Source organism: Leiobunum rupestre, chromosome 1, assembly GCF_980474605.1.
Source record: "Leiobunum rupestre chromosome 1, qqLeiRupe1.1.hap1, whole genome shotgun sequence".
In the NCBI taxonomy this organism is placed as follows: Eukaryota; Metazoa; Arthropoda; class Arachnida; order Opiliones; family Sclerosomatidae; genus Leiobunum; species Leiobunum rupestre.
This window is the reverse complement of record NC_143384.1, coordinates 47,924,467-47,996,555: the sequence shown is the minus strand read 5'-3', so window position 1 is coordinate 47,996,555 and position 72,089 is coordinate 47,924,467. Positions and strand designations below refer to the sequence as shown.

Below are 72,089 nucleotides of genomic sequence, written 5' to 3'. Positions count from 1 at the left end.
ATTTGTCAATATCACTTGGTTTTCAACTTCTTTAATCTCATAAAGATATTCCCGGAAGCTAGTTTCCAGCCAAAGTAGCCTTTCATAATCCAAAGAGAAAAAATGACCTTTATTTGGATTTCCAGATTCAGCAGCGTAATGCATATTGCAGGAATTATGAAGATCAAACCACTTTCGCATGGTCTCCATATAGTTTAATATAGGTAACGCAGTGCTAAATGAGGTAGCCTTGGCTTGGCTGAAGATGTGGTTCTTCAATTATCGTAGAGCAGCAATAACAGGTGGTGACAAAATGGTGATTTCCTTATTTACTTTCATCTTTTCCAAGTTGGTAGGATAAACGCATGCCGTTGTTAGATTTCTCATGGCTTTAACAGGCTCATCTTTTTGTAATTCGTACGGTTCCATCACATATTTTCCAGTATATCTAGGGACCCTTCGTCCCTTTTAACGTCCAGCAGTCTGTTTCTCAAAACTGAGGAAAAGACATCTTTGTTCATTCACAGGATGTGGTATTTTTGGTTTTAACTCGCCGCTTCCAAGTTTTCTCATCATTGCCACGTTGATCTTGTGATTGTCTGTGACAATTCTTATTATCAGGAAACCACAATCTTCAATTTGGTGAATTACGGTGATTGTTAACAAATACAAATCAATTCCTTTCAGTTGGTTTTGAGAAAAAAAAAATACTGTTGGTATTGTGAAAGATGTCGCAAGCCCATGAATCAAAAACAAAATAGTTGGATAGCAACAACTGCTTGTTTTGGAGGCTCAGGGTCATCAACGGAGGGATCAATGTTAAGTTTGTCATTTATGTGTTTTGTCGTATTCTATCTAGTTTACCAATATATCTTTTCAATGTAGATTTTGTAGGAAGCTTAATTGAGGAAACCATTTTTCCTGAGGAATTGGTATCTTTTGGGTGAAGAAAATTTCCAGATGGCACAGAGGCGAACAACGTCTGTTGACGATGAGGAACGTTAAGATTTATAATTATAGGGACAAGGCAGTTGGGGGAGGTAGAACGTCACTACGCTCTATCTCACACTCCTGAAAATCCACCCACTGGGGGAAAAGCGCGCGAAATTAGCTATAACGGTACGATGTCGTGACGTTTCCCTCCCTCAAAATGGCGTCAAGTGCCTTGTCCCTATTAACTAAATCTAATAAACATAAAGATTTATGGTCATACGACTCAGGGGAATCTTTAAATATTTGACCTAATTTTAGATAAGGTTTTTGTTTAAAATACAATAATGACTCTCTTAATGAGCTTACAAGTTCTTGTTTTTTTGTAATTTTTGGTATTGACGTCAAATTGTTGATTGCAGATTGTGGATAGTTGAGTTGACTCTTTTAAGTTTTTTGAATTTCTTGGGGAATTTAATTTCTATGTACTTGAGGCACGGACATTTGTTCTGGGATCTCATCCGCAGTTTCCTGACAAAACATTATCTGAACAAGTAAATAGTAAGACATATACTATAGAGACAGATACTTCATGGTTTAAAATAAACTTTTATTAAAAAGAATATTGCGTCTTTATAGTATATTTCTTACTATTTACTAGTTTAAATTAACCATGGTTAAATTTTGCGTTTATGATTATCTGAACAACTTGCAGTTGTGCTTGCTATTTTCACGAACTAAAATTATCCTTTTCTTTGGAGGCTTAGGTTGCATTTAGCTAGGATACTCTATGAAAATGGTAGGTGCAGTCCCTTTTTTAAGTTTTCGCCTTTTTAAACCCAATGAAAAATTATGTTTCGTTTAATAATATTTTATTCACGAAAGGCACCAGTGGCGTAGTGACGACGCCGCTATAGCGGGGGGGGGGAATCTACGTTGGTCTTTTTCGTTTGGAAGTTTTACCTTCAATTTTTAATTTCCGTTAAATTACTAAAGAGTAATTCGTGAAATAATTGGAAAATTTTCAAGGGCCCATGGTTTGTCACTATGTCACTGAAAGGTACAAAGCTGGCAAATAATCATCGTCTTTGAAATGCAGGCTACATACAACATCAGAGCGGCTTGCATCATTCACTTGAAAGTCTTTTCAGCTAATGGTTTTTAACCACAATCTGCAAAGACGTTCATCACTTGGAAATTCGTGGAAACATAAATCTTTCCTGTTGCTAGTGTTTGACTTGCAATACGGTATACACCAAGAAGGGATTGCCACAATATTATATAACCTTTACCGAAATAGTGAGACATTAATAAATTATCTCACATTATGTTAAATTCATTATTAAAAACGCATTTTAATATAAACTAAAAACTGCTAGTTTATCGACATTTTAGTAAAAACACTTAAAGAAAACCTAACTGAATGACTTAAAAATACAACTTCAAACACGTATCTAATATACGCTTCTGGGTAAATAGATTTAATTAGAGCCTACCACTATGTTTATTACCTTGATATTTTCCTTTCTGGTACACCATTAACGTGAAAACAATCCAAAATCGTATGTTGTAACCATCTCAAATAACGCGCACCGAAAATGGCGCCGACTCACTGATAACGCATCTCTTCATAACGTACACCACCTAGTCGCACTCCAAAACTCAATTTGCTAAACTATTTCCTATATCTATTAAATTTAACTTGAATTTAATTATTAAAAATTATATTTCAACTTATGTTTAGTAAGAAAAGATTCAGTAGAAACAAGATAAATATATTTTTCACTGCGCGTTAGTTCGATTTCCCCGCCTGTGGGCTAATTTAGATTGTTGATATTTTTCGAATCTACGTGGCGCATCTAGCAGGATAATTTGTAACTATTTTACTCACGCTAATTTATATAGGTTTTGAAACGATTGGGCGGGCCGCTATAGCGCCGCAGCGCGTGATCGAAGTTGGCGTGGTCTGATTAGCGGCAGTGCAGCGTCCGGCTACTTTATTATTCCGTTTTATTGGATAAAATGTTAAGTAGGAAACATGACTAAGAAGTGTGTTGTTGGCTAAACTAAAGTTAAATATAATGCAAAATCTTCAGACATTGGGGTAAATTAAGTTTTAGAAATAAAATTTTAAAAAGTTGCTGCTCTTAAAATGTTTTAGCCGTTTGTAGAATTTTCGCTCCTTTTTGGGGCCCCTGAAAGTTTCAAGGTAGGCGGTTGCCTACCCTCTGGGGCCGCAACTGAGTTCCTATTTTAGTGGCAAGAGATTTATCGCAATTTCGTCTATTGTATCGACCTCGATGTTGGCATGATTCGACGTATTAGAATAGACGTCATTAAAAATTGTTTCGTTTTCTTCAATTATATCACTCATTCGGCTAATAACAGGATACAAATCTCAAATCTGTCTTTGAGATGGATGTTTGAGCTTCCTTTGGTTACGCTCTAGCCTAGAATAGTTATATTTTCCAGTATTCAATGAAGAAGTTGAATTAAACTGGTCCTCTTCAAAAGTAGATTTGATTTACCCGAGGATTTACCTCTCTTCTCAAGGTCTTTCTCGGAAGAGAGGTTTTCTAAAAATCCGATTGACTTAAATCTTTTCCCGTTAACGTAGTTTGCCCATCTAGTGGCAAGGAACTGACTTGATCAACAGCGACGTCATCCAAGCTGACTATATCGATAACAGAATTAATTAGGACATCCATTTGCGTCTCTGAATTCAAAAGTTTCGCTTTTTTGCTTTCTGTCTCAAGAGAAACTTGCTTTGGTAAGAGTAATTTGGGTTTACGTCCGTAAGTTCTACAACAATGGTTTAAATGTTTGTAAACATTTGAGCAAGTAAATCCAATCCCGACTGGTGATTTGTTTAAAATTATTTTCGAATTAAATTCTAAACAGGTTGTTGCGGATTAAAAGGCGCGAACTAGCTTTTGGGAGAGCTTGAAAGTTTTGAGTTAGAACAGCGGATTGAAACACCGCCCTAACTAGCACTGGGTAAACCGGGACCTAGCACGTTAGACCTCGCGGGTAAATAATAAAAATTGGACGAACTTTTCTTATAACAAAAACCACATTTTATTAATATTAGACTGCACGTTAGTCTTAAAGTTACAAATGACCAAATCTGAGAAATTACTTTTATTTTGCTGGCCGGCGCACATTGCCTAGACCGAACAATATTAATCTGTAAGAACTTCTGCCCTTCTATATTTTTCGGGCTTACACGAAAGCTCGGATTGGGACCCGTTAGGAGTTCACCCCCCGCACATACAATTGTGGACACTCGGAAAATTACCCGAAAACAGCCTAAGCCCCTTCCTTTCCAACTATACAATACAAGGTGGCGCCGTAAGTCTACGGGCTAACAACTCGGCGTTAAAATAGCTCGGGGTTTCTTTTTCTACCTCGCTTTACGAAAATTGACAATGGAAAAACTCTTTAGTGGCGATTGCCACATACAAAAAATACAGTAAAATATTCCCGAACACTTTTTGAAATATATACAACAAAAAATACATACAATATACAAGATTAATTATATACAAAATTCACAACATTCTATTCTAATTGAAAACAAATATATTTACAATATACAAATCAATTTGATTTTTAACACGGGTCATTTTAAATGTGTCAACCGAGGTGTCGCGTGATTTAGCACGCGTAAATTCTATTTTGTAGATATCGGATATTTTCAGATATTTGGACCCATTTTTATAACGACTTATTTGACTACGAATACCTTCCAAATTGTTCTTCGTTTGTTTTAGGTTTATCTATAAAATTTTTGCTATTTTCCTCGATGATTTCATCACAATAATGAGCTATTTCAACTACTTCGGAATTATCCGAGGAATTATCACTCGCGGTTTTTGAAATTTTTCGTCAAGCTGAATTTTTCATCGGTCTTCTTGATGCTGCACTTGGAAATAGTTTAATAGAAGGTTTATTTAATTGTTCAGCGTAAGCCAAAAGCTTTTCACAGTGTCCAGGAAGAAAATCCCTAACATCTTTTCTTGTCCTCGGCCTCGAAATATTTAAAATGCTTACGAATAAATAGTTGATTTTATTAAATGTCTTTACGCTTGCCCAACTTGTTAAAATGTTGCCCTAGAATAGTTCACCCAATGCCTTAGAATGAGTTCATAAGCTCTTTAGTGGGAGAGAAAACGGATCCACAGCTGAAGCGGTGAGGCAACATTTCAATAAGATGGCCAAGGATATTTTATAAAAAGAACTATTCTTAAAATCTCTTGATTTTATCCGTTATAACGGGCTTTTACTAAACACGTATATTACTGTTCAGGTAGTTATCTTTTCATTTCCTCTAAAAATCGTTCTGGTTTGCTTTTATTCACTTGATCCCCCATTGTCTTCGGTTGAATTGAATATGACTATTAAAATATTTTAACCTTCCAAAAAACCTTCGATGGATTATTATGAGCTAAAATTATTGACGTTCAGCCCTTAAAATCCTAGTTAATAAGCACATAATACTACGATCACTACTTATTTAATAAAATCGCGACTAAGATAATACCAAATTGGGCGCTAAGTACTGAAACCTCGACTGAAAACCGACTCTTAAATCTTCCTTTTTGAAGGTCGCAAGGAAATTAGGTAAAATAGAACTGATTAAAATGCTATACCTTTACATGTAGTTTCTTACTATTGGACAATACTAAACAAAGTTAATACCATACTATATTGGTAAACAAAACGAGTACTCACAGGCTGGTAGCGTTAACTTGTAGTTTTTTTTCATCCTACAACTGATCAGTTAAGGTATTAATTATGGTGTTGTTATTATCAGGTAGGTTTCTAGGCATTATTTAAGGCTTTATTTTGGTCGTCACGTACCCATTTTGCCGAGTGGTCGGACATTTTACCCCAAAATTTAAAGTTATCTCAATTTTTTTGGGAATACGTTCCATGGTTGGTCCGGGTAGAATTGGCTCCGCCAAAAGACAGCAGTAAATCACGCCCGGTAACGTTAACTCAACTTGTTTAGTTTAATACGGTGGCGAATCTATCATACTTAAAGTAAGTAACACTGGGCTACCTATCCCCAATATTTTGGGAGGCCTTGTAATATTGGTTAAGATGAGAACGTGACGAACTAAAGAACGGCTATAAAATAAACTAATACTGTGGATTTCCCCCATGCATTTGTGGAATTTGTGGATTATTTTCGTGAATTTTGTAGATTTTTCTCCTAGATTTGTGGATTTTTCGAGGATTTGTACATCTTTCAAGGAATTGTGGATTTTGTTAAAAATCCTGAAACTGTCTTTGGATTTTTAGAGAAGATTTTGGATTGGTATTGTATTTTGAATGAAGTGTACGGGATTTTTCCGAAAGTCCGACCCCTCGGATTTACGTCATGCAACAAACTGAAAGCATGCGTGGAAATCGCTACCCTACGCGAGGCAACGACAGAGTTTTTGTAAAGGCGAGGAGAAGGAAGTTCTACACCGCGAAGTTATAGACTTAAATGGTGTGGGAACAGTGGGATGCCATTTAGTGACTAAACTAGATAAAGACGCTCCCATGTTTTCGTGCGATATCCACCATAAAACGAACTATTTTACTTTAAAAACAATTTAAATGATAAATTTTGTAAATGCATGGTTGCTAGAATACTCTGTAAAGCTAAGCAACTGGTGTGAATAAAAACTAGTTGATTTGGGAAAAATGTGTTATTCTTTCAAATGGATTTCAGATTGCAAGTTGCAACATCCTTTTAACGGTCCTCCTTTTTCATGGCTAGTCTTATCAAACATAAAGATACGTGTATTTCACCCCCACCAAGGATAATTATATGATGTTATACGGAATGTCAAACCAAAACGTTTAATTCGGTATTAGACGATACACTCACAGTTGAATTTCACGAAGGATTATTAGACGTGAAAAGTTTGGACCCAAATGTCAAGAATTTTGTTATTCTTGATGATTTACTTTGTGAAATATCCAATAACAAGGACGTCACGAATTTGTTTATAAGAGTTTCCGTCGTAAAAACACGTTGGTTTTTGTACTTTTGCAAAATTTTAATTATCCTGGGACAATTGACATTGAGCAGATTTCATAATTGGTATTTTAGGCATCTCAGTCTGACATTCAGTTGACTTAAGGGTGGTTATGTAATTATCGTTGTCAAGTCCTTCTATTTGACACTCAACAGATGGATTATCTTGGCTAGTATTACTAGATGAACCTCGGAGAGCTAGATAAATATCCGTTTCTAGTTTACTGCTGGTACGTTCATCATTGATTACGTTATCCAAATTGTTAATATCGAGGTTTTCAATATTGTTTTCATTCAAAGAATTATCTAAAAGGTTTACGCAATAGTCTACATTTGTTGACTGGTTGTTATGGTCAGGGCCGTGCTTAGAGGTCTCGCGGCCCCGCGCGAAATGCATGGGCGAAACTGATTGTAGCGGCCCTCCGGTATATAAATCCCTATGGTAAAATTTTAGAGGCCCTGGGCGACCACCCGGCGCGCCACCCCCTAAGCACGGCCCTGGTTATGGTCATTGACTGATGCCTCTAGATCTGAAGAAAGAAATTTGCGACGAGGTGTGCTGAATTTGAACGATCGAAATTTGCATGGGGGACTATTTTGGTCAATCGTGTTATCCCAACTATCTAAACTACCCTCATCTTCAGATACTTTTCCCGAGTCTATCATTACAGGGTGTTTGTTTGGAGTTCTGGTCTAAGTAGAATTGGTTCTATCCGTTAACAGTAACCTTTTACTTCTAGCTTATTCTTCTAGCTTTGACTTGGCTACTGAAATTTCTTCAGATTATCGGTTATTTAGAGAAGGAGCCCTATCTGGGTTGATGGTCTCCATTATATTCGATGGCTGACCTACGTATAACATTTTCCAAGTTTATTTTACCATATAATTAATTAAACCTCTCTTTAAAATTATTCTTACCACTTATAAAATTCCTTCTACAAACAATAGAATTCTTGTTTGCAGTTTCAAATGTGATTCCTTTACGATTGATGGAATTTATCCACTTCTTTTTACGATAAACTGAATCTTTTTTTGAACACTGAATTTAATTACAACTGAAACTTTGTGAAAACTATTTCCAGTTTCAGATTTTTTTGTCTGTTTTATTATTATAACAGTTTATGGCATAACGCGCAGGCATTTTGAAGCGAATTTAGCAATCTTAAGCATTGCAACTGTTACGTTCCTATGCCTCGGCCAAAAGAAAAATACTCTTCCGCGGCAGTCAGTGGTAGCGTAATGGCCAAGTTTAACAGACGATTTTTCGACTGCCAGATTGTTTTTAAATTATACCTCACTTCAATTACTGGAGGAAGGCAACAAAAAAAAGGCCTCCCCCCACGGATAACCTACCTACTCAAATAAAACCGGGGGAACAGGTTGAAGTAATTTTGTCGCTCTTCGCGGCTTTGTTCGGCACGCGTTTTTTTTTCCCGTTGGTAAATTTTTGTTTAGCTATAACATTTTACGCTCGCTTTTAAGCGTATGTTTACAGGACAAACTTGAGGGTTCCGACATTCATGCAAATCCCGTAAACTCGAGATAAATAATGGTTTTAGTAATCTTGGAAAAAGCTTCATAATTCTGAAATCGGGGCGACAGTTAAAAATCTCAAAATCAGTTTTATAAACCAGAAATAAATACGAAGATTGCGTTTTGAAATCTCAAAATCATTTTTTGATTTCTGAAACCGCTTTGAAATTCGCAATGCCGTACACAAAATTTGGAAATGTCGGACCTCTCGGACTAATCTTTTTGAAAACCGGGAGGCGGGTCAGTATATTTTCCATTTTATTACTCAAAATTCCTAAACATCTACTCGTCGTCCCCTCAGCACCTCAAGGATCTCGCGGGCCCTAATTCTAGGGTATCCGGCGATTGTCTGCTGAAGTCGCTCACGAGACTTTGTAATCTTATGCTCGATGGCCTCGTCCCTCAGGAGATCTGCCCTGTGCTGAATGGCGCCTCCCTGTGCGCTCTCAAGAAGAAGGACGGGGGTATCCGTCCTATCGCTGTCGGCCATACGTACCGTTCGGCGTCTGGTAGCCAAGTTAGCTTGCTCGCATATTGCGCCAATTCTCGGCCCTTTTCTTCGTCCTCATCAGGCTCCCACTGTTTTACTGAAAGTCGATTTCTTAAACGCTTTCCTTATGATCCGACGAGACCGTCTCCTTGAATGCGTCCGCAAGGATAGCCCCGACCTCTATTGGTTTTTAAGCCAATGCTATAGGGCGCCATCACATCTCACCTACGGTGAATCAATCCTGTTATCCGAATGAGGTGTTCAGCAGGGCGACCCATTGGGTCCAGCGCTCTTTTGCCTCCTTGTGCATAGAGTGGCTTCCCGCATGGCATCTGAGCTTAACATCTGGTTCCTCGATGAGTCAACGCTGGGCGGCAGTCCACGTTCCGTCCTCGACGACCTGCTACTTCTCCAAGAACTTTCCGCTGATATCGGCCTGGAGCTCAACCCTTCCAAATGCGAGTTATTACTCCTAAAACCCGGGGGCTTTGACTTTCAACACTACCAATCTATAATCCATGCGGTGGCTCCTGGCGTTCAACTCTTACCGCGCTCCGAATACATCCTCTTAGGAGCTCCCCTCTCGGACGAGGCTATCTCCACATGCTTGTCCTCTAAAACCGAGGCCTTGAATACCATGGTCGGCAATCTTCAGCAAATATCTGCCCATCAGGGTTTTTTTCTGTTGAAAAACTCAATTGCTATCCCGAAGCTATCGTATCTCCTCCGCAGTGCCCCCGTTTGGCGTGACGTCTCTGGCCTTACATCGTTCGATGAAACCCTTCGTTCGGCGCTGCAAACAGTTACGAACATTCTCATGGACGAGGCACCTTGGCTACAGTCGTCGCTTCCCGTGTCTCGGGGAGGCCTGGGTATTCGCCACGCCTCTACTCTCGCTCTCCCCGCCTTTCTCTCGTCGGTATCCAGCGTGGAGGTCTTAGTCCGCGCTATTCTGCCTGCCTCTATCGACCCTCACGGGTTGGATTTTTCCGACGCTTCATCACATTGGGAACTCCTTTCGGGTGCGGTCTTGCCATCGCCGGATCTCCGAAGTCATCAACGCGCGTGGGAGGCCCCTCTTGTCGAGCAGTCCATCACTCGGTTGTCCGCCCGTACTTCCAACGACAGGGACAAAGCTCATCTACTCTCGGTCAGCTCTGCGGACTCTGGGTGTTGGCTAAACGCCCTTTCTTCGCCGTCCTTGGGCACGCTCTTAGACGACGATTCCTTCCGGATCGCTGTCGGCCTTCGGTTGCGTGCCGAAATTTGTGTCCCGCACGTTTGCAACTGTGGTAGCCGTGTGGACTCCTTTGGCACCCACGGTTTGAGTTGCAAACGAAGCTCTGGTCGGCTGTCGCGCCACGGCGCCGTCAATGTCCCGCTTAAACGTGCCCTCATTTCTGCCGGTGTTTCGGCCATTCTAGAACCCCCCGGCCTGTCGCGGGACGATGGGAAACGACCCGATGGCATGACCTTGGTCCCCTGGTCCGGTGGGAAATCCCTGGTCTGGGACTTTACGTGCACCGACCCTCTAGCCCCGTCCTACTTGGCGTCTTCCTCTTCAGCCCCCCTCTGGGCGTCAACCCAGGCCGAATTACGGAAGAACTCCAAATACGCGGGCTTGGAAAGTCGGTTCATCTTCACTGCTGTCGCGGTTGAAACCCTGGGCTACTTCGGCCGGGATGGTCTGGCCTTGATCCATTCGATAGGCCTTGATCCATTCGATATGCCGTCGGATCAAGGAGGTCACAGGCGAGCATCGGTCGGTGACTTTCCTTTTGCAACGGATCGCCATCGCGGTGCAGAGAGGCAATGTGGCCTCAGTACTAAACACTTTCCCTCCGGGCGCCTCCCTCGGTGATTGTTTGTACTCGCTGCCCTAAGTTCGTGTGGGTGTGTTTTTTTTATGATTATTATTTTTGTACTATATAATTTAACTACTTCAATAAAATTATTTGTTACATTAAAAAAATATTTAACTTATGATTCTTATGATTCACAATTAGGCAGAGTAGGCATGCGTGCCCAGGGCAGAATTTTGTTAGTGGCGCCAAAACTCTGATAAAGCCCCATGGTCGAAATACTTGGCTGGCCCCTACTTAGCTGACAATGCCCAGGGGTGCCATATTGTTCTGTGCCTAGAGACGACAACCGGTTTAATCCGTCCTGTTCTTACGTTACCAATGATAGCATAGTTGTATAAGTATAAGTACAATTAGCTTCCAACTAAAAGGTTTAAATAAATTAGATAATCATTATTACACTAGTTTTAATCGCTCTAATAATTAGAATCTTATTTATATTTCTCACCTCTAATTTAGCTTTTACTCCCCACAATGCACTAGAGAAGATTTCCCCCTTTGAGTGTGGATTCAACCCTCTCTATAAAAACCGAGTCCCGTTCTCTCTCCAATTTTTTTTTAATTGCATTAATTTTCATCGTATTTGACATCGAAATTGTCATTATAATCCCCATCCCTATTAGAGACTTTCTATCAACAACAATAGTTACATCTGTTATTATTCTAATACGTATCTTGATACTGGGGTTATTACACCAATGAAACCAAGGGATACTTAATGGAACTGAAGGTTAGTATTTAAAAAATAAAATTTAATTTGCAATTATAAATTGTAAGTCTACCTAGCCTTAACCCTTTAATAGTAGTATAATATTAATACTAATACTAATTTAATAGAAACCAAATAGAGGTATCTTATTGTTAATAAGAAAATTGAAAACATACCTATTAAAGATACTAAATAAGTTAAGCCGCTAACTTTAGAAATGTTAATCAATAACATAGTCTTTATTTTTATAGTGTAAAAAACACGTGGGATTTTCAGACCCAAACTACCACCGGTTAAAAATACTTACAAAATTCTTACCCTAGTTGCTTCAAAACTATATTCTAATTAAACTATACAAGTAATAAAGAAGACAGCAAACTATAACTAATAAAATGAGACCTAACTGTGACCCTAAAAAATTATACTGATAATTTTGCATTTTTACTCTAATTTCACCTAAAACCCTAAATATACCTACACCCCCTATTAATTCATTTCAACCTAAATCCCCTCAAACCATTAATCCCCCAATTTTGTCCCCTATGAACATTATAGGGTAAGAACTAACCCAGCTTAAGAATCATATACCCAATTTTTTTTTTTCCAAATTAACAAATTTTATTAAAAAACTCCAATAAAATAAATTTAATACTACTAAACATAGTACCAAGAAAACACAAGTAAGAGTAAAAAATTTCCCTCAAAAAGATAAATAAACACTGGGGGCATAGTCTAATGTAAGTCATTGAACTGTCCCCCCCCCCCAAATCACACCCAATTGAGAAATTTATAGCCCCATCCTCCTTATAGCTAATTAAACATCCACCTTGGTAAGCTCTTATACATAAATATTAAACCAAACGCAATCTGTAAATAATAGTTATAAAAACACCAAAAAATACCAAAAACAATTAAAAAATATTTAGACCCTATAAGATACATCTCAATAATAAAATCTTTAGAGTAAAACCCCCAAGAGAAAGTAATCCCACATAATCTTAAAAAGCTTACTAATAACCCTAGACCAACAAGAGGGGAGCTCTGTATCACCCCCCCCCCCCCCCCAAAAGTCGAATATCCTGATAACCGAATATACTATGAATAACAAAACCTGCACACAAAAATAATAAAGCCTTAAAAATAGCATGAGTCAAAAGATGAAAATAAGCTATTTCTCAAAGACCTAAAGAGAGCGTAAATACTATTAGCCCTATCTGACTCAAAGTAGACAAAGCAATTACTTTCCTAAAATCTATTTCCACACAAGCACCCACACCCCCTATAATAAGAGTTAATAAAGAAACCACTATTAAAACCCCCCTTAACTCCAAACTAAGTATCCCTTCAGAACGGATTAATAAAAATACACCCGCAGTCACTAAAGTAGAAGAATGTACTAAAGCAGAAACAGGAGTGGGAACAGCTATAGCTGCGGGCAACCAACAAGAAAAAGGTAACTGCGCTCTCTTAGTTATCGCCCCTAAAATAATTAGAGCCCCAACAACATTTAAATTGCTACCCAAATCCTCCGGAAAAAGCCAAATAAAATTCCATCTCCCTCTTGAAGCCAAAAAAGAAATACCTAATAAAATACCCACATCCCCAATACGATTCATTAGAACCGTGATTATCCCGGAATTATAAGATTTCATGTTTGGGTAGAAAATTACTAAACAATAAGAAATCAAACCAAGCCCATCCTACCCTCGCAACAAAGATACTAAATTAGTACTTCGGACAAACAAACCCATTCTCAAGACAAATAAAATTACCAAGTAAGAAAATCGCCTAAAATTTAAGTCAGCTCCTATATATCTTCTTCTATAAAAGCGCACAAATCTTCTAATAATCAGCACAACAGAAAGAAAAATAAACCTAATCAATCAAACAGGAGCATAAAACTCACCCCAACACTTCCCTCATATAGAGAATACTCTAAAACAAAACTTTTACCACTTATTAGTAAATTTAATCCAAAAAACAACACACCCAAACAACACACTCTCAATAACATAAATCAAAATTTAAAAATATTTACTACCTAAAAACTACATATTATCTCCAATACCACAAATTGATATTTTTCTTGAACTATTTAAGGCTAAAAAACATCTAACTTCAAAATTAAGTACAGAAGAGGAATAAGATGTACTGTGACGTAACTTCCCACCCTTTTCCCTGATTCCAAATCCAACAAACAGACTAGCTTTATAGGTTCCCACCCAAACATACGGGGATACTACGAAGAACCAAGGCTTCGGGAGAAGCACTACACAAACGGGTTAACACATTACCAAACTTTAATCCGGGTTCTCATCCGCCTAACCACCACTGGTATTGGAGTTAGCGGGTTTAAACGAAACATCGGTCAGTTAGTTGTCTAGGGGTATGATATGTGAGCTTACAGTAAATACACTGAAACGAGGATCTGGCATTAATCTTAATTTTAATATTGGAAGATAAACAAAAGGGGATCGTTAGAATAAACAGTTAATACTTAAAATTAATAACAAGGGGACGTTAACATTAAATACATATACAAACACTAAACATATTAAACATGGTAACCTAACCTGGAAGTACTTCCCACTATGCACGACCGAACGACAAAAGGAATAACTAGAGCTCTAGCAAATATATACAAATACAGATAGTGAATTAAAATAGTTTGTGATATGAGGATTAAACGTTGAGTCTCTATTGAGACTCAACTATAAACAACTATAAACATAAAATCAAACTTAGGAGTTCATGGTGAAGAGCGGGCACGCTGTGCTTCTGATCGGTGGCGACCTGCAGGTTCCTGAGCCGTTTTTAGAGGTTGGTGAGTAATGTTGATGTGGGCAACATGGCGTAGATGCTGTTGGTTCCTTTTTTTAATATTTATATCGTTGTATACGTGTGAGACTTATACTTTGTCATATCGACTAGTTTTAGGAAAGTCACCGGTGCCGTCACTTTAACTTTTTTTAAACCGAGTCGCTCTTAACGACCTCGGACGTGGTTCCGTTCACTGCTCGTCCGGCACACACCGTTTCGCGCCCAAAACTGCTCTATTTATGCCTTCTGGGTCATGTGACACAAACGCGCAATTAACAGTGCCCAATCACCACTCGGGTGATGACACTTCTCCGAAGATCACGGCTTTCAACCCACGCTCTTGGGTCCGACACCATAAACTATAGTTCGTATTTATCTTTCGTCCTTGCGAAGCGAAAGATATGGTCGCACACAAACACACATGTCACGGGGTAACTACAAAAAGACCGGCAAGGGGTACGCAACAATAAATCACACACTAACACACGCTAAAAATATTTAAAACGTAGGGTATGGCATTCTAAGTAATAAAACGTAATAAAACAGGCATCGAAAGTGGGGGAGTCTAAAAATACTATAAATGGAGCAATGGAATACAAGAAAAGGGCGAGGGACTTTATTCTGAGAATTTCCTCGCAGTGGCGGCTAGTTGGCAACTTCAATTACGGGGGAACTAGCGAGCATCTCGGCCAAAGAAGCATCGCTTGCTCAAGGCCAAATACTTTCACCCGCGGGCGACCAGCGCCTTTGAACTGTAAGCATTTGGGATCCTCTACCCTCGGTCCTTACAATAGATATTTTAGCCCAAGATGTTTATATATGCCTAGTTTTAAGCATTTTAAGCATTACAGTACTAAAATAATAAAGCTTTCTCGTAGATTAAGACAGCCAAAAAAACCATAACTACACAATAAAGGTCCATGCTGGACGAAAGAAAAAAAATACAAGGAATATGCTGCCCCTAATAAAACATTAACCCCAAAGGAACTATATATAATCTTTCAACACCCAAAATGGGGGAGCAGCTATATTTCATGCACTTAAAAGAAACCAAAATAACCCTATAAAAGGATTCACCAACAACGAATTAACATAAGACTACGCGAGTGTAGCCGTTCATAAACCATATTAATTAAACTAAATAGCCCAGAAGATGTAAACCCGTGGGCAATCATCATAATCACCTCCCCCCCATTATAGCCGTATACTCTCAAACTAAAAATTCCCCCTAAAAACATTATTATATGGCCAACAGAAGAATATGCTACAAGATACTTTAAATCTCCCTGTGATAAACAAATAACTCTAGCCAAAACACCACCCAAAATAGAAAAACTTACTACTAAATCTAATCAACTTTTAAGGACATCAAGGATCGAACAAGGGTCGAAAAACTGCCTCGGGCCGAGGCAACGGTTAAATGGTCATTGTCAAATGGATAAATAAAGCTTCCAAATGAAAGTTTTAATATCAAATATTGTAGATGTTTCGTCCCTCCAAGCAGCTCCGCCCCCTCACGTTTCGCTTTTCGACGGTTCCCACGAAAAGAACCTAAAACCGCCTAAAACAAAAGTTACAAAACTAAAACTTTCGAGTATTGACTCTTCCTCCGCGCAAGACAGGGGAAAAAGCGTTCAAGGTGCCGGTAGCCGGACGATCGTCTCCACATATTCATTCTCCTTAGATATAAATTTTACGGTAGAAAATGGGCCAGAATTTCAGTTGTTCATGTTTTTAATAAGAGCGAAAAAATCCTCGGTTCCTCGGCTATATTTAGGGTTTTACAAATGGCCGTCAAAACCCCTCCTGAAATAAAATCCTGGAAACGCCCTTTTCCAGAAATAAATAAAAAGATGGCAACGTTTTAAAATAGTTTTTGCTTTCCTTCTTGGCTAATATTTGTTTATTATTATCAAAAAATTAGAAAATGAGCCAAACTCGAAAAGTACCCGTTATCAATATAAGAATAAAATAATTGCCTAAATTTAAAATCCTGCTAATTTTGAAACAATTAAACTATAAATATATTATCAAAATAACATTACTTCAGCTAATTTAAAATAATTTAGTTAAAATGACGAGTTGACCTCGGAGTGGACCTGTCTTTATGAAATCGCCCAGAATGGAAGCATTCTATTACCCCCTTAGTAGGACTGTCAAAATATTTACTTTTGTTATCATTTACATTTATCATTATTTGAAGTGAAGGGTTAGAAATAAAAAACTGTTAGCTAAAATTAACTTAAAGCATCGTACGAGGAAGTCTCGTAAGTCACGTTCAATTTTGAGGCTCAATTGTTCCTCGTTTTTGGGATTTTTGAAATTAAGTTTAAATATATTTCTAATACGCATCTGTGAATATTATTTAATTTTTATTTTAAATTAAATATTTATTTTCTCATTAAACCTTTTCATTAAAGTGTAATTATACAGCAAAAGTTCATAAATAATTATTAGTATAGTTTAGGAAATGGATTTATTTCGTGGTTACAGCTGTACTAGAATTTCTTTATCCGCCCTTTGCACTAGTGTTGTCTTGGTCAACACCGAGTCTTCGCTATCTACAGATTTCACTGTGTGTTTAGAAAATATATGTGCCAGAGCGGTGGTCATACTCCTGTACGCAAATGGAGTACCTAAATTGAAAAGAAGGCACAATTTTGTTATATTGTAAAAATACTGATTAGAGGCATGTGTCACATAGGTCTCTTAAAAAGGGACTAGGGTTAAGCGTCACATTTTAGTTTAATAATACATTGAAAAATTTAACTTTACGGAATCAAATAATGTTCGGTTGTACACATCGTAATTTTGTATAGTACATGTACCTATATTCGTTTTCAAATGTTTATATAGCGCACGCGCGCGTGAAAGTGAGTTTTTGGTTGCTGTTAAAAAAGGTGTTATTTTGCGCGTGTAAAAATAAATTAACGGCGAGTTCTGTTTTGAAATAAGAGGAAAAAGGTTTACCGGTTTTTATGTCGGAAAAGTTCGCGTCTTTTATTTCGCTGTTCACGACATTTTTTGGTCCGTCGAGCCGGATACATTCGTCAACTTGATTATGTTCCTCAACTAATCATCGAATCGGCTATCTTTCCGTGAGAGACAGTGAAAATTAGCGTGGATTCTCCGTTGGAAACCGTTTAAACCATCGATCATATCCCGATCGTAAACGAATCAACATAAGTCATCATGGATGTTCTGGTGAGAAGAAGAGCAGCTATCAAGGGACAGATCACCAGGATTGAAAATGCGGTGGGTCAAACAGCAACGAATCTATCTGACGTCGCCTTGAAGCTGTATGTAGACAAGGTGGAAAAACTATCGAAAGACTTGGATGAGGTTCACGATGCCGTAGTTGCAAATATCGATCCCGACGACGACGACTTCGCGGATCACGAAGATGAATACAACCCTCTAGTCGCTCGACTCGAAGATCTGACAATCCTACTCGTCACTGAATCAAATGAAAGAGCAGCAAACATTCCAGTGAGACAAGTCAGACCAGCTAGTGATGTACGTTTACCTAAGCTGGAACTTCCATCATTCAGCGGTGGTTACGTCGATTGGCTTCCATTTCATGATCTCTTCACGGCCACCGTACACAACAACGAATCGCTCACCGGAGCTCAGAAGTTTCAGTATTTGAAGTCATCATTACGAAACGAAGCAGCGCTCCTAGTTCAATCTATTCCGGTAACTGACGCTAACTATCTGGAGGCTTGGGATATCTTAAACAATCGGTTCAACAATACCCGGGAAATCATCGATGCACACGTAAAACGTCTCTTCAGTCAAACTAACGTCATCCAAGAATCTTCATCCGCTTTACGAACGCTCATCGATACCACCGCCGAATGCATAAGGGCGCTCAAGGTTCTCAAAGAACCAGTACAACATTGGGACTCCATACTACTTCATCTTGTAAAGGAAAAACTGGATTCAGAATCTCGCCGACAATGGGAACTTTCCCTGAGGGGGACCGAAAGACCAACTTTCGAGGATCTCGTTACATTTCTTGAACAACGGGCCAGAGCCTTAGCAGCAGCTCCGCCTACAACTACTGCAATCAAGTCGAAGCCTCCATTACATCAGAGACCGAGTACAAAGGCTCATCATGGTGCTCTGAGCGAGACGTGTCACTTTTGCAACGAAACACACTCTGTATACAAATGTACCAATTTTCTGAATGCATCTTCGGACGAGCGTTGGAACATGGTCAAGAGGAGTGCCATGTGTTTCAATTGCTTACGAACCGGTCATCAAAGCAATGACTGCAAATCTGGTCATTGTAGGAAATGCAACGCACGACATAACACACTTCTACATCAAGAGAAGGAATTAACGAAGACGAAGGCAACCTCCGGTGTAGTTTCATGCCCATCTCGTGAAATAATTGGATCAACCCAAGTTATCTTGGCAACCGCAATGGTCCAAGTCAAGGGACTTGACGAGCAACTTTATCCAGCCCGAGCGCTTCTGGACTCGGGTTCTCAAGCCAGTTTCATCACGGAACAATTCACGAGGAAACTAAGATTGAAGCGAACACGTTTCAACGTCTCAGTTGACGGAATTGGAGCAACCGGAATGAACACCTCTCAAGGCAGTGTCATGGTGAATATTCAGTCAAATATCATTAACACGTCGGAGGTCATCGTCGAGGCAATCGTCCTGAAAAATGTCACGGATTATTTACCTAACAGTCCGTTCGATCCTGGAAATTGTCTACACTTGAAAGGCTTAACACTTGCTGATCCAACTTTTCATAGCCCTGGACAAGTGGATATTTTACTAGGTGCTGACGTGTATCTAGAGCTCTTACAAGATGGCATTTGCAAGGGGAAAGAAGGTCTTCCAGGTGCCTTTAATACTCTTTTCGGATGGGCAGTTTCCGGTCCATTGCTGATGGCCGGAAGAAGTTCGAAAATAAAGGTCCACCATTGTACATTGGAAGCAGATTTGAAACATCTTTGGGAGCTAGAAGACATCCAGCCTCGAAGAATACTATCTCCAACAGAAATTCAATGTGAAAAGAACTTTGAAGAATCACATACACGTGACTCTACAGGAAGATTCACTGTACGATTACCAAAGATAAACGATGCACCAAAACTTGGAGATTCTAAACAAATGGCAATCCGTCGATTCTCTCACTTAGAACGACGTCTACGTGTTAACCCGAATCTCTATGAGGAGTACCGCAAGTTCATGGGGGAATACATTGCCCTTGGACATATGGAACTCATTCCCTCGAATGAAATAAAAATCGAAACCAATCCATCTTACTACGTGCCTCATCATGCGGTATTCAAAGAAGACAGTACCACCACGAGAGTTCGTATGGTGTTCGACACCTCTGCCAAATCTACAACTGGAGTTTCCCTAAACGATCATCTGCTAGTGGGGCCAAAACTTCAAGATGATTTGGTCAACCTCCTTATTCGCTTTCGTCAACATCGCATTGTAATGAAAGCAGACCTTGCCAAAATGTTTCGTCAAATTAGAGTACATCCAGACGACTCCGATCTTCAAAGAATTGTTTGGCGAAACAACTCACACGAACCCTTGCTCGAATACCGTTTGCTAACGGTTATATATGGAACCGCATCAGCGCCATACCTAGCAACTAAAGTCTTGAAGCAACTCGGCCATGACGTGAAAGAGACACTTCCGTTGGCATCTTCGGCTTTACAAAATGACTTCTACATGGACGATCTAATGACAGGAGACGAAACGATTGAGAACGTTTTAAGACTTCAGTCAGAAATCATTCAAGCTACATCTCAAGCAGGATTTGAAATAAGGAAATAGGCGTCGAATGAAGCTGCATTATTGGATACACTACCAGCCAACATGAAGGATTTACAAAAGCCACTATGCATCGAGAACGACGAATCAGTCAAGACTCTCGGCCTATATTGGACTCCTTCGGCTGATAATTTCTCGTTTATGGTTACTTCTCCAGCGTCAAGAAGTTCAATCACTAAACGTACGATTCTTTCGGATACAGCAAGGATATTCGATCCTCTGGGACTGTTGGCACCAGTAACCGTTCGAGCGAAACTGATGTTACAGGAAATGTGGCAGCTAAAATTGAATTGGGATGAGCAACTTCCCCAACCACTTGAAGCTAAATGGAGGTCGTTTCGAACCGATTTACCAGAAATTGAAAACATTACGGTTCAACGGCACATTTCGCAAGCTAATGCTACAGATATTAGCCTGCATGGATTTTGTGACGCATCGGAGAAAGCGTACGCAGCTGCCGTATACCTGAAGACGGTGAATAACAACGGACAAATCAAAATACAACTGATCGCTGCGAAAACAAGAGTCGCTCCGCTCAAACAAATCACACTTCCGAGACTGGAATTATCTGGTGCATTACTTTTGGCTTCTCTGATTCAACTGATCAGGGAGTCATTGAGATTGGATATAGCTGATGTTCATTGCTGGTCGGACTCAACAATCGTTCTAGCTTGGTTGAAAGCTCCACCGCAACGTTGGAAAACGTTCGTAGCCAATCGAGTGTCAGAAATCCACGAGAAACTACCGAGAGCGCAATGGCATCACATTTCAGGAGACAGCAACCCTGCAGATTGCGCTTCTCGAGGAATATCCGCTAGCGAACTGGGAAATCATGGTCTCTGGTGGCATGGACCGCAGTGCCTTATTTTCGCCGCAACAACGCAAGAACTACATGAACTCTTAGAGCCAAATGAATGTTTATCCGAGGAAAGACGAATTATTTCTTTAGTAACACATCATCAAATGGATTTCACGCTCCTTTCCAAATTTTCAGCGCTTAAAAAACTCATTCATATCACCGCCTACATTCTACGTTTTGTCTTCAATTCGCGAAATGCGACAGAATTGAGGATTACTGGACCTTTATCGAAGGAAGAGAACGAAAAGGCGCTATCCCATTGGATTCGGGTCGTCCAAAGCAACAGTTTTAACGAAGAGATAGCTTGCCTTAAACAAAACAAGGAATTACCACGGAAAAGTAAAATCCTTTCGATGCGTCCGTACATCGATCAAGATGGGATTCTTAGAGTTGGTGGCAGACTTTGCCACTCCAACTTACCATACGAACAAAGGCATCCGGCACTGTTACCGAGACAGAGCAAATTAACAGAACTTCTAATACAACACGAGCACGAGAAACATTTTCACGGAGGTGCTCAACTACTAACTTCTGTCTTACAGAAACGTTATTGGATCGTCGGTCTTCGTGATGCCATACGTTTCCATATCAGAAGATGTGTTTCATGTGTACGACAGCAGGCAGTCACTGTAAAGCAACTTATGGGCGATTTACCACCAGCGAGAGTAAATCCTGCTCGGCCATTTTTGAAGTGTGGAGTCGACTACGCAGGACCATTTACCCTTAAACTAATGAAGGGACGAAGTCACTTCAGGTTTAAGGGATACATTGCCGTCTTCGCTTGCTTTACCACAAGATCAATTCATCTTGAACTTGTCAGTGACATGACCACCGAAGCATTTCTGGCAGCATTGAAACGCTTTGTTGCTCGACGAGGAAAATGCGCCGACATTTACAGCGACTGTGGAACCAACTTTACAGGAGCCGATCGAGAGATGAAAACATTCATCAAATTCATAGTCTCTACAAACAACAACGATCATGTGTCACGATGGCTCGCAGACGAAGGAATTAATTGGCACTTCAACCCGCCTGCAGCGCCACATTTTGGAGGCCTCTGGGAAGCCGGGGTGAAGTCCGTCAAGTATCATCTGAAACGAGTTCTTGGCACCATGGTTCTAAACTTTGAATAAATGCAAACGCTTCTTTGCCAAATCGAAGCTTGCTTAAATTCACGTCCTTTAACGGCGTTAAGCTCGGATCCAAACGACTTCAATGCGTTGACACCTGGACATTCCCTAATCGGAGATGCGCTCACCGCAATACCCGAACCAGATCTCACTTCTGAAAACGTCAACCGCCTGTCACGTTGGCAATTGGGCCAACAAGTACTGCAGCACTTTTGGAACCGTTGGCGAAATGAATTCCTCTCTCGCCTTCAACAACGTCCAAAGTGGACTACACCAAAACCGAATCTACGAGTCGGCGACTTGGTCTTGCTCAAAGATGAAGATTTACCTCCAACCAAGTGGAGAATGGCAAGAATCACTGAACTTCATCCAGGACAAGACAATCAAGTTCGCGTCGTAACTGTCAGAACCTCTGACAAATCACTGAAAAGACCCGTAGTTAAATTATGCCAGTTACCACTAGACTGATTTTAATTGTATTCAAACTGTTTACTAAGAGTTATTTATGTATGCAAATGTAACTTTTCGGACTTTTACTATCTCATTTGAAATTCGTTATTTCAAGGCGGGCGGAATGTTCGGTTGTACACATCGTAATTTTGTATAGTACATGTACCTATATTCGTTTTCAAATGTTTATATAGCGCACGCGCGCGTGAAAGTGAGTTTTTGGTTGCTGTTAAAAAAGGTGTTATTTTGCGCGTGTAAACATAAATTAACGGCGAGTTCTGTTTTGAAATAAGAGGAAAAAGGTTTACCGGTTTTATGTCGGAAAAGTTCGCGTCTTTTATTTCGCTGTTCACGACAAATATAGAAGAAAATATCGCCGCTATCTAAACCATGAAAGTTTATATTGAAAGACTATTTCTTTATAAAAATAATTAATTTGCCATGCCCTATCCGAGCAAAATTGCACCAATGCATGTTTTAAATCAAGTAGCATAAATACTACTCCAATACGGTTAATTATTCTTCAAACACTTTTCACCACAATGCCGCAGCGGAACCTTTTCGGGGCAAATTAATTATTTTTGCTGTGGCCATGTAGTTGCTATTTCCGAGAAAGTCAGAAATAGGAAAGCGCACTGTAATTAGAGTATTTGCATAAAATCGAATCTTTAGATTTTGATAAGAATTTTATCTTCGCAAGCGTGGTCGGCTTTACTTTCAATGTCTAGCATATTTTCCACCCAAAATTGGTAGTTTCTTGTACAAATGTATTCGACATTCTGCTTAATAATTCCAGTTTATTCCTAGTTAGTCGGCTTTCTGATGTAACTTGTCCCATTTCCTGGTTACGTATTAGAGTCTCTCCGTAGTCGACCAGTGTTTGGATCAAAACTAGTCAGTTTCTGTGCATATTTGGCCGATTAGGAGAGTTTTCATGCAAAGCTGTTACCGTTTCTGCTCAAAGCTGGTCAGTAATATCATATGTGCCTCTCTATACACCATTATAATACCAGAGAAGCAGTTACTCTACATTGTATTTAATCGCGAAACTCCAAAAAAATAAATAGAGGTGTGTTTTGGTTTAGCTGCTTACCCAAAACATTAAGAGCAATAAAAGACTTTTATAACATTGAACATGATCTAAATAAATTCAAATTATCAAAGGTTTATAAAATATCTAAAAAAACAAGTATAAATCAAAGTGAAAAACCATAAATAGTATATTTCGAAAAACTATTTATTTTAAATTGACAAGGAGTGGAGTATCTTATGTAAAAAAGTACTTGCTAAGAAAGATATAATTAATGAAGGTGATGATATTATAATAATAATAATAGGCTTTCATACTCGTGTGTTAGATAGTTACCGAAACAATTTCTGGAGCGTGATGAGAACGGGATAAAGGCGTAACGGTGAATGTCACCTGACTCAAATCTCTCGGGATGAAACAACTCAGGATTCTCGAAGTACTTGTCGCTCCGATGAATGAATGAGATCAGGACAGCAACGTCAGTTCCTTCTGCCGTTTTTCAGAAAAGAAGTCTTTATATAATTAAAAACTTTCCGTGGTAACGTGAAAAGGTGTGTGTATTCCAGATTTATATATTCATTTAAACAGCCAAAGCTGTTGAAAATCAAGGTGAACCGGGGGTCTCTATTGTTTATTTGACAATTTTAAAGAATGCATTAAATTTGTGAAATTTAGTGTTAAAAAGTGAAATGATGTTTGAATATTGAAAAGAAGAGACATGATTAAACTACTTACTAATATCGATATCTTGTCTTAATTTTATGGCCACAATCGGAATGGGCGGATAAAGCCTCATTACCTCTTGGAAAATTTAAACGCACTTAACATTATTCGAATATAAAATGCATCTTGACTGTTTTTACACACAATCCTAAGGATTTGTGTGTATTAGTCGCACGTACAGTGTAGCCGATACCGATGCCGATGCCGATGCCGCCGTGTCGCGCATATCTCTTCAACGGTTAAGGCTAGAAGAGTCAATGATATTTCCTTCGAATGTACAGACATTGCCATTGATAGCCTTCCATAAAGTTTTCAAATCGGAGCCCTAGAAGTTGGGCATTTGCCCAATTTACTAATTTCGGTGGTTTCGCTTTATGTGGTAGATATTTTATTTAAAATTAAGTCCGATAAAGTTAAAAAAAATTACTGGATAGGTAAGGATTCAGCGGACTACAACTTCGGTTATATCAGTAAATATGAACGGTTTTATTTAATTGAAATTTCCAAAAAAAGGAAAGAAAAAAAAACAACAAAAATATTAAATTTAAGTATAGTTTTCAGGGTAATTTACGGCACCCCAATTTTCCTGTGTTTATATTTTTACCTAAAAATCTACAGAACGTCCCTTAATTTAAGTCCGACTTTCATGAAAGTTATATTTTTGAATAGCTGTGGTTTCCACCGTTTCCATACAGGGTGTTAACTAAAATAGATACAGAGCCAATTACTCAAAATGTGTTTTATGTAAGAATTTGAAATTTGCAGGTTACATAGACGGTGCAGGGGGACAAATGTCAATGAACATTTCAATGACCTTGTACCAGGTCTTCAAGGTCACTCAAATTTTATCTCGAGAACCATTAGGATTAGAAGAATGGTTCCAATTAGAAATGTGTTCTACGTTTAAGTGTTAGTCTTAACGGCGTTGACCCGATCTAATTTGACCAATGGGAAGCCGAGAAATGTGTGGTATTCTAATTAAGACACGACATTTAACGGTTTATAAATTGACAACTACCAGATCTAATGGATCCAAATTGTCGTGACACTCTAAACTGAGTGGGAGAGTTCGAAATTTGTAACTAATGATGACCTTCAAACATTAGTTCAAGGTCATTCAAAATTTATCTCGAGAACCATTAGTATTAGGAGAATGGTTCCAATTAGGAAAATGACCGCCCAGGTTCTTAAGTCAAATTACCTTTTAGCCGAGGTAAATAAACCAATAAAACTCTAAACTAAACGTTAATTAATTAATTTAAGACGTACCAAGTATTTTGAATAGTAAAGGACCACAATACTAAGTAGGCAACTTAGACGTCGATGTCTTAGCGTATTTTAATGCAAGTCCTTGCCGTGGTACCAGAGAAGCTCAGGCAGAATTGGGAAAGTTAATCTTCAGTTTTTTCATTATTTATTTATTTAAATTATTTTTAAATAATTCTTACGTTTATTAGTTGCTTATTTATTTCAATTACTTGTTTCGTTTCTTTTGTGTTTAAAAAATTTAAACTAAAAAAAGTTCATAAAAATACTCGGTACGTCTTAAAACAATTAATTAACGTTTATTTTCGAGTTTTATTGGTTTATTTCCCTCAGGTGAAAGGTAAGTTGACTTACAAAACCTTGGCGGGCATTTTTCTAATTGGAACCATTCTCCTAATCCTAATAGTACTCGAGATAAATTTTGAATGACCTTGAACTAATGTTTCAAGGTCATCATAAGTTAAAAATTTTGATATCCCCCACTCAGTTTAGAGTTTCACGACAATTTTGATCCATTAGATCTGGTAGTTTTCGATTTATAAGCCGTTAAATGTCGTGTCTTGATTAGAATACCACACACGACCTTATGGTTTTTGGTCTAACATTTCTCGGCTTCCCATTAGTCAAATTAGATCGGTTCAAAGCTGTTTAGACTTAACATTAAACGTAGGACACATTTCTTATTGGAACTATTCTTTAAATCCTAATGGTTCTAGAGATAAAATTTGAATGCCTGATTCAAGGTCATTGAAATTGTCATTGTCATTTGTCCCCCTGCACCCTCTATGTAACCTGCAAATTTCAAATTATTACCTAAAATTCATTTTGAGTAATTGACTCTGTACCGTTTTTTAGATAACACCATGTATAACCTAGAATTGCAATTACGTTGCTTAAGTTTAATTCTCAGTAAGGTTTTTTGGACAGCGTATACGTACCCCCTCAACTTCCATCATTGGAAATACGCGTGGTTATAGAGACTATACGCGAATTTATCTCTGGCATTTTTCAAGGCCGTTCTAATATGACCCAAAGAAACAAATAAGTGTGACACTTATCGGAGTAATACGCTATGCTTACAAAGTAGGACCTGAAGTTACAAATAAGTGACACTTATCGGAGTAATACGCTATGCTTACAACGTATGACCTGAAGTAACAAAGAATTGTGACACTTATCGGAGTAATACTCGATGCTAACAACGTATGACCTGAAGTAACAAAGAAGAGTGATTCTTATCGGAGTAATACGCGATGCTTACAACGAATGACCTGAAGTACATGTAACAAAGAAGTGTGACACTTATCGGAGTAATACGCGATGCTTACAACGTATGACCTGAAGTAACAAATAAGTGACACTTATCGGAGGTCATTCTAATATGACCAAAAGTAACAAATAAGTGTAAATACAATTATGTGCGGCCATGGATATATATTGGCTGTGATACCGGCGTTGCAGATTGCTGTGAATTGCTCAAACAAACTTAACACATTAGAAGGATTGTGTGTTTTCTGACCGTCGTACGTCTTGTTTTAACACAATTTGAATAAGATTTACGTGACAATTTCAGGAATATTTTCCAGTTAGACATCCTTTAAAGGGAGATATTTGGAAGCCCTAATCTTTGAAACGGGTGGTGATTTCAGACCATAATCTTTGAAATGGGGGGGAGTTTTTAGAAGAAAATGTTTGAAAGGGCTGGAGTATTCAGGCCATAATCTTTGAATGATAAAATGTTTCCTTAATTTAAGAGCTATAGATTTATTGACCAATGTGAGATAGTTCGTACCTTAATGGCGCATTTTAAATACTTTAATTTAGAAATGTGATCCCAAGTGAGGGTATCCTCGGAAGGGACATCTCCAGAACCGAGCACCTCATCGAGTTCGATATGACTTTTGGCTTGAACCCTCTGGTTGTGTCCAACCAAGAAAACTGCCAATTCCAAAGTACTCCTGGCTGTGTCGTAGACCTGAAATTCAGAAACAAACGTTAAAATACAGCATATTTTTGTTTATGGAAATTTATTCTAGACATTCAGAAATAGATGGACACGAAGATAAAAGATAACGATTTTGTCGAAACTGAATTGCCGAGGTGGTGGAAAAACGTTCTGGGAGCCACATACTAAAAAGTTATTCTTCAATATTAAAACCCCCGTATGATAATAACCCCTGCAGCGTCAATAAAAATACCCTACCCGCACCAGATTGTGTAAACGCGTTAAAATCGACCACCAACCGCGGGTTATCATGGACATTTAGTTTCATTGAATGTGTTAAGAACATTCGTATCAATAGTCAAAATTTAGGCCAGAGATTCCAACAGTAGACCGGTTTCGCCCTTTTGGGGCTCATCAGTACTGTGAATAGATTCTGGCTATCCTCAGTAATCTGCCGATATCAGTAAAACTAATAAACATTCAGTACCCTATATGTGAGCAGTCCATTGCAACTTATAGTGAAATTCTTCACCAATTATTGCATGGCGGTCGTTACTCAGTAGACATCTTTTACGCTCGGGCTACCGTTGAATTCCAACGTTAAGATATTTATATCAATAGTAAAAATTTTTACTATTGATGAAAAATGACAGAGATAAATTCACGTAGTCTCTAGAACCATGCGTATTTAGAATGTTTTAAGTTGAGGGGGGTACGTATACGCTGTCCAAAAAACCTAACTTAGAATTAAACTTAAGCAACGTAATTGCAACTCTAGGTTATATGGAAACCACAGATATTCAAAAATATAACTTTCATGAAAGTCGGACTTTAATTAAGGAACGTTATGTAGATTTTTAGGCGAAAATATAAACACACGAAAATTGGGGTCCCATAAATTACCCTGAAAACTATACTTAAATTTAATATTTACTAATTTAACCGAAGTTGTAGGTCCGCTGAATCCTTACCTATCCAATAATATTTTTTTTAACGTTATCGGACTTAATTTTAAATAAAATATCTACCACATAAAGCGAAACCACCGAATATAGTTATTTGGGCAAATGTCCAACTTCTAGGGCTCCGATTTGAAAACTTTAAGAAGGCTATCATTGGCGATGTATGTACATTCGAACGAGATATCATTGACTCTTCTAGCCCTAACCGTTGAAGAGATATGCGCGGCATCGGCATCGGCTACACTGTATGTGAGACTAATACACACAAATCCTTAGGACTGTGTATAAAAAAAAAGGATTTGCGCAAGTGGCAATAACAAAAATGAATTTATTCTAAAACCATAAAAAAATTGACGTCATGTAGACTGGACGTCTCGTTTCCCAGACTCATTATAAGCAAGATTTTCTAGCGCCTCTCCAGATGACGATAGTGTTCCAGCGATATCTATTTTCAATACTCCTCCTTGTCACTAACAGGATAATCCTCATCGAACACTGGTTGTTAGTCCCAACACGCGTAGTTGTTCCTCCCTTTTTTTCCACTGATTATAACTGCTCCAAATGTATAAATTTCACTTTGTCTTCGTCGACCAATTATCGCAAAAAAAGTGCTTTAAGTCGATGTGTTTGCTTCTATCGGAAGTTTATCTTTTCTTTGCCATTGCTATAGCTCCTTGATTATCGACTTGAATTTCTATTGGTTTTGAAATCAGGTTTGCTAACCCTATTTCTTCTTGCATATTCATGCACCAGAGCACTCCTTAGGCGACTTCACACATGCCTACGTATTCAGCTTTTACTCTTGATAACGTCACCGTTTTCGGTTTTTTACTTCTCCACGAAATAGCGCTACCGGCGAATTTTATTACATATCCGGACGAGCTTCAGCTATTTAGTTTATCGCTTCCCCAATCCGCATCAGCGAACATCTCCATCTTTACACTATCTTTGTTTCTACGGCTTTCTTCAAATAGCGTAAGACATGATGAACAGCTTTCCAATGTTTGTCCGTTAAATTGGTTAAAATATGTAACTGCAAAAGTCAAATCAGGTCGTGTACCACAAGCTAAGTACAACAAACTTTATATGTCCTTTCTGTATCGATTTTTGGTTAGTATCTTTGCCTTTAATTCGTTTGAAAGTACCGTTCTAGGATCCAAGGGTGTTGCAGCTCCACGACAGTCACTCATTTGGAATATATCTAAGATTTTATTTACGTATATCCATTAGTCTAATAGTTCCGGCTTCAGGTTGACTAACTTCAATTGACAGTAAGTGACTAATTTTTACAAAACAATTGAAGTATTTTCCCAAACCTACTCCTAAAATATCATCATCGTTAACTCCAATTATTAGTTTACCACTTCGATGTATCAGCTTCTGAAGGTATCAGACCTAAGCTCTGTGTAAAATTATCCAGATGCATATTCCATTATCTTCCTGATTGGTGTAGTCTGTACAAAGCTTTCTTTTAAAATAAAACTTTATTGTTGTAACGGTCTATAATAATTTCAGGTTGTTGCATGTAAACTGGCTCGATTAGATCACTATTTACGTAGGCTGTAACTATATCCACGTGAATATCTTCCCAGTGTTGCTCAGTTTCTAGACTTATCAGAAATCATAGTTATCTCAATATTACTACTCGACTGTAGGTTTCGTTGTAATCGACACCAGGCGTTTGACCAAATCCCAGAGCCACTAATCTTGCTTTGTATCATGTTCTTATACTTTCTGTTGAAATATCCACCACGCATTGTAACCCGGCCATCTGAATTAATGGCTTTAAAAGTCGCTTGTTGACTAAGGTGGTGCCTTGGGTATTAGCCTAGCTGATTATTATTATTATTATACTTCCAATGACTTTCTGATAAACTGGTCTATTGACAAGCTCACAAGTATAACGGGATTTTAAGCTTTCAATTTCTTCAGTCATGGCTTTACACCACTCATTTGAATTTTTAGATGATATAGCTTCATTTACCGTTTTCGGTGTGTCCTCAATCTAATTTCTATCCCATCAACACGTGAATTTCATTTGACAGTCTTTTTTCGCCGCTAGTCGGTTCGACAATCTGTTACTTCTTTGGTAGTGGGAGTTCCGTTCTGTCAATGCCAAAATTTGGGTCTTCTTCATCTTCAAATAGGTCAATTTTTTTCATGGATGAAAAATCCCCGTTTGTTTCTTTTTCCTCATTTGTTTATCTTTCGTCATTTTCCATAGATTTATTATCTACGGTGTGTACGGGCTTCTCGTTATTCTATATTAAAATTCATTTTGTCTCCAGTCGGCTTCTGGTCCTCTTCCCTACTCTTAATGGAAAAACATTTTCTTCAAAAGTGACAAGTCTTGACACAAACACTAGGTCTTCTTTCCAATTCCAATGTTTGAGTCCTTTGGTTTCGTTGAATATCAAATTAATACATTAACTTAACCTTTCACGTCTAACTTCATACTTCTCTTTGGTTTATTTACTACCGCCCATACTTTACATCCAAACACTCTGAGATTATTGACATCCACTTCTTTTCCTGTCCACAGACCCTCCGGTATTTTGCCATCTACAGCTCTGCTAGGGCATTTTTTTCGTATATAGCAGGCTGTATTAACCGCATCTGCTCAGACATTTTTCGGTAATCCGGACTCGATCAATAAACAACGTGCGGTATCAACAAGTGTTTGATAAATCCTTTCGGCTACGCAATTTTGTTGAGGTGCGCAGGGTATAGTTACTTAACGCAAAATTCAGTCTTTGGCCAAATATTTATCAAACTCGTTATTAATATATTAACCACCACCATCTATGATCTTAGACGTTTAAGCGTAAAACCGAATTGTTTTTCTGCCATTTGTTTAAATTGTTGAAACATATCATATTTGAATGTCATAAAATATTGAGCTCCTATTCGTGACATTGGCGTTATTATCCGTATCTGGTCTGAATGAACTAGATCTAATTGTTCCGTCGCTCTTTTAGCTTCTCCCTCCGGAAACGGTGAACGTTTCATACAATCAGAACAACAATCGGCTTCGCTGTCCTCCTTTTGTGATTTTATTTCTACATGTTGTTTGCCTGCTTTTATTTTCTTTAAGTCTTCTTTGTGGAGGTGGCCCAATCTCTTGTGCCATTAAACGTTTTCGTCACTCTTCACCGCGTGAGCTTGCGGGGATGGTTCGTAAAACACGTATAGTCTATTATCTTTCGTAGCTCGAATAAGCAAGGGCCAATGTTCGTTTAAAACAAGCGCTTAACCCTGTTTAATTTCGGTTTTTAATCCTTTATGCGCTAATCTTCCAATGGATAGTAAATTTCCGCTGAGGTCTAATACGAATTATAGATTTTCAAGATTGAATGTTAATCCTCCGTTCTTCTCCTTCAAAGTGATAATCATGTATTTTTTTCCTTCTACTGAAATAGTATCTCCACTTGCTACTTCTACAGTTGACTCGTACTCTTGAAAATAATTAAATTTATTTCGTTGGGAAAACATATGGTCAGTCGCACCTGAGTTAAGAACAATTGATATCACTAGGCGTTGATAGTTTGTCTTAGGTTTCTCACAATCAGATTTCTTCTTCTTCTCTTTTCTGTAATTACTCTTTTTTTGCATCTCTTATAACTGAAAAGGCTTTTACAGTCTGTTTTTCTTCTCGAACTTCATCTTGATGAGACATTCTTTTCTCTTCCATTAATAGTTTGGTTTTAACCTTTTTCATTTCTAGGTCATTTCCATATTGACTGAAATTACAAGTGACCAATATGTCGTAGCAAGAAGGATATCCAACTACCAATAAACCAGCAGTCTCTTTATCATTAAAAACAAAACCACATGCTTTCATCTGTCTTTATTTATCAGCAAATTTTGTAATACAATCTATCATAGATCCACATGTTTTTTCCTCCTATTTGCGCAAACTCTTTAAACATTTGTAATTTATGCAAAAGACTCCTACTTGTACAAGAATCTTTCAAATTTATCCACGCTTCGGCCGCTCTAGTTTCTTATCCTATATCGTCGAGATAGGAATCTTTAACAATGAGGAATAAGAATGACAGGGCTCCGGCGTTTATTTCTCCTTCAGCTGCCGCCATCATAGTTCCTAAACCAGGTTCAACCGCTTTCCATATCTTTTTTTTAACCATCGCTGCTCTAGCGCGAATGCTCCGTGGGTACTAGTTGTCCGGGTTTAGTTTCGGAATCCGATATTCGCCTAATGAACTGGTAGCCTGTACCATCTTCTATTTATCAAACTTTTTAGCCTTTGCACTTCTAAACAAAGATTATTCCAATTTACGCACACTTCTCTAAATCGATTTATTTTTGTAAACTTGTAGTTCGCGCAACGAACCCCTAACTTGTTGAAAAGTTAGCGCAGTTAAGTTTAAAACTATTTACTGTGTTTTGTAGTAGGAATAAATAAAAGTACGTGCGCAAGTGGCAGTAACAAAACGGATCTATTCTAAAACCCAAAAGTTTCAAGGTCATAAAAAATGACGTCATGTAATATGGGCGTTTCCCAGACTTATTATAAACCAAAATATAAACTAGGTTTCCTAGCGCCTCGCTAGATGACGATAGTGTTCCAGCGATATATATTTTCCTACATTCGTAACACACAAATCGTGCGTTATGAATGCAGGGGAAAATAAAGCGCGTGAAATGGTTATGTCTGCCGAACACAACCAGTAGCGTCGCTACACTTACTATTGCTTTGAAACCTCTTGCACGGTTTTTTGGAAAGAGTACTTGTTGGGATCGAACCCATATCCTTTATACAATTAAGGAATGGCCACGCCGCCATCGCAAAATGTGCAAGTACCTTCATACTCCCTTGTGTCTTTAAATCAACACGCACCGCTATGATTATGACGTTATATATGAAACAATGCTTCAATCATTTTTAGCCATTAATATATTTCAAATAAAACTTACAATATTTTTAAAGCATTTGAACTTACTTGGTAGTTATCAAAATTGATTTTCCAGAGTTTCTGAAATTCTTTTCCCATTGCAGTTGAAAAAAAACGAAATCCGAATGCAACCAAGGCATGAACATTCTGTTACTCATTATTTCAATGATTCTATTAAAGGAGGTTTCAAAAAGGACGTTAAATTGCTGCCGGATAAAGACTAACAAGGAAAGGATTACCATTGGACCAGAGTTATAAATATTACCTTTCGATTTGTTCAATAGCGGTGGCCATTGATTTGTTTCTTAATTCTCTTGATAAGAGTTTATCAAGAACCTTACCCACTACTGATAGTAGAGAGTTCGGACGGTAGGATCTAGCAGTCCGATTATCTCTCCCCACCTTATAAATTAGTGCAATCCTAGCCACTTTCCAAATTTTCGGGAGTTGACCAAGAGTCAAACATGCATTGTAGAGGCGCACGAAAACCTAGGGACACACCAAAAACATAATCTGAAACAATTCGATAGTAATGCCTTCAAAACCCGGGGCTTTACCTCTTTTGAAGGAGTCAATGACATTAAGTACTTCATCTTCTTTAAACTCCACGTCGTCCTGCTCGACGTAAGGAGCTTCGACTGACTCTTGGATTCCCTTCTGTACTTCAAGGTCATTTTCATGCGAGTCGTCTTTAAAAATATAATTATGAATAGTTTCATATGTTTCAGTAAGTCCCTCTGTCCCTCTCTCTTTCCACACAGTAGACAGAATTGTTTCATTTGGCCTTGGCGGTTGCCGATTTCGAGCTCCACCTGGAGGACAGTCGGAGGTGGTCAGGCAGCCCTGAGACCGAGAATCCAGACTGCGCTAGGCCACGATAGCTTCAAACGCTTTTTTTGACCAAATAAAATTCGAACGTGGGCTTAAGGCTAAACAATGCCGCGAATTGAAAGGAGATCGAGCTCATCCTCAGATACTAAATCAGTATTAAAATCGGTCTCAATCGTAATGGTGAGTTGAGCTCAGGTTCACCTCAGATATGAAAAGTACCAAAATCTTTCTCGAGCTCGGGTTTAAGTATTATGTCGGGCTCAAGGTTGAGGTCTTAGTACGTTAATTTTTAATACAGGCTTGGGCTCGAGCTCCGAGTAATGTGAATCCGGAAATGGGTTCAAGCTCGAGCTCGAAGTAATTTGTATTTTAACAGGGGCTCAAGCTCGGTGTAACGTAAAATATTAGGTATCTCCAGTTTTAACGTAAAATATTAATAGTTGTTTTTTCTGAACTATCTTAAGCTTCTTAAATAATTTAAAGTATGGGCTATTTTTAGAAAAGTACTTATTTTATAGCTTCTGCGTGCGGGTTCCAAATGCGACACTCACGCTGGTCGCGGGCAGAGTAATTGGAACCCTATAGTGCCACCACTCTTAAAAAGGACATCTTTATTAAATCAAAAATATTTTTGAGGTCGTTCAGTGTACTTGTAGAAGAAAAAAGCCACATGTGATATCAGGGTCTGTCAACAACACAGTACCACCCGCATCCTTCATACGATACTGCTGTTGAGGGCTTTTCGCTGGTTCGGATCAAACGGAAAACTCAATCATTTAAACCGAATTATTCTACCTAGATATTGGACAATTTTCAAAAACGGCCATTAGGTAAGCCTCAAGAGCAGATCACCGCTAAAAAGTGGTGTTCTCATCTATAAGCATAAATACAAATTTCAAGCTTAATATCACGAGTTCCACAAGGTAGGTGTACTCAACTTTGAACAGCTGCGTCTATCAGATAGGTGTATATCGACGTTAAATAAGGGGGCAGGGAATTAATTTAGGGGGTTAGAGTGATTGCGAATGACCATTTTTGCTTACGTCTAGTTGGGTCATTAATTAAATTTAAAGGTAACTGATAAAATATTCAATTCGCTCTGGCTTATTTATTTCTATTAATTTTATCTTCAATGACTACTCAACATTCTACAGAGCCTTTATCGTCGCTAATGCACAATAAGTAGCTTCATGATGGTAAATGGTGGACTTTTAATTAAATATGAGTTTTGCTACAATTTTGTATGCAGAAGTCAGTCTATATGAGCTCGTCAAAGAAGAAACGACTTTTGAATCATGAACAAAAATAAAAGATTATCCAGGGCCGTTTTTATCCCCAAAAACGCGTTTTCTCTAAGCGGCTCTCGACTACTAGCACCACCTTTTTAAAAAAATTAAAAACTCGGAATTACTACTTTCAAATACATTTTGAGGAATTTTTTGACCGACGAATACTGACTGGCAAAACATGCCGGATATGGCAGCCAATTCCAGTTCATCGCTTTCTAAACCCCCAAGTGGAGGGCTACATCAAGAAGATGACAATTTTTTAATGGGAACAGGTACGGGATATATGTTCTGGGAAAGCTTTTAAATGTCAATGGTTAAATACTCTTATTTTTTTACCAAGTCGGGGAATTTACACTTTTAGCTTCCCTCTTCTACGGGTTCCGTGTATGAGCAAGTGGAGCTATAGTTTTGCGTACTTGGTTTGGAAAGGGAAAAACCTATCGAGGAAAGAGATTTTTGAACACAATAAAGGTCTTAACAAATAGGACTGACAAAGAGAAACCTTTCTGACAACCTGGTATGGTACCAGTGGCATAGCTAGAGATTCTTCCGCCCGGGGCGGGTACCCGAGTTTGCCTCCCCTTTCAATACACACCAAAATTTAGTATCACTCCTCAAACTATTTTACAAGATAACTCCCATGCAAATGCTGCCCCCAAAAATGTGCCGCCCGGGGTGGACCGCACCCTTCACCCCCTCTAGCTACGCTAGTGTATGGTACCAGGTTCGATAAAAATAATCTAGTTTCCTGAGAAATGGGGATTGGATGTGGGACATTACCCCAGTTTCTATTCTCACGTATGGTATCATTCAAGGCAATTATCAACAGTATTTTCTCTTAAAAATAAATAAAAGTAGAAATAAGAAATCTCAGTCGGAATGAAAACATAAAATTCCCATTGGAATTAGAATAGTAATAGGGGAAGTAACCGCACCATCAACGTTTTAAATACAAAGTTTGTAACCGTAGTGCTTAATGAGGTGTTACTTTTGGTTATTTGGTCAATGAGCATGATGTTCATTAATAAAGTTCATTTCTAACTGGATGAATGACGAGGTCATTAGGTTGTTTCCAAAATGCTGCTTTTGGTAAAAATTTATTTTAGGTTGTTATATTGCTCTTATCAAGTTAAGGTACCGGATGATTGAAACATTGTTCCTAATAGACAGGATTATGGAAAAATTGTTCCTAATAGTCAAGATAATTGAAAGATTGTTAATTATAGACAGGATGATTTTAACATTGTTATTTATAGACCGGATAATTGAAACATGGTTAATTATTGACAGGATGATTGAAACATTCATGCTGATAGACAGGATGATTGAAAGTTTGAAACATTGTTCCTTATAGTTAGGATGATTGAAACATTGTTCCTTATAGTTAGGATGATTGAAACATTGTTCCTTATAGTTAGGATGATTGAAACATTGTTCTTTATAGTTAGGATGATTGAAACATTGTTCCTTATAGTTAGGATGATTGAAACATTGTTCCTTATAGTTAGGATGATTGAAACATTGTTCCTTATAGTTAGGATGATTGAAACATTTTTAATTAAGACAGCATGATTGAAACATTGTTAATTGTTGACGGGATGATTGAAACATTGTTAATTATAGAGGGGATGATTGAACATTGTTAATCACAAACAAGATGATTGAACATTGTTCAATCATCTTGTTTATGATTAACATTGTTAATCATAAACAGGATGATTTAAACATTTTTCCCAATGGACAGGGTGATTGTGAAAGCGTTGAAATAAATGTGTTGTGGTAAAGTTTCATTTCGGTTGTTAAGGATTAGTGCCCTAATTATATTAAAGAACTGGGTGATTGAGTTACTGTATAGGGTGGTTGACATACATGTAGCACTCATTTTGGTGAAATTTAACATACGTAATTATCGTGCGCTTATTCATTTAATGTACAGGGTGATTGAATACTGATCATAATTAGAAGACACGTTGATAAATAAAGCGTGGCCAAGGATTTTGCTTCGAAGTAAAATTACTCTTTGGTTGTTAATGTTTGTTAAATCAAAACTACTGGTTGTTGTAAGCCTAGCTAAATGAACCCAACTCTGTTCGACAAGTAAAACAAATCAAGCAAGTTTAATCAATAACAATCAATGGTATTTATACTATTGGAAAACGTATATTAGTATTTTATTTACAACCAATAGATAAAAAGGAGATAAGAAGTGTTGAAAAATATAAGTTTACATAAGTGTTTTTCTCAATAATTCCTCTTAAACCTTAGGTAAAAAAATGTTACTAAAACAATGTCGCTTGACCGGATTTTTCGTAATTGACAAACCGGAAGAATTTTCGTGAGTATGTCAGCAACTGGTTCTTGACCTGGGACATGATCGATCAGAATCTCCCCAGCTTGATATCGCTCTTGAATAAAAGGATATCGCACGTCGATATGCTTGGTGCGCTGTTGTTATCAATATGCAGAACTGGTACATCTTTGAAGGGTGCGATCTCCTTGAATAACGCCGTAAGCCAGATGACTTCTGCGACTGTTTCGCTTGCTGCCATATACTCAGCCTCAGTGGAAGATAGTGCGACCGATCGCTGTTTACGGCTTGCCCAGGATATGACTCCACCACTATACATAAATTTCAAGCCACTGACGGATCGACGCCCATTAGAATCAGCTTCATGAGCAGAATCACTGTATGCTTCCACGACCCCTGGACGGTGATTCACTTTGTAAAGAATACCCCATTGTCGTGTTCCGTTAAGATAGCGCATTATGCGTTGACCATCTTCCAATGTACTGTTGTATAGGTGTCCAAGAACCTGGAAACGACGCCAACAGCAAACGAGATATCTGGTCTGGTACATATCGCCAAGTAGTTAAAGCTCCCTAGAGCTTCTCTATATGGAACAGTCCCATCTTCTTCTGGATCACTGGCTTCTGACTGATATCTTTCTAGCGGAGTGGATAGAGGTTTGGAATTGTCAATCTTGAAACGCTTCAAGATCTTCTTAGTGTGTGACTCTTGATTAATAGAGAGATATCCATCTGGCAATCGTTTGATCTGTGTGCCTCGATAGTTGTCGGCTGGGAGAACAGTGGCTTTGAATTGACTTTGAAATTCGTCGAGGAACTGGTTCATTACCGCTACATGGCACACAGCTCCAAAACCGTCATCCACGTACATGGCTATAATTAGCTCACCAGAGTTGTTGAAACATAGACATGGGTCACCATCGCTTTCCTTCAGTTGGAACTTGAGAAAAAATTAGTAAAGCGCCTGTTCCAGCACCGTGGCGCTTGCTTTAAACTGTAAAGGCTCCTATTTAATTTGCAGAATTTATAAGTCCCATCTGCGTAGATTTCCGGTTGAGTTACTTATATTTCTTCCTCCAAGTGACAGTAGAGAAAAGCTGTCTTGACGTCGAATTGGAATAACCGAAGATTTTATTTCGCTGTTATACTCAAGACTGTTCTTATTGTTTCATAGCCTACACCTGGACTGAAGGTTTCTTGCTAATCCACACCATATTTTTGGGAATATCCTCTTACAACAAGTCTGGCTTTGAAACGGTTGACCGAGCCATCTGGATGAATCTTGATGCGATAAACCCATCTGTTTGACAACGCTCTTCGTCCCGTTGGTAAGTCAATCAGATCCCGTGTATTGATTCGGCCAGTGAATGAATTTCATAATCCATGGCTTTCTTCCAATCAATGGAGTTCTTCGACTGTTCAGCGTCATTGTAGTTTTGTGACTCTTCAACCTCGGATAGCATCGCTGCGAAGTACTCTTGGGATAATTTGTTTTTGTTTCGTAGCTGGATTGGATATGGCCTCTAATCCTTCGTAGGACCTGGACTGTTAGTTGGAACGCCATTGACATTATCTGTATGATACTCTTGAGTGGCTGCTTCCCCTGTGTCTTCATACTCCTCAGGTACCGCTCCTCTGGAAATACAGGTTCTTTACGGCTGAAATACGACATCGCGACTGAGGACAAGCTTATTAGTCTCATGAAACCAAATTCTGAAACCTTGAACGTGTGCATTGTAACCGACAAATAAACCTCTTATGCATTTTGGGTCCCTTTTTCGTCTTCGTTCGTCGGGAGTCTTTACATAGCAGATGGTGCCAAATATCTTAAAGTCTTGGATTCCCGGTTGTTTACCATGAAACAGTTCATAGGGTGACTTTCCATCAACGCGACTAGTGCCAATTTGGTTTAAGATGAAGGTTGCCATGTTAACAGCTTCCGCCCAGAAGCTCTTGGGTTATTTCTTAGCTTGCTACATCGTTCTCGTCATGTCTGAGATAGTGCGATTCGTACGCTCAGCACAACCGTTCTGCTGTGGCGTGTATGGATTCGACTTTCGGAATTGGGGTCTGATCTGGAACAGAATCTCAGCAACTTCTTTAATGTCGAACTCTCCTCCACCGTCCAACAGAATAGATTTGATCTGATAACAGCTGTGCTTCTCAATGAAATGAACAACATCTTCCACGACTTTCGGAACTTGCGATTTTTCTTTCAAGAAGAAAGTCATCAGAAATCTCGAGAAATCGTCAGTGAAGCAAACGAAATATTTTGCCCTGCCAAAGGATGGAACTTCCATTGGACCGCAAACGTCGGCTTGTATGAGATCTTCTGGTCGCTCTCTGGGACCTCTCAATAAAGGGTCTCCGACTGTTTTCCCCAGATGCACGCTCCACAGAAACGTTCGCTTGGCTGGAAGGAGACGTTCATTCGTTCCAGAACAGAGTTGACCTGCTGTTTGTCAATGTGACAGAACCTTACATGCCACAACTGCAGGGTCTCATCTATTGCTGCATTTACTTCATGCGCTCGAACACGGACATTGAGAGTTTAGAAGACGCCATTGAAATTTGCCACGAGTTTCACGGGTTGGTCTCGAATGAAATGCATTTGTGGTCCAACATCACGGAAACTAAGACCCCTGTCCTGGGCTGACTTGATAGACTACAGGTTAAGCTTCTACTTCACAATATATAAGATTCTAGAGAAGTGAAGTTTTCCAGCTATTATCACATCCACATCAATAGAACCTTTTCCAAGTGCCTGAATTTTATGACCATTTCCAAGTGTGATAGGAATCGGCGTTTTAAACTTCTGATACTCGGTGAACCAGGAAAACTTGAACGACATGTGATTGGTCGCTCCCGTGGCTACAATGAACTTTTCTGTAGGATCAACGACTGCTTCTGCTGATTCTCAGACCAATAATTCGGCGGTGCTGACGAACTCCTTCTGATTAGTATCCCGTTCTTTCTTTTTCCTGGATCTACACTAGCTAAATGAACCCAAATGTGTTCGACAAGTAAAACAAATCAAGCGAGTTTATTCAATAACAATCAATGGTATTTATACAATTGGAAAAACGTATATTAGTATTTTATTTCCAACCAATAGATAAAAACAAGGTAAGAAATTTTGTAAAAATATAAGTTTACATAAGTGTTTTTCTTCATAATTTTTAATGCGTTAATGAGGATAAGAAATTGATGTATTGATTTAATATACAGAATGATTGTAAAAACGCTCATATTCGACCAAGTTCCTCTAAGGTTATTATAATACGTTAATTTAATTAATGTACAAGATGATGTCCTCCACGTATCCCGTTTCGCTGAGCCGTTAAGAGTATTGCTAGTCAAATACGCAATTTTAGTATATTAGTTACGATGTCGTAAATTCACGCCGGCGTTTGTATGAGATATTAAAAACCATCCGATTTATGAGCCGTACACTACTGAACTTCAGCCTTCGTACGATACAGCTGCACAAACTGGAATATTTATATCATTTTCATAGTTAACGTTTTCGTTCGTAAGGTAAAAGTGGATGATGTATTATTTAAACTAAATATTGCTCAATTAATATAAACTGCCATTAGTTAAGCCTCAAGACCCCTAAACTGCGCTGCTCTTACATAACCATAATTAAACATTTTCATGGTTAATAACGGGATTTTCTCAAGGTAGGTGTATTGAAATTGGTAGATGGTTTACGATATAAGGGTACCCCGAAGTCTTCGTTCTACGAAGTTGAAGTTCGCTTAAGCGCCCTTTTTACGCGTTTCGGAAATTGTCTATTAATTAGCTAGGCCTTCTTTTGGTTGGCACCTAAAACTAAAAAGGGAGCGTATTAGCAGACACTATTGTCAAAATAGCAGCCAGTAGCGTAAATTCTTTTTATGGTAACACATAACAATTATATCGAGAAACTAGCGGACAACGTGAGAAGCTCATAATTTCTCGTGTTCAGCAGATGATTTCTGTTTAATAAATAGCCTTATGTCTGCTAAGCTGACATTTTTTTAACTGAAGCGTTCTTAAAAATAAAGCAGCTCGCGAGTTAAGAATTGGAAACAGGAAAGTGCAAAGGATAGGCCGGAGCCAAATAACTGGGGCCCTGCGTAAAAGAGCCCACAAGCATTCATTTTACGGGTTTTCTATGAAAATGGCCTCACCAACAGCCACACTCTTGCACATAATTTGCCCCGGGGTCCGAAATATCTCTGCATGACTCTTGTTGGAATGGGTAGAGAGAATGTATTGGGGAGGGATTTATTTTCAATAGATTTTACAGTTTTGCCTTGTGAGAGCTACGAGAACTGAGGAAGGCTAGCAGGCTTATTGATTTTAAAGCACTCAGCGGAAACGCTACAGCTATTTAGATGGGTTTTTAAGAAACCGGAAAGTGGGTGCACCAAGAACTGGCACATATAATCTGACGCAATATGTCCGGTCCCCAACTAGAATTTCCGGTTCTTGGTGGATATATGCGCCACCAGTGATGGGCACTCTCCTCTCACCGTGAGATCAGTGAGAGCAATTGAGAGGAGGTGAGATGCTCTAAGCTTCATATGGAGAGGAGCGTGAGATGAGTTTCCAAGCTTTTAATTTAAGTGAGAGGAGAGTGAGTGGAAATAATATTTTTCAAAGAATGTATTTGGAGTGTGAGCAAGTTTAATTTAATTAGTGAAATGCTATGAGAGGAGATCAGCTAAAAAGTTAGTTTGCGGTGGTGAGAGGAGGTGAGTTTGAGTTTACATGTAAGAAAACCAAAACAAAGGAAATATAAAAACATGACCTTCTTGGATCTAATTATGTTACTTTGGCCAATAACAAAACCCAAACATACAATAACACAATATTCTGACGTTAGAAGTCTATAAAGGAGTTAATTACAGTAAATCTAATGTGGCCATCGGCCAGTGATGGTCGTTTTTCTACCCCTATGAGAACAGTTTGAGAATCTGAGAGGAGGTGAGATGCGCAAAACTTCAAAAGGAGAGGAGCCTGAGAGGAGTTTCACAAAGTTCGCATTTCAGAGAGGAGATTGAAAGGAGATGTTTTATGACTTCCATAAACGGAAAAGAGCGTGAGATGAGATCAGATTTTTCAACAAAACTAGCGGGAGTGTGAGCGAGGTTAGATTAATTAGCCAAATTCGATGAGAGGAGATGAGATAAAAGTTAGTTTACGGTGGTTAGAGGAGATGAGTTTGAGTTTAAAATTTTAGAAACGGGAATGAGGTGGAGTGAGAGTTATAACAAAGTTTGGAAAAATGCCCATCACTGTGCGCCACTAACATTGCTAATATGGGCAGTGTTGAAGTAATAAATGACTGGGACTTAACTGACCATTATGTAATTAGTACTACGATTCCATTGTCAACCTTACCTAATACTAAGACTCAAATTAGGAATTACGCTATAAATAAAATTAAAAAATTTAATAATTTGTTAAAAAATTTAAATTGGTGTGATTTGTATAAACAAGATGACATTAATAGGGCTTTTGAATTTTTCTTTGCGGAATTCATGGAAATGTATAATATTTGCTTTCCAATGACTAATGTGTTTGCTAAAAAATCGCACTGCTGGTTTAATAAAGAAATTAAAACGTCGATTAAATTAAAAAATAAATTATATAAACAATATAAAAAGAACCCAACTAGTGAAAATGAATTAAAATATAAAAATCATAGGAATCAATTAAACAATCTGATAAGGAATACTAGAAACAGTTATTATAAAAACAATTAGTTAATTTGAATAACGTTAAAGATATGTGGAAAACAATTAATAAGTTACTCGGAAAAGAAAAAAACATAAAGAAATCTGTTCCTATTTCTCCGGATATCTTAAATAACATTTTTAGTGCAACCAGGCACGTGGGTATAAGTAATCGGGCGTACGCTTGCAAATATGTCAAAAGATGTTCAAACTCTATGCTCTTATTAGAATTTAATAAATTTGAACTGATTTCTATTATTAAAAGTTTTAATGTTGATTCGGCCCCGGGCTTTGACAATGTCTCACCTAGAGTTATTATACAAGCGATAGATAATATAGTGGATCCTTTGTTATATTTAATTAACTTATCTCTGACAAATAGGCAGTATCCTAGCATTCTAAAAAACTCTATTATTACACCTATACATAAAAAAGGAGATTTATATAACCCTTCGAATTATAGGCCAATCTCTCTGTTATCTATTTTTGCGAAAATATTTGATAAGTGCTTCTATCTCAGACTCTTGGATTTTGTTAAAAAATATAAACTGTTGTCAGAAAAACAATTTGGATTTCGTGAAAAATGTGGTGTGGACTTTGCGTTAGGGTCAGTGTACAAAAAAATAATTGAGGCTCTAGACTCTGGAAAATTGGTATTATCTGTTTTTATTGACCTCAAAAAGGCTTTTGACTATATTAATCACGATTTGCTACTGTATAAACTAAATTTAATAAGCGTACGTGGTATTGCTCTGGATTGTATTAGAAGCTATTTAAGTAACAGGACCTCTCAAACTAAAGCTAATCAAAATCTATCGGTCAAAAGAAATGTGTCATGTGGGGTACCACAAGGGTCGATTCTATCGCCGTTATTGATTAACTTGTTTTTGAATGACTATACTTTTTTAGATAAAGATAATAATCTCACGTTGTACGCTGATGACACTTTATTTTTCGATTCAAATTTAGATCAAAGTACACTTTTTGATAATACTAATGAAAAAATTACCCTTATAAATGATTGGTTTAAAATTAATCTATGGGAAATTAACAAAGAAAAAACAAATTACATGATTATTAGTTTACGTAATAAACCTATTGACATTAATATTCATAGTATAAAAATATATGATGTTGACTTAGAGAGAGTCTCTTAGGTTAAATATTTGGGCTTATGGATCGACGAGCACTTGACTTGGACGAAACATACTGATTACGTAGCTAAAAAAATGTCATTTGGTATATATTTATTGAGGAAAAATAGTGATATTTTTAATCGTAATATAATGCGTATGCTATACTTCAATCTTATTTACACGCATTTATCATACTGTATTTTTATTTGGGGCAATACGTCTGCCTACAATATGAACAGATTGTTGACTTTACAAAAAAAAGCTATACGAATAGTGGATAATGCTACATATTTGGCCCATACAACACCTATTTTCGCTAAACTGAATGTATTGAGAGTGGAAGATATCTATGTATTATCTATGTTAAAATTTATTTACAGATCCTTAGTTAACCCAATTTTTAATTTATTTATGTACAAAGTTACCTTGTCATATGGTCTAAGAAACCATAGATCGCTAAAAATCAACCCATCTCGTACAAATCTAAAATTAAACTCAATTTTCCATAGAGTTATTAATCTGTTTAACTCTCCTAATTTATCGGATCTACCAAATAATCCACAGAGATTTAAAAGAATTGTAAGAGAATCTTTATTGTTTAAACACGTGAATCTAAAATCCAACCTGTAACTTGTTTTCCTTGTCTGTAACATAATTGAGTATTTTCTTATTTTTTGTAATTTGTAAGTACTTTTTTTGTTTTTTGTTTCCTCTCGCATTGTCAGCGCTGAGGCTTAAAAGTCAAAAATGACTTAGCCTTATTTATCCTTCTGTACAACCCTTCAGAATTTAATAAACAATTATTATTATTATTATTATTATTATTATTATTATTATTATTATTATTATTATTATTTACTAATTATGCAACTTTTGATCACGTGCCACCACTCAAAAATTGTTTTGATGGGAACATGCCTTCTTTTCTATTTCAGGACACATCGGCCAACACCGAATAGGGAAAAGTCTGGAAATCTCTAAAACCAGCAGTGCTAATAAAATATGGACATGGATGGTCTCAAAGAAAGTTCGCCCATTACAACGACGAAGAGTGTGGTGTTAAGCAAGAGAGGAGTGGTTAAAAATCTGTTTGTACTTTCATTAGCAATTATGCTCCGCCTTTCGGCCAGTCTTCCAAGCTCGTAAGTACTTGTTTTTGAAATCACTAATACCATAAGGAACCAAATTACTATAAATATTAAACTTCCTATTGTTATGATTTTATTTTTCTTACCGAACCTTTTTTCGACACTAGACAGGTTAAGGTAACTCTTAAAAACGTAGAGGGAAGCTTAGGATATAAAATTTATGAAAATATCTTCAAGTCTTTTTTTAATTGTTAGAATAACAATAAAAAGACAGGCTAATCTAGCTCTAGGGGACACTTGTAACAGTATAGGAGTCCCCCTACCATTCCCCCTTAGAAGTCTCCCTCCTTACAGGTCCCCCGACAAGTCCCCCTTTTAAGCCTCACCTACAGGTCCCCTTACAGATCTCCAGATACAAGTCTCTCCCTTAGGGGCCCCCTAAACGTATCTCCCCTTACAGGTCCCCCCTACAAGTATCTCCCCTTACACGTCCCCCCTACAAATCTCTCCCCTTGCAGGTCCCCCTACAGGTCTCCCCTCTTATATGTCCCCCCCCTTACAAGTCTCCCCCTTACAAGTCCCCCCTCTTACAAGTCTCCCCCCTTACAAGTCCACCCCCCTACAAGTCTCCCCCTTACAAGTTCCCCCTTACAAGTCCCCCCCTTACAAGTCTCCCCCTTACAAGTCCCCCCCCTTACAAGTCCCCCCCCTTACAAGTCTCCCCCTTACAAGTCTCCCCCTTACAAGTCTCCCCCCTTACAAGTCTCCCCCCTTACAAGTCTCCCCCCTTACAAGTCTCCCCCTTACAAGTTTTTAGGTTTACAAGGGGAGGCTTTATTATGTCTACTGATACTCTGGCCCAGCTCCTACTTATTATTATAAAATAATAATAAAAATTGCATTTAAAGGCTTCGAGCTAAGGAAATATAGCGCCATCTGCCTTAATTTTGAACGAGCTGACAGCTTTCATATATACAATTTGAAACTCGTTCGTTAGGCGGTGGTACGAACGAAGCCTGTAATAAACCGAAATCTAACATGGCATTAAAATAAAACATGGAATTTTTCAGTCTTGAGAAGCTTTTAAATGATAGATATTCGTGGAAGCAAACACCACGTGTATTTTTCCGCCCACAGAACACCTATCCCAAGAAGAACTTGCATATGTTAGAATGTAAACATATATTTTATCTACGTTTAGTTTCTATTATTTATAACCTTTTTTTCACTAATATAGTTTTTTATATTCTGTATAAATACTCTCTTTGGTTTACAAATAAACACAGTTGATTTGATTTACTCATACAGACCGATGTCTTCATTTTAAGTAGCTAATACTTCGTACAGTTGTTAATTTACAACATGGTAGCAGAGCGTGGCTCGTGTTAGGCGCTGATGAACATCGAGTCTTCGTGGTTGTAGTATCTCTAGTCTTCTCTCGCTGTCGATTCCAGTTCACAGTATTCTTCCTCGAGTCAAGTTGCCAGTCTGTCGCTGATTATTTTCCGTTGACTGTTCAAGATGGCGGAACACGATATCGCTGGATTCCAGAAACTGCAAGGGTCTTCCAACTGGTCGAATTGGAATTTTGGAGTGGAAGTTCTATTAATGGACCAACCAGGAGCATATGAAGTTGTATCCAGGGAAAGTACCATTCCTCTTCCACTATCTACTGGTGTTATTTTCACAGAGCAGGCGGACCACGCGAAGAAGATGGCAGCCTGGGAAAAGGGAAACCGAGCGGCTAAGGTTTTTATAACAAAGATCAGAGTAACTTTCCTCTCATACGACGACATTCCAGTGCACGTGATATGTGGTTGGCGTTATTTAATATGTATGAGCCCAAGACAGAGCAAGAGTCGCTGAATCTGCAATTCGAATGGTCTAAGCCAATCATGAAAAGTCGAGAAGAAACGATGGCTAAATACATTACAAGAATTAGAGAGCTTGTCGATAGGATGGAGGAATTTAACATTAAGCCAAACGACACCAGCGTTGAAGTGAAGATTCTCCATGGGCTACGAGATGATACCGAAACCATTAATGAACTCAGGTTCACCAAGCCAGCATCGACTCACACCGTCGACAATCTCACGTCAACATTGATAGCAGCGGAGAAACGTCACTGTCTTCGCTCATCTCAACAACCAGATAAATCGGTCGCTGATGAAGAAGTTTTTCACGCGAGGTCCAGGGGAGCATCGAATTCAAAGAATGTGACATCGCAAAGGCCAGAAGTCAGTCAGGATGGATCTACTTCCGCTACTTACAAGAAGAACCGTTCTAGCAAGAAAAATGGAAGATGTTTCAACTGCGGCAAGTGGGGGCATTACAAAAGCGAATGTAAAGTGAAGAAAGATAAGAAAAGAGACGACGAAGAATCACTCAACACTGAAGAACTGTTGATCGGAGAAGTCCGAGAAGTATTAACGTCCACTGCATCAGCGGAAGATTTCATCGTAGATTCCGGGCGACTAATCATATGTCATTCAATCTACCCTGGTTCACTGCTTATGTGACGTTTTCGGAGCCGATACCAGTCACGTTGGGTAATGGAAGTCAAATTCACGCACTTGGAAAGGGTGCAATCAACGTCGACGTAATTATTGGCGGCACGACACAGTCCCAAAACTGAAGCGTAATCTCTATTCTATTAGGTCGGCGAAGGAGAAAGGACTTGGCTTTAGATATATTGGACTACAGATGCAGTTCATTCGAAATGGCGCTGTGACGCTGGTGGCAAACCACTTTGGCATTTTTTATACGCTCAACATTCGTATCAAAGTCCCCGAAGGAAATCTTGCTGACACGAACGGTTTTATCACACGAACAAGCAGCAAGTGAAATCAGTACTGGAAAGACTGAATATTGCGTACCAATCAGCAAATGATTTCGGCGGGGCCTGTATCGAAGAGAAGCAGAGCCTAGGCCATTCTTGGAACGAACTCAAAAGTCGACTAGAGTTGGAGAACTAATACATGCTGATGTCTGTGGACCGATGGAAGTTTCTTCCCTAGGTGGCGCTAAATACTTAGTCTGCTTCACCGATGGCTACTCAAGATTCAGGGTAATCTTCTTCCTAAAAGAGAAAAGCTAAGTACGGAAAGCCGTTGACGACATTGTCCAATTCATGGAGAAACAGAATGGCTATCCTATCAAATCCATGTTGACCGATGGTGGTGGGGAGTTCGATAATCCTAATGTCAAAGAAAGCCAGTCGCTGATAGGAGCTCAGTTCCGGAAGTCCAACCCGTACACGCCGCAGCAAAATGGTTGCGCTGAACGGACTAATCGTACCATCCTCGACTTGGCTAGAACAATGCTAAGGGCCAAGAATCTGGCCAAGAATCTACCCAAGAGCTTATGGGCTTTAGCCGTCAACATGGCTACGTTCACTCTCAATCAAGTCGGTACAAGTCGGGTCAAAGGAAATTCGCCCTACGAACTATTCTATAACAAACTCCCGAGAATCACCAACTTGAAAGTCTTCGGTGCCACTTGCTACGTAAAAACCCCAGACGAGAGGCGGGGAAAATGGGATCCGCAAGGCGTGAGAGGATTGCTGATTCGGTAGAGCGACGAAACTGATGGCTACAGGAAACAAACAAACTTGTAAGAAGCAGATATGTAGTTTTTGAATCAGAGCAGTATTATCAATCTAGTGGAACGGTGCCTTTGGACCATATCGACCCAGGGGAAAAAGAATAAGCTGCTGAACTTCCTGTAAAACCAGTTGCTGACGCAAAATCAGTCGAAACTGTCGCCGTCATTCCAGAGTCTGAAAAAAAGATACGTTGTATCCTATCAAACGACGTACCAGAAGGGACAACAAGTCATCTCAAAAATTCTTTGCAGCCATGATATCAGAGGTTGATGAACCACGAAACTTCACTGAAGCCACCAACTCGGAAGATTCCAGTAGTTGGAAGAGGGCTATGGAAGACGAAAAAGAGTCTCTGACAGAAAATGAGACTTGGGATCTAGTAGCCTTACCAGCAGGGAGAAAGGTCCTATCAAATAAATGGGTCTACCGTATCAAACTTCGTCCAGATGACTCCGTTGATCGCTACAAAGCGAGACTTGCCATACGAGGCTATTCTCAGAGGGAAGGAATTGACTACCAGGAAACCTAGACTCCCATCGCACGATACGAAACTATCCGAACTGTCTTGAGCATAGCGGCGAACCAAAATCTTCAGCGTTCCTGTATGGGCTGCTTGAAGAAGATATATGTATGCGGCAACCGGAGGGTTACACCGATGGTACGAATCAAGTGTATACTGAAGAAGAGCTTGTACGGCTTAAAGCAAGCTCCTAGGTGCTGGAACAAATGTTTCACCGATTTTCTCGTCCAATTCAATTTGAAGGAGAGCAAAGCCGACCCATGTTTGTTCTACAACGGCACTAAAAAATTAATTAGAGCTCTTTACATTGATGATCGACTTGGAGCTGTACGCCTGGAGAACACTAAAATGAAATTCATCAACGAACTGCAGAATCAATTCAAGGTTACGATCCAGCCTGCAGGAAATTTCCTTGGTTCGCAGATCAGACGCCTAGAAGACGGATCAGTTTTCATTAACCAAGAGATGTACGCTAAGAAAGTACTCGAACGCTTCAGAAAGCGAGAAGCTAATCCAGTCACAACTCCAATAGAACGAGCCCAAAATGCATCAACGTCGGACGGTCTTGACGTAGTCGTTCCATATAGAGAAGCAGTCGGAAGTCTGAACTTTCTGCCCATTTGTACAAGGCCAGATATATCATTCGCAGTTAGCTTCGTTTTCGATTCCTGGATAATTCAACTCTCGATCATTGGACGAATCTTGCGCTATATCAAAGGAACTCGAAAATTGTGTATCCTGTTCAAGAACAATCACAAGCCTGAAATCTGGAAGCCTTCAGTGGCTCCGACCATAGTAAATAACTCTGAATTGCGGTGATATCTTTAAGGGTCATCTCGAGAAATTAATACCACTAGGGACAATTCTTCCGAGGAGAGGTATATTTTGGCTTGTCAACTTGTTATATTCTGTATAAATACCTTCTTTGGTTTACAAATAAACACAGTTCATTTGATTTACTCGTACAGACCGATGTCTTCATTTTATGTAGCTAATACTTCGTACGGTTGTTAATTTGCAACAGCATTAACCTCGAAAAAAGGGTTTTTCAAAAGTGATTCACCTTTTTAAAGAAAACAGAAAATAGCACGTGTATATCCTTCATTTAACGATATACAAATTAAAAGGTCGTGTACGAGCCACTTCTACAATGCAACTTTAGTACCTTTAAAACTTCCTCTACTTGCCGTGAGATGGCGCGCTCTTAAAAAAGCTGCATGAGACATAAAAATACTTAAATTACTACCAGCGACAGATGTCCCTGTTGGGGTAGGTGATCTGTGCTCCGCTTAACGATGCAAAATGTAAATATGACACTGGCTACTGGAATTTAATAATGTAATTGACTAAGAAAGGCACTTATTACTAAGAATATTTTTACAAAGTTCGTCTGTAATTTAATAACCATACGTAAACATTGATGTTGATAGTATGTGTGATAGTGTGCATGAAAATCGAAAGCAGACGAACAAAGTGTGTAAAGCAGCGCAGCCAGACGTCCTAAACAGTAATCAAAATGAAGAATGAGGACCGGGGGTATCAGTTCCCTTAGGGTATCGTGGGGTTTCACTTTTTCTATGCCGTATGAGAAAATCAGGACCGGGGAGGTATTGTCGGGTATCGGGATTAGAGAATGAGAATTGGGTCTAATATTTTTTCATATGGTAACATGGAGTTTTTTGGGGTAAACAGTTTTAAAAGGTTTTGATTGGTATTCGTTCTAATAGAGTATCGTTGAGTATTAAAATAATTAAAGGTAACTTATAGGCGAGAACGGTACGTCGTGTAGATAATAACAGGGCTCAGTTAGAAATATGTATAAGCTCGGGGGCTCTCTTTCGGTTCGGAAATGACGGGGTTTCAGTTAGTTATATTAGATTCTCATGCTTCATGAAAATGAAGTATACTCTGATTAAAGACGAATGTACAAAGTACAGAAAAGAGTTATATAAGAACTTTGTTAACGGAATAAAATTTACATTTATCTTATAAATTACTTCGATTTGGTTTCCTCAATTTAAGAAATTGATGTAAGTACAACTTTCTTGTCTACCCATACATTATACGATTAATTTTAAATATTTAAAATTTAAGGAACAGCAGTAAGGTTTTCCAAATTTCGTGTACGAAAGGAATTGCAGTAACCCCGGAATGTTTCACCCGACGGAGGGCAAGTTCATGCAACTGCCGTGGGAGTGCCTTCAAATATCAACCTTCATGGACAATGATTCTACCCTAAACCCAGTTAAGCCCTTTAACGGAACAGACACGAAACGAGTTGAACTATGTATTTTTAAAAACAGGAGAGAAGTTGATGATGAGCAAAATTTTACAATGATCTGGAACGAATTACGCGAAGCGTTACTTGAGGAAAGAACTAATTACCATAACCGATCATCCATGGAACGAAGTGAAATGCGTTTATAGAGAAATTAAGTTATGTGTAAACGAGGGACTTTAGTGAAATCGAGCACCCCTCGCAAACTCAACATCACAGTTTAATGTTGGACTGGAACTCTAGGGTAGAAAAGCACTTGTTTGGTGCGATGACTAAATGGAGTAATTTCGCGAATACATCAAACATTTATACTTTTTTAAGTGGGGACTTCCTTAGTCGTATTATGGCATATATTTTATGTGACTCTAAAATATTTTGAATAAGATTGACGATGAATGAGTCAAAAAAATAAAACGTTTTCGATATAGCGAGCATGCGTTTTATTTTTTAACTTATCGTAAGAAATGGATCCCACGACGAAACACCCGTTTACTGGTCTCGTATCAGGGCCCACGCTATGTGGGCAATCGAATTTCATAGCTTGTTTAATAAAACACAATAAATCGTGCATTCATAACTCACAACAGCGAATAAATTGGTGTTATACTGAATACCAACCCGTATTATACAATTCTGTTTTTGAAATCAATCCAATAGTTGAATTTCACGAAGGATTATAAGTTACAGGTAATTTGAGCTCTAGAATTATATATTTTATAATCCTTGACGATTTAAAATGCGAGATAGAGAACAATAAAGAAGATACCAATTTATTTATACGAGGGTGGCATCATCGTAATACATCGGTACTGATTTAAATGCAGAACTTGTTTTGTCACTGAAAAGAGGTGATAACTCTCAAATCTCAATTCGCAATACCTCGTAATCTTCCGATCCGCTAGAGACGTCTCCAGCGTTTTAAATATTGCAAAACCAATTTCCCCGTTTAATACCCAATTCCCTCTTGACGCTTTTCGTCAAGCTGTGCAGAAGCCATATTGCTATTTATTAATTGACTTGAAACCAATTACACTAGAGGAATTTAGGCTGTGAACAGGAATAATACGGGATAAGAACCTGCCGTTTTTGTGTCTAAGTGAAAATGAACAGAACCTACACCAGAGTGTCAAAGTGTAATCCCAAGAAGCGGAAGGCTGTGCATACATGTACTTAGTAGGAATGTTAAATTTACAGATGGTCAAAAGAGACGGTTATAAAAGCATCGCTCAATTTCACATCATTTATGTGAAAAGATTCCTTTTTCTCAAAGAAGAGATATATTAGTTCAAAAGGTTGGTCTTCTACCCTTTTTACTAGCACCGCTACATTCAGTAGCCGGAGCCACGATAAATCGTGCCATCAACAAGTAAATGGCTTGCATAACGGCATTAGTTCCCGAAGACGACCTTCAAAGAAAATAACGAATTAGCGCAACACCAAGTGCCAACTTTTTATAAAGAAATGAAAATAATTAACTCGAGCGTTAATAAAAGGGTTAATAATACTATAGTGAGTACGTTGAAAAAGATTTTTAACCAAAACGAATTCAAAGTGACGGAAATGACCTTTGTGTGTGAAGACGTTCAATTCGAGTTAAAATTTCGGGGAATATATATTTTTTTGCGATAAACTTGGTAGATAAAGCGTGAATTGTAGAGCAATTTATTCGATCGTTTAACTGGGAAAAATACTAAGATATACGTTGAAGCACTCCAAGATTTAGTTACCGCGTACAATTACAGTTACCACCAAGCGATCAAATGTTAACCAATCAAAGTAACCCTTGAAAATTCTAAAATCATTTGAAATACCCTGTACGGTGATATTGACGAAATTGGTGAAGTTGTAAGAATTAGCAAACAGAAAGATCTATTTGAAAAAGGGTACCTTGCTAATTTTTTGGTAGAACTGTTTCGAGTGATTTAGCGGATACCAAGTCAACCGCCAGTATTTAAATTCGGAGCCCATTTTAGGAGAATTTTACAAGGAAGAAGTGGAAAAAGTGGGAAAAGATCCCCAATCTTGCGCTTTCAAAATTGAAAAAGTACTGAGAGCGTGAAGGAAATCTGACAATTTCTTAGAACTTCTGGTGTGTTGGAAGTTATACGGACCGAAATTTATCAGTTGACTAAGAAAGAGTTCATATATTACTTTGCTCTCCGATTCTTCACTAAATTATTTAACCGATAATTAAATTATCTAATTAAATTCAGAAATTATCTTCCTGAAATTTTCACCTGAATGGCCCTCATGAAGTTGGATTAAACGAAATAAGTTATCCTTCAACGTGGAACAAAATCAAAGAAAAAGGGGTTTTACGAGTGTGGACATGAAAGGTTTTCAAAGACTAAAATAGCTATTTTACCTGAGAGAAACTTCTCTTCAATAGAAGATTTTATTCAAATGATCAAATTTTAAGATAAAAGCGTTGAATTTCAATACAAAACAATTAGGAATCGAGTATCAGTTTATTCAGCTTAAGATTTCTACTGTTCTGTACCTTCTGATATTGCGATTATGATGGGGTTACTCTTAAGCGAGAAGATCTCGAAATTAAGGAAACTATTTTAGCAGCTGATACTAATAAACATATAACAAATATAATAAATAATATTTATTATTCCCTTCGGCGAACCTATGGCTTATCATGGAAACACCTTCCCGTATTCCACTTTCTATAAATAGTTGAATATCTAGCTTATATCCTATAGTAGTTCAAGTCTGACTTTCGTCATGTGCAGAGCACAATCAAGTTTATAATAATCGAAGCAAATTTTACGAATAAATAAATATCAAAGTAAAACATATATGTTTTGGCTGTAAAAGCATACAAGTAATGTCTTCTTCCTTTATTAGACCAAACCTCTGCATGAAAAGATGAGCATCTTACCTGTAAAAATGTAACACACTTTCTTAATTTCGTGTGTTATTTAAACGTACTTTGATAAATTATGTAAAATAACTGGTATGAACTTTCCCACTCGTATTTTAAGATTACACGAATTATGTGTATTCCACGAAAACCTCCTAAAGAGGTAAATTGAATTAACTATTTTATATAATCTATAATACAGACCATTATTTACCAGTGTAATGACAATAGTAGATCCCTAAGTGTAAGAGTTTCTGAGCAAACAAAGCAATGAGTCGCTTTCAAGCACATTTCAATTTATGCAGGTGTTAGATCCATTGGGACATTCTTTTCATTAAACTGGAAAAAATCTGTTGTTCCACCAAGACTTTCCAGAAACACGTCGATGGCATTTGTTCCTCTATACGTTCGGTATATCTAAAATATATTAAGGGTCGTGGTTTTGATAAAAAATAAATATATAAAGCAAAAACATATCATCGGGGCCTATGACAATATAACTAAAACCTCAAGCTTTGTGCTTCGTCAGCTTTGTGGTAGAGGATAATAGTGAATCACGAAAATCGATTCGTTTTCTCAAAATAATTGTCACGAAGTCCGCAATTATTAGTTAGGGTACTTTGTAATAAAATATTAACACTTAAATAAATGAAATGGTAATTAATTAAATATAACGTACTTTCTTTGTTAAAGGCAATAAAAGTCGCTTGATGACTTGTGCCTATTGTGGTGCCTTGGGTATTAAACAAGCTGATTAGTATTATTATTATTATTATTATGTAACCATTTAAAATTGTTATTAAACGTGATTTAAGCAAACTTCCGTTTTGCAAGGCACGAGAGCCGCTTCATATTTTTAACTGAAACCCAGAAATTTTCCGTATAGAAAAGGAGCTTGTACATATCTCTTAATGAAACCTTTTACTTTCTACACGCCAAGCCGTTCTCGCCTATACGTTACCATTAATACCCTATAAGATTTTATATCCCACGATACTCTATAGAAAAATATTCGACGCAGTCCTCATACTCTCAACCGGATACCGGACAGTACGTCCCCAGGCTCTCCAGTCATGATTCTCTCATACGTTATAGAAAATGTGAACTTATACCTTGGTCCTCATTCTCTCATTTTGATAACCACTGTCCTCATGATTATAGGACTTTCTGATAATTTCGAGGGAATTTTTGGGGAATGCTACAATTTTAAGGTCGTACTATACAGGGTGTAGCAAATTGCTCTGGGCAGGCGTTTTTAGATAGAGTTTTGAAATTTGCAGAGTATGTGTATTTAGTTGAGAATGTTTTATTTTATAAATTTCAGAAAAAAAGTGAAAATATTTCATTGATTTAAAATTTTAATTTTTGACCGACAGGTGATGGAAGAAAAATGTCAATGAGAAAGTACAAATAAATAGAAAAGATATAAATTAAGTTTGTTCGATCTAAAAAGACTAATTTGCTACTTAGTTAAGAGGCAACAAGGTTTTTCCGGAGCTTCAATTGTTTTTTAAGACTAACGCATATCAAGGTATCACAATAATATTTTTTATTCAATTAGTGATATAAAGTTAAGCTAGTTTAACTTTGACCTAATTTTAGTTTTAAAAACATGTTCCTTTTGTTTATTTTTGTACAAAGGGTAATTTTCAATTTGATATTTAAATCAACGTTTTCCAAACGACAAATCACGATCTCAAGTTATTTCGACAAGCGTTATTCCGTTGAGTGACGCGCTTAATGTTAAAATAATTTTTTGGTGAAGCCAATCAAAACCCCCGTAGCGTATGTCAGCTATTGAGAATTGAGTACGCGCTACCCTTACACAAATCTCAGTCATAACAGCGTTCTATGAGCCCTTCGTGGTTTTCAGGTACCTGGGAATGTTATTCCTTTGGTCCGATGAACTGGTCGCCAAATCATCAACGAAGAAGACGATACCCTTCCCACTTCGATACATACCCTCAAACAGTATTGGAAGTGTAAGTAGATACTTAGGTTTGTCATGGAGCCACGCCTGGAGGACCATTCACAGACATAATTTCAATTCATATCGAGCAACACTTCATCAACATATGGATCGTAGATTTGACTTTAAAAGCAACATGTCAATAGATACTCCGACCTTTCTGGATCTTCTTCGAGTGACCTATGAGTGTTGGTTTTCAAGGGATGGACTTTTTTACCACCAAAACATGCACATGTTGAGTGATGTGGATCCTCATTGTGGATTTCCTCACTACAACCAGTGCAATTTTGGTTAAAGGTAAGGGCTGATTCATTCGGGGATCGAGTCATTGGCCCTTTTTTGCCAAGTCGTCTAAATGAGTTGAACTTCTTAGCTCTGTTGTTAAATGAAGTTGCGGACGCTTTGGAAGATATTCCTTTGGCCAACTATGGACGTCTTTTGTTCAAACATACCGAGCTGTTGTAGACCATCTTAATGCTGAGTTCCAACAAAGATGGTTTGGACAGAATGGATCAGTTCATTGGCCTCCAAGGTCTTCAGACCTCACACCGATGGACTTTTCCTATCGGGTTTCATCAAAAGCTCATGTTTGCGACGCCAGTTACGAGGAACTCCTAAATTATCCAGCATGGTACATCGTGCCGAAAAATGTATCGCAGCAAACGGAGATGTTATCGAAACATACCTCTATTTCAAATTATTTTTATTTGATTAAATCGAAAAAAACCTTTGTAGAAATTAAACTAACGCTGTAAGTAACATGTTTTGTAAATCTAGTACGTCGAAGTTAGACCAGCTTAATTTTATATCACAATTTGAATAAACAAAACATACCTCCAATAAAACCCTGTTGACCTCATAATTAAGTGACAAAATTGTTTTTTCGATCAAGCAAACTTTATTGCTACGTTTTCAAATATCCTCTACATCCTTCTTTTTGTCATTTTTTCTTGCATCACTTACCGGGGAAAATAATTTGAAACCATGATTTTTTTTACTTTTTTCTGAAATTTAGGAATTAAAACGTTCCCAACTAAATACATATACCCTGACAAATTCCAAATTCTATCTAAAATGGTATTTGAGAAAAGCGCCTGGTCAGAGCAATTTGGAACACCCTGTATAGTATCCTTTTTTAGATAAATCTTTATTAGCGTACTACGAAATCGATAATTTAGGGGCCACAGCGCGTATCTCAATTCCTTTACGTTTATTTCTTTAACAAATGCAGATAATAATTACATTCACTTCGACGTCATCTCCTCACACGAATCGACTTGACGTAAAGTCACGTGACTCAAAGACTATATAATTATAGCGTTCAGCGTTGGTTACGCTGGGTTTTACTATTTCCCGGCAAATGATTTGGGTACAATAATTTGGACTGAAAGATATTTAACTTTTAGTCTTTGTAACGATAATTTGACTTGGCAATCTGGCAAAGCTGCTGTGAAAGTAGAGTTTAGAAGCTCCACCTTCCCACATTCTTGGTACTAAGAGTGCATCAATTTAAAAAGAAAGTTCTCTTATTTTAAAACGCAAGCCACTAGTCAGTAGTGGCCATTTAAAGAAGAAAAGAACTGATGTCAAATTGACGTACCGTTGAATGCCATCTTGACACTTAATATGATGTATTTCACCTCGCACTATTTTTTGGACGAAACGTATTTTGAAAAACCAGTGCTAGCCCCCAAGTATACATACGTGTTTATGTATTTTCATTGTTCAAGTATCCTGACGTAATCAGTGGAAATTTTAACACTTTCTTTTCACATAGTAAAGTAATTTAACCTTAGCTTAAATTTCACTTTTATAAACAACAACACTCTGAAAAACAAGATGACGTAACCCAACAAATGAAATTAAGAGCCTCTGCTACGTTGAGACGCTTATCCACTTATCTAATTGAACGCGGCTCTACGGTTGTAGCATTCGGCAAAGTCAATGTGTTTAGTTGCTTAATAAAGATTGATTAATATAAATATATTAAGATTTATTAGTTGCATATAGATAACTATTTACAAGTGCAACATAATGCATATTGTACAATTATACATCTGAACGTGTCTGATATTAACCCACCGGCTTCTTGCTCGACTTCCTCACGCCCCCTGGTGGGAAAACCCCTAAATACAATCCATGCCAGATTTAAGCGGTTTAATACTACCCTGCCTTTGGAGATATGTTTTACAACAAATTACTGTAAAAGGTGCTAGAGTTTCCCTTCCTAGACAGGGCCGTACTCGGACCTTTCTTTGCCAGATCATATGATATCATAAGCCCTTCTGACTGAAAATGTGAATGAAGGTATGGCGGCTACGTACGCACTGGTGGGCCATTGTCGTAGCGGTCCTCTAAAACCTATTCAGGCCCGTTCTGATTTAGGTCCTACAAAATCCTTTATACGACCCTGTTCTCGGACTGTAAATTCTCCATTTCCATCGAATAACACTAGCAGTATAGATTGATGCATACATAGTTTCATAGTATGATTGATGTTGTTAATTGCAATTTTCTTCTTAAGGGAACTTCAAAGCAGCATTAACATCAAAGACGGACTTGGAATGTACGTAGGATCCGCGTCTGGTTTCGCCTCTATGTTTGCCACACTAATACTGCCGAATTTAGTCATCAACAAAATCGGTCTGAAAAGAACCTTGGTATTTACGCTATTGACGTCCACCTTCAACTTGTTCGCCAACATGGTGCCGACGTACTCTGTCATGATGCCGGTCGGAATTATCAGCGCCGTTCTTGGCGCGTCGCTTTGGCCGGCAAAGGCGACGTACCTCTCGGTGCTCTCGGAACAGTGGTCCCAGGCTTTCGACACGAACTTGGAATACACCACCAGCTTCCTATTCGGGTTTTTTTACGCTTTCTATTATTTCGGGTACATTTGGGGTAACGTGGCGACGTATATCATCTTAACACCGACGCAAAATCAAAACCCGATGTCTGGAAACGACTCGGCGCTATGTGGCTTGTACTTCTGTGATGCCGAGGCTCAAATTTCGAACCCGAATTTCGTTCGACCTCCCACCGAGAAAATAAACACTCTGTTCGGCGTGTTCGTCGCGATGCTGTTGCTGGCGGCTTTGGTCGTAGCTCTGTTCCTAGACGATTTGAAAAACGAGAAACAACAGCGACAGACAGTGTTTAAGCTGCTGTATTCGACGGCTTTGTCTATTGTCCAGCCAATTCATTTAATTCTTTTGCCAATGAGTATTTTCAGAGGCATGTCCAGTAATTTCTTGACTGATGAATATACCAAGGTGAGTATTTCTAGAGTAGATGCGATTTAAATTTACCGCCAACACAAGGTATCGCATCCTGTGAGCGCAATTCCGAACTGTCCTCTTTTTGGGAGATCTATGCCGTTAGAGAGAGATTAGAGGAAAGAGGATTGGCGTTGTAGTTTCATTTTTGTAGTATGTCCCTATTAAACAGTACCTTTTTAACCTTTTAAGACGAGTTATTCTGCTGATTGAAGGACCATAAAAAACCTTTCTGTACCTAAGGATAGACATTTTATCGAGGGGCTGATCACTCACGGTAATCGGTGTACTAGCGTGTAGCTTTGACTATACTAAAGTGATTACGTAACTGATTATATAACTAGCATTATCAAAGGTTGTACACAGTTTAATTTGCCTGTAATCGGTTATAGAACTTAAGACAGTGGTTATAAATATAATAATCAGTATATAAATAGATTTCATAATCAGACGTGCAAAATTCGGACACGTGCGCCTTACGCTCGTAGCTAAGTGGAAGATGATTCGTTGGAAGATTTTACGAAACAACTACCTGGGCAAAGTTGGGTTAACGCTTTTATCGCCGTATACCGGATTTCAGATTTGGCAGTGTGGAATTGAAATTTGAAATTACCAAAATTAAGGACTTTTATTGACTGCAGTACGATATTTCCAGGTCAATTATAGGTTACCACCCTCATAATTACTAACCCCATTTAATTTTCATTTAAAGGAAAAGTCCAGGTTGGGTAAAACTTGGGTCTATTTGAAAGATCATGTTTAAATATACTAAAAAATATCAGTCGCAAAATTGTATCTTTTTTTAATGACGAGAAATTAATTTTTAAACGAGCGAAATTTATCGCCAAGCGATCTGCCATTTTTTGTTTCGGGGTGACGTTTTAGGACTTTAATCACGCGCTGTTCGCGCTACAAAAGGCTTTAACAGCGCTCTGTTCCCCGCGCGCGCTTGCTCCGCGTGCGGTCTGCGGAGGGAAGGTGAAAGAAAATGGCAGCTCGCTTGGCGGTAAACTTGGCTCGTTTAAAAATTAATTTATCGTCATTAAAAAAAGATACAACTTTGCGACTGATATTTTTTAGTATATTTAAACATGATCTTTCAAATAGACCCAAGTTTTACCCAACCTGTACTTTTCCTTTAAGCAATGAATAGCGTTATTATATGTCAACATTTTTTACTTAACTCTCGGTAATTGTAAAATCATGGCCGACTTTGATTATTGGCTGTGCGCTACATAGCGGCCAACCCAATTGAGTACGTTTCTATGCAAATGAGCCGACACAAAATTATCGCTAGGGGCGCCGTTTCCATACAGACATTTTCTTCTACTTTATATAAAATAAAGGTGGGGAATTCGGACTAATTCTACGGAAATATAATTTCGGTGTAATTCAAGAGTTATCTTTAATAACGAAGGGTATTTATTAATAATTTAATATATTTTATCGTGTTTTGAACAAACCTTTTTCGATTTTTAACGATTTATTTCAAATTTCGGGAGAAAAATGCAAAAGAAAACCCGCCAAAACGGGAGTAAGAGGGAGGAGGGAATTAGGATTTTGAGAGCGCAATTTTCGAACTCTGTAGTTGGGCGTCGCATATAAGCAATAATGCCTTCTTGCTGTGTACCGAATTGCCCTTCCAACAGTTCTTACAACAGTAAGCATTTAGTATTTCATTAATTTCCATCAAATGGAAATCTAGGAACATTATGGCTCAGTAATTCGAAATCCGCGTCAGATTGTGTTTGCAGCTTGCATTTATTGGTTTCGGATTATATTGAAGGTTTATATTTTTAATTTTTTATAAATATTTTTATTTTTAAAATTTCATTTTCATAACTATAATAATAACTATTTAATTTAGGTTTAAAAGTGAGAAAACTTAAAAAAGAGAGTGTTTCGACTATTTTCTCAGAATATCCCAGTTACGTGTACCTGCAACCGCGAAATCCGAAGAAGAGGAAACCTATAGATAGAGGTTCTCCCGCAAGACCTCAAAAACAAGCTCGAGTTGAACACAGTACTTCAATTTCATAAGAGCCCAGATGTTCAGGAGTTACGAAAAATTGTAAAATATACATTTAGATCAAAAACTAGCAGCTATAACTAAAGAGGCGGAAAAATCCGAGGAAGATCAAGCAGTAGTTTTTTTAGATCTCCTTAAAAACTATTAAGCTAAACGTCCTTCGTGGCATCCAACTCCCCTGTAGCACATGAAGTCGTGTTAGGGTCGGGGTACGGTCGAAAAGTCGCTTTATAGTCGACGACCAAATGCCGACCTAAAAACGTCCGAACGTTTTTCGACACTAAAACCGTAAATCCTTTTTTGGGACTATTTATGGTCGGTATTCCGACCAATATCCGACTTAAAATAGACCTTACATTTAATTATTACCGCTGTGGCACAAAGAGTCGATTTAAGGTCGTGCTTTGCCAATTAATCGCTCAAAACTGTGAAACTTTGGCGATTTAATAAAACAAATTGATTTTTTTTTAAATAACTTCCTTTCTGTATTATATTTTTTAGGAAAAAGATTATATATTCAATCTGAGAATGTTTCCTTATTAAAAATATCTCAGCTCAAGTAGGTTACATTCGTATAGCTAAATATGTTATGCTAAGATATTATTAATGAAGATTTATTCGTTACTTTTTTAAGCCCCAAGAAAATCTAGAACTCTGTACTCTAGATTTTAGAGCTTTCCGATTGACGGAAATAAACTCATTGTTTCACTCCCATTCATAGTTTTATTAGGTCATTTTCCGTCACTTAAAATATCAAAAAGTAAGTCGTTTCGACGTAATTATACAGTACATTCTAAGTCGGGATGACGTCGTTTCGGAGTCGGTTCTTAGGTTTATTAAAAGGCGGTAAAGAGTCGACGTTTTGTAGGCGGCCGACGGTTGGCCGACCCTTTTACCCCTAGGACAATTGGACCCTAAATCCAAAGGTCGGCCGACCGTTGGCCGACTTTAGTGTTTAGTACCTTTCGCCGACGTCGGCCCGACTCTAATTTTCCACAGGGGCTACTGTTAGGTTATCCGCTGTTTGGAAATTTGGATCTCCGAAGGGTTACAGAACACCTCCGAATATTGGTTTTCTGAAACATCCATCGAAATCAACCCTACAAATGTACGTCGGCAAAAATTGATGGTAAAACTAGCATCACAAAAAGGCAATTAACAAGAGGCTCTTTTTGAAAGTAAGGAAGCTCGACACTCATGATAATTATGTTTCCCTTGCAAAGGTTCAGATGAAGACATCTATGAAGGAAAGAAGGAGCCAGTTGTGGTGAACCCGCTATTGACGTTTTTAATAAATGGTCTAGCTAGTTCCTTCTCAATTCCAGCTGCGTTCTTTTTTTTCAAACAACTGACGGGACACGACCTGTATTTTTTAACACTTTTTGTGAATCCAGAAGTAGAAGATTGCGGCTTTTATATAATTAGGATAGTTACCGATAGTCACAAGACAAATGTAGCAATGATGAGCAGTCTTGGGGGATCAAAGGAGCTGAAACCGGAAATTACACATTCTCACAATAATCAGCGCGCACTGTTCCTCAGTTTGGACCCTTCTCATATCATCAAAAATGCCTGAAATAAGTTGTTAGACACAAAAACGGAAGAAGGATCGGAAGATATTTCGGTCATTCACCTTAACGATATGCAAAAAAAAGAGAACAGTAAAGCTGTGAGAGGTTTAGCTAGAAAATGCGTAGACCCCAGCAATTATGAAAACATTAGTATCAAGAGAATTATTGCCATTTTTTTAACAGATGTAGTGTTGTAAGTCGGAAAATTTTCCGTACTTTTCCGAAAAAAATAAAAAAGATTTCATTCCAGGATTATTCTAATATATTGTTTGCCAATTTAAATGAAGCGGTGTTTTCGCCTCATTTTTTCGAATAGACTAGTTTACTGTTATTAGACATTTTGTATCGATTAAAAGATAAAATAAACAACTCTTACTAGAAGTCATTGCCGCTCTAAAATATTTTGAAAGTTACAGTTTCAGTCATCCGAAAGCCAGTTTATTCAAAATAGCTAAACCTACCATTAAATAAATGGAAACCATTCAGAAATGGTCCGACATCCCCAACGTTTGCAACAGACACTATGGCATTGTATCTCGAAATCCTAACAAAAATCATATCTTGAGCCTCGATGACGAACAACTCCTCTGGCTTGAAATATCTTTTCTCGAATACCTAGAAGAGATCAAGTCGATTGAGCAGCAAGAAATGCTAACCAACGAAATATACCGAACAATAACGTTAACAACCCAGTCCACTGTAGCTTGCATAAAGTACTTACAAAATCATGGGTTTGTGTTTTTGTTGACTCGTTAACTCACCAACAATCCAGTTGAAATATTTTTAAGCTCTTTTCGACAAATATCAGAAGACAACGATATGTAAGACGCTAGAGCAGTGGTTTTTTCCGTCGAGGACATACTAAAAAAGGAATTATTACATCATCGGATCCATCAGTCCCATCATCAAACGTAACAGATGCGAATCAAGACAAACTGAGCCCTCAAATGACAATATTTCAGAAAACTGCCCGAAAATTTAATAACCTTTTTTAGTTTTCCCAGAAAACCAAAGATCCACTCTAAAGTAACGAGTAAAGCGTACATGACTGTGTATATTCTCATGGAATCGGAGAAAAGGTATATTTATTGCTCTTGCATTGAGAACGATTCACAGGCCGGCAGTAGTTCTCCGCTTCTGGAATTAATCAAGCATTTAAACAGAGGAAACCGGTAAATCCCAGCCGTCCATTAACCTTGGTAGTCTCGGCAACTGTAACTTACGTAGATCATGCCTTTCCGTGCGTTAAACACCCACAGGGACTTTACTCGGAAATTGAGTCTCACGTGTAACCCAACTTGGAGTTCTGTCCTGTTTTAGCTCACCACAACAAAAATTATGCCAAGATAATTGCCAAGCTAATCTGCGAAAAATTGGTTCCCCCTGTATTAGACAGCATTACTTGCACTTTCTCGGCAAGATTTGAAAAAGTGAAAGAACTTACCGAGAAAACACAGAAATTGCATTAATATCATTTCGAATTGTATTTAATATTGTACAGATTGTTCAGAACTCTGATCCCACATAATCACATGGTTTGTTGGTTTTGTTATTATACGTTTATAACAGGATATTGCACAATAAAGTTTCTAGCCTCATCTTACGGCAACACACGACTTTTATTTCCCTTTTAAAACTAAAAACATAATTAAAATAAATATGTAAATGCTTAAAACTATTAAATTAACAATAAGAAATAACCTTTTCTTAGTTTTAATCTAAAAATTTCCAAAAATTATTTAGGTAACTAGTTTTTTTTCATTTCACCGCCGTTTTTATATTGAAGTCAATAGAGTGTGGATGCAGCGCCATTTAGTTCTTCCTCTCATGGAGCACGTGGCGCTTATTTCGGAAACAAGGGCTGAGAAAATGCCGTTAAACTAAAATTGTAGCTCAGACTTTGAACTCGCTAAATTAAAACGAAAAAATAATAATTGAAATAAACATTAAAGACGTTATAAAACAGCAGAATAACTTCACGGTCACTATTGAAATCTTAAATCACTGCAGGTGCAGCCATGCTGTTCCGAAATATTCCCCCAACTACGAAAAACCTTCCGAGACCGGGGAGTCGTTGGAATGTATTTTCACATCAATGGCGTTAAATAGTCGCAATGTGGAGTATCCATATTGTCACCCTCTGAGAAGAATGAAAATAATTGGAATATTTTCAGGCTTTCGTGTCCTGCAGTTGGGGGATCCACAATATTGGTTTGACCATGATCAGCCACGGACTCGTTTGCGGAGTGATGTCTCTATTTCTGGGCAGGTTGGTTCGATACACTGGACGTCTTCCGCTTTTCATTCTGGCGTTGGTCCTTCAGATCGCAGTTTGTGTGATCATAGTGGAATGGACTCCCAGCCCTGAAGATAAAATCATCTACTATCTTGTGCCGACCTTCATGGGTGGGTGCAAATCAATTTGGGAGTCGCAAGTTGCGGGTAAGCCACTTAATAAGCAGTATCAATATCACCATTTGGTAAGTGGTTTCGGCCCTGTGTCCCTTCCTCATTGCCTTTCCATCGCATCTGGGACCGTTTCTAAGAATTAACCAATAGGCAAAGGTCAAATTGACCAATGGTTCAGTGACTGAGTTAAGGTATTAGTAATATGTAAAAATAAATATTATAAACCCACTCTCGCCTACTTGGAAGTGGAAGTTCGTCACCCTCAATTTTTCGTGACCCTCTTTCGCAAAGAAGATGGGAAATATGCAAGGCTGTTACCAGAGGCAAATAAGAAACTCCCACAATCTTAGGTACTTGAAAGCATTCTTGCTCAAACTTTTATACAAGTAGTATCAATATGCGACTCGATAATTCAAGTCAAGGCCGTGCACAGAGATTTAGGGCACTGGGTCCAATTATGTCATTGCTGGTCCTTCTAGTGGTAATTTTCAAGGGTGGAGTGCTAATAAAGAGGAATGTGATGGGCCCTATATAATTTTATAGCTGCGGGGATTTCCCCTTTCCCTCTGCACGGTGCAGATTTTAGTTGCACAAGTTATTCTTAAGATAGGGCCAGAGTAGTGCTGGAACAACAACTACTAAGCTGTCTGCTATTTTTGATATGCCGACCGACTACTCTTGAACTGATGCAGGATTTAGTCTTAAACGGGTTCAAAACTAATTTTAAGTGTAAAGCTTTTTCTTACCCTGGGTTCTACAATGCTGTTAATGGAATGATTAATTCTATATTTATGGCGGATTAAAGAATTGCTCATTTTTCTGGGACGAAAATATAATTTTTTTTCAATATTTTAATGTAAATTATTACGATTCATAATCATGATATCGAGTTTTAGGCCACCGATTCAGATTCTGCATTATTTGTATGTCTACAATGTGAATTTGCATTGTTATAAGTTTATTTGGCCCCAAAATATTCATGGAAATTTTATTACCCCAAAATTAAAAAATGTATACTGAATATATTTTAATATTTCAATACCTTGTCTAAAACTTATCAAGCTTTTGTGTTTGTAGAAAAAATTATTATTAAATTTAAAAATTAGGCTAGTGGAATTGAATGACGGAAATGGTAACTTGATGTAATGAATGTCATGTCAACCATGAATATCGAACCAAATCTTTAAGAATACATTTATTTTGACGTTCACTGCATTTGACAACATTTCAGGGATTTACGCGACGGTCTTTCCCGGAGATCGAGACGTGGCATTTTCCATCTATGACGTGGCCGAGTCCGTTGGCGCCACTGTTTCGCGAAGCTACAGCGTGACGTTGTGCATGTGGTCAAAACTACTCATTTACATGACGATGTTCACCTTCACATTTATTTGCTACCTTATGGCGGAATTCCAGCTCCTCCGGAAATTTCAAACCTATAATTTGTAGACTATAATTGTAAATTTCAATTTGTGGACTTTAATTGTAAACTATAATTGTAAACTACAATTTGTAGACTTTAATTGTAAACTACAATTGGTAAACTATAATTGTAAACTACAATTTATAGACTATAAATGTAAACTATAATTGTAAACTACAATTTAAAGACTATAAATGTAAACTATAATTGTAAACTATAATTGTAAACTACAATTTATAGACTATAAATGTAAACTATAATTGTAAACTATAATTGTAAACTATAATTTTTAAACTATAACTGTAAAGTATAATTTTTAAACTATAATTGTAAAGTATAATTTTTAAACTACAAATATATACTACAAATTGTAGACTATAATTGTAACCTATTAGAATTGGATTTGGGTAAAACGTTTTATTTGTAAATTGGACTTGGGTAAAACATTTTGCTTGTAAATTGAACTTGAGTAAAACATTTTTTTTTTGTAAATTGGACTTGGGTTAAACGTTCTGTTACATATTTGGACTTGATCTAAGAGTGTATTTGAATTTGGGAATGAAGTCTGTTGGTAAACCAACTTTTTTCGTCTAAAGGCAGTCTTTCAATCCAAATTATCCATGAACGTAACGGCTGTTTCAATTATAGTGCCATTCCAACAGAATATCTACAGTTAATATTTAAAAAATATTTAATGTTATATGAAAAATACTTGCTTATCATGACACCCTTTGACCGTATCCAGAAATAAATAAAACCAAGGCCCACGTTTCTAAATTAGTTTTTGCTTTATTTCTTGCCTAATATTTGTTTTATTTTTAAAGTAAAATTATTAAAAAATGAACTAAACTCAAAAAGCCAACGATATCCATTTCAAAATAAACTAATTACTTAAATTGAAATTCTTGTTCATTTTAAAACAATTAAAATATCAATCGATTATCAAAATAAACATTACTTCAATTAATTTAAAATAATTTGAACAAAAAGACGAGTTGACTTCGGAGTGGACCTGTCTTTATGAATGGCTTTTCGATAATGAAATTAGCCAGAACGGAAAGCGTTCTGTTACCCCTTAGTAGTGTTGTAAAGCTCTAGAGAGTCAACTATTTGGTTACCAAATAAAAGTACTTTAATGAAACAGTTATTAACATGATTGTGAGTCTTCCCTTTTGGGTCACTTGCTTATATACGCATTTATGATCTAGTATAGGTCACGTGACATATGTTGTTTAGATTACGTTAATAGCGCCATCTAGCTACTTGGCCATACATATGGCACGTAATTTAAATCGAAAGATTTTTGAGAGTTAAACAATATTACAACTTTTTTTTTCCGAACCTAAGTGAAGGTAATTCAAAATGTTAAATAGCCGTGGTTTCTTGATCACACGGCCGGAGCGCGTAATAACCTCTTCGATGTTTTTGCTCTGGATCGCTGTTAAATTTTCAGTTCTCTGGGTGGAAACGGAGAACACTTTGTTCGAAATGGTGATGGAGGAACTTGAGCCCGTGCTGAAGATACGATGTTTAAGCATCCAGACTGTGGCTTTAGATGTATCACAACTGGCCTTGGAGAAGTGGATTGGTGTTGGAAAACTCTTGATACATGATTGAGATAAAAGTAAACGATTAAAAGCTCTTCACAAATCATGCTTTGCTACCCATAAACACTATCTTTGAATCAATGAAAAACATAGTAGCATAATACATTATCTCATCAAAGGTTTGTTTTTGATTGAAAGTTTTACCAAAATTTGCACATATTTCACTTGCTCACTAGAACCAGTTATGCACCTATATCTTGTTATCTAAATCCCAATTTGACATAACCAATTATCATCATTATTTCCAAGTGTTAAGTAAAATATTTAAAATAATATTCAATATATTAAATTACATTCAATAATATTAAAATGCCTGTTCAAAATATATTTAAAAATAAAACCTATTTATTTTCTAACTTATGGCTTTTTTGTTCAATTATAAATTTTAAGCAAAATATGCCCTGTGAGGCAGAGAAAGGGACAGCTATTAAAATAAAAATGCTTTTATCAAAGCTGTTGAAAGGTTGATTTAAGGGGGAGTAGTTGGGATATATGAAGGCACAGCTATTGTAAATGTTTTAGAATTAAAGAGTTATTTTTTGGAATTATTTTAAAAAGTCAAATATATTTCTAAAATAATTTCCATCGATTTTCCTCACCTTTTATATATTTTAAACCCCTTTCCTTAATTTTGAGCCTTGAAACTGTAACAGTCAACTGAGAAAATTTTAAATTGTAAAGGATTATGTGTAAAATTACAGCATTTAAATTGCTGAAACTGATTATAGAAACTAAACTAACAAAAAAGTAATGAATAAAAGAGATTTGCAATCAATTTAATATAGAATGTTATTAAAGTTAACAGAAAATTTGGGTGCATCTATAGCCTCTATTTTTCACAATCAACAGATGATATATCATATTCTCTACCTATAGAGAAAGCCTGCAAGTGCAAGGATAGCCATGTGTCTTGTCCTTTATCTCAGAAAATATAAATTATTAATTTTCTTTTATTAAAGAGACTTTCAAGAAACCCTCCAATCAATTTAAAATACGTAATTCAGTTGCCGTTCATTGTGAAGACAAAGTTAAGAGTGAATAACTTTTTTTAATTCGACCAGGACTTTGAAAGTCCCTTTAACAATTCAAACAGGCTACTGCAGTAACTGCACACATTATTATATCAGGCCTTTCTAGAGAGAAATGTGGTCATTTTAATGTAACTCTAATGTCACTCTTTTTTACTACCAGTATGTACTTGACTTGTGAGGAGCTTCAGTTTTTCATGATGCATGCCAAATGTAAATACTGATGTATAATTCTACTTTAAACCAGAAGTTTAAAATAATAAGTGCAGACTTGGATAGATATAATTTAGTAATTTCTTATGTATTTATACAAAATTTTAATTTAACATATAAAACAGCATATTAATTAGAAAAGTGTAGAAAATAGATAAAATGGCTGGGTTGAGAAGATTATCCTTTAGAGGGGGTAAACCGAAACACTTATTTATGCTCTAAGCATTTTGTTGGTAAAATAGGCCCTACATCACATTTTCCGGACCCAATTCACCAACCGTCTGTAAGTATTAAGTGTAATGTTTATCGGTTTAATAAACATGAATAAGATTTAAAGTAAACACTAATTTTATTCATCTCCGTTACATGACTTTTGTATGGTTCCAAAATCTGATCTAAAACTAAAACTCTCAATCCAAACTATTGGCGTCTGCTAATATTTCTGTCACAAAATAACAGGGCCGATAATAAGCCTATCTAAATATACGATCATTAAAATACTGTTCAGAACCCTACAACCCTCTTTTCTTTTAAATGACACTTAAGTTACATTTCTTCAATTAATCTTTTGGGTCGTGTAGTTTGAGATCTAAGATTATAGCGAGCAGGTTTCTGAACGGTTGTCAATCTATCCTGTGTCACAGCTGGTGTGCTAGCTTTCACTTCTGTAGTGTCCTCGGTAGAAGGATCTTTAGAAACATCTGAGCTGAAATGTGACTTCGGCGTTGTGGGTGCCGGTATTGCGTTGTAGAACGACACATTCCTTGTAATAGTTTGTCCATCGCGTTCTGGTTGAAAGTACGGAGATAGTTTATTCTGACGTTGTACTTTAACAAGAACCTTGTCGCCGATAGACAGATTTCGGTGTTTGACGTTTGATTTTCGGTCATGATCAGTCTTCATCTTCTCTTTGGATGCGGCATCTTTGGCGTGCAACGCAGTTAAATCAGGGGTAGTGGAAGCATTCTCTTGAACTAACGAAGGGAGTTTATTCCGAAGTGAGCGACCGAACATGATCTGGGACGGAGGAACACCCGTGGTGCGATGAGGAGCTAGTCGATAGTAGGATAAGAACGTTTGAAGTTGATCCTTCCAATTTCCCCCAGTGATTTCTGAGATACGAAGACATTTGTCGAGAGACGCCATAAATCTTTCGGCATTGCCATTAGCCCTTGGCCAAATTGGGGTTATTTTCCTGTGATGAATTCCGAGTTACGATAGATAGTTGGAAAAAGCATAAGAATTAAAAGGCGGGCCATTGTTTGTCTTCAGTTCGGTAGGTAGGCCAAAGAGGGCGAATATGCGGGCAAATACTTTGATATTTGCGTCAAGGGATGTTGACGATACAACTTCAGCAATCGGATACCGTGAATGTTCGTCAATTATAACGAGCAGATAATTTAAATTCTAGAATGGTCCCAAGTGATCCGCAGAAAGATGTGTCCACACGCTATCAGGTAACGGCGTCATT

The 72,089-nt window shown here is 37.7% G+C and overlaps 1 protein-coding gene and 1 long non-coding RNA gene across 2 annotated transcripts; one reads left to right on the top strand and one right to left on the bottom strand.

Moving 5' to 3' along the window:
• Positions 1-27,333: 27,333 nt before the first annotated feature.
• On the bottom strand, positions 27,334-33,919 carry LOC149963119 (uncharacterized). The gene is made up of 4 exons (XR_016478163.1): positions 33,709-33,919; positions 33,492-33,614; positions 27,416-27,598; positions 27,334-27,345 (listed from the first exon to the last, which is right to left on the bottom strand). It is a non-coding gene; the product is annotated as an uncharacterized LOC149963119 (long non-coding RNA).
• A 7,462-nt stretch (positions 33,920-41,381) lies between these two features.
• Positions 41,382-67,819, top strand: LOC149963118 (UNC93-like protein). Its single transcript, XM_090180381.1, has 5 exons — positions 41,382-41,553; positions 45,668-45,874; positions 59,588-60,335; positions 66,113-66,380; positions 67,579-67,819. The coding sequence occupies exons 2-5, from the start codon at positions 45,735-45,737 to the stop codon at positions 67,794-67,796; spliced, it is 1,374 nt and encodes a 457-aa protein (XP_090036507.1). The 5' UTR covers positions 41,382-41,553; positions 45,668-45,734; the 3' UTR covers positions 67,797-67,819.
• The last annotated feature ends 4,270 nt before the right edge of the window (positions 67,820-72,089 follow it).

Coding starts and splice junctions, on each gene's coding strand:
- LOC149963118 (XM_090180381.1), top strand. CDS start 45,735: ATGGACATGGATGGTCTCAAAGAAAGTTCGCCCATTACAACGACGAAG. Junction 60,336..66,112: donor TGACTGATGAATATACCAAG/GTGAGTATTTCT, acceptor GAATATTTTCAG/GCTTTCGTGTCCTGCAGTTG. Junction 66,381..67,578: donor TTGGGAGTCGCAAGTTGCGG/GTAAGCCACTTA, acceptor ACAACATTTCAG/GGATTTACGCGACGGTCTTT.